We start from the raw sequence: 72089 nt of genomic DNA on the forward strand, positions 1-72089 counted from the left end.
GTGGCACCTGACTGACGCTTGCCGCTGAAGTGCCACTGAGGTGCCAGTGCCACAAGGAGGATCTCGCTGTCTCTCCAAAATCAATTCAGCTAAAACACACATTCCGCCACACACTGAGGAGCACGGGCCATTCAAATATTATTCATATCAGAGGGAACAATATTACCCATATCATAAAAACTACACGATAGACAAATTAACAGAGTAGTAACGCTATCACTCTCTCCAACACCTTAGTTGTTGTTATTGACGGATTTATTCGTCTGTCAACACCGAGAGGGGAAATGAGTCCACTTGAAAACACATGAATATTATGAAAGTAGATCACTTAAAAACTTAAGCTTAATTTTAACAGTTTAACTTTAACACTTTGCGCGGAGTTTATAGACCGTGGGCGCTTTGCGCGTCTTCTTGTTGCTGTGCACCGGCTAAATGTGTCCCCAGCGGAACATAGGACGTAACAATAGTTCCTATCACATATAAAACCAAAGGAAAATCCATATTCATAAAAACAAGTTGTACAAATGATAATATATAAACAAGCATATTAAATAATGATATAAATAATATTTATGGATATTAAAGCTACTGCAGTTCACCTACCAAAGCTGCTGTACACTATTTAAAGACAAAGTCCATTCTGCTTTCTTTGTTAATAAAGAGTTTAATGACACGGTTGTTCAGTACATCCGTGCGTTTTAGTTCCAGTAAGAAGTCCTTTTCGATTCATGGACACCAGTGATGACAGTCGAGCCTCCCCAGTTGTATTTCATGAATGTTTTTATGCATTTGAGGGCTGAAAATGTCCACTCCACAGAGGCAGTAGATACTGGGATTGTCACCGCCCAACATGTCACACTAGCCCACTGACCAATCACGTATGGCTAGGCCAGCTAGAAGGCTCTGGCATTTCAAAGACTACGCCCAAGATGTCAAACTAAAAATCTGATTGGTTGAAGACTATGACAATCAACATTATCGTCCCCATTTACTTAAACTGCAAAGGGATTCACCTGTAAGTCTGAAGGCCTCCAGGCAGATTTTTTTTTTTACTTAGAGACAACATAGAGGTGAATTCTGATTGGATAAGAGCTCTACTTAAAACAAGCTGCGCTGGAAACAGAGCTGCAGGCTGGAAGCAGAGCAACTGAGGAAGACAGTAGCTGTGCTGTGAGAAAATAAGCTAATGGGAAAAATAATTAGAATACATGTAGTGTATTTGTGAAAAATGATTCAATTATAAAATAGCTATAACTTTGTGATTCTGTCTAGGCCAGCAGAGAAGGCTTTGCTGGCCCTGACGGCCCACCACTGCCTTTAAGCATGCACTGGGCTGTAGCTTTTGTAAATATATTCTGCTGTGATTGCAGTCTGCCTTTTAATTCTTGGACAATTTAATGTTTTTCTTGGAGGCTAAATTTAGCTCCGTGTTTTGTTTCAAAATGCTGACGTAAATTGTATTCCTTCATCACCGACACTGCCTCAGCACTGAAGACAGACCGTTTTTTCTCCTTGAAGCACAAACATGTATTCTTTCCCATCTTTCATTACACTCTCTTCTTGGACATTTTGGGATTATTTGTCAATAATTTTCAACTCAATCATTTGTTGAAACCTCTTTACAGGCTGTTGCCTCTCCTGTCCACCTGTTGTGATGTTTTAATGTCGGCAGACAGACAACATACGATCTCATAACTTCGACCATGGGGACATTTTTATTTTCAAGTCTAACTTTTTATGGCGGATTCGCGACGTCAGTGTGAGTTTGACATGTCTGACATGAAGAGATACAGCGCAGCTGTTAGTGTGAAAACCATCCTAAAAAAAGAAGACACAAAGCGTGCTCGACTAGAGACACAATTTGTACAGAAAACGTGTGAATATAAATAAATAAATATATATATATATATTTTAAATATTAGATTGCTGGTCGAATTACTCAACTGTATTATGGTAAAGAATAATGTCAACAATCTTAAAGTTGTCTATCAGACAGAATGGGCGCATTCAAAAGGTGTAACCCTAGCAAACAGTCCAGTGCCTCAACATTACAACTAGCATCTACACTTTACAATTTGAGCACATTTCATTGAATTTGTTAGTGTTGAACACAGAACTTTTACTCATAACTTTGGCATTGGGAAACCTTGAAATGTATTTAATAAAAAAAATATGAATACATGCTCCTTTAGTGGTCTCTTTGTCCCTCACCAACATGTAGAAACAGCAGTTGAAGTACCCTGGTCACCATTGAGAGCACATATACCTGGCAACCCATAGCAGAATAAACACTTTTATATCATTACAATGCATAAAAAAAAAAAAAAAAAAAAAGGACTAAATCTATTTAAATAGGTACCAATTTGTCACTTATTTTACAATGATCGCCACAGAGCAAAGCAAGCCTATGCTAGCTGTCTAAACAAAAAGGTTAATTGTTCCTTCCAACAACCGAATCAAGTAAGCACAAAAGACCGTATCAGAGTTCTGCCATCTCTTTATTCTTTTTAATTATATTTAGAACCTCGCGGCATCATCGACAGCATACAGTTAACAGACAATACAAAAAAAAAAAAAAAAAAAAAAAGCTTAGAAAATACTTACCTAGGCCGTTCCTGGTTTGTGGGATTAAAAAAACAAGATCAATTTGACATCTAAACTGAAATTTAGGCCCTTTCCAATGAATTGAAGCTCCCATGACCAGCTTTGTCCAATAATTTTTTTTTTTTACAAGCATGGTGTGACATCAAACAGGACAACAGCCATTGAACATATTCCTTGACTGACAAAATGAATAAAACCTGGCATTTGGTGAAAGGAAGAACACATTCCTCAAAACTTGCACTTTTACTCATCGTAGTAATTAAACAGTTTAAGACAAACTAAAGAGCAATCTCCGTTGCGATCTAAGTTTTACAATTACATGTTAAAGCTGATGAAACTTAAGAGTCACAATGTCAATGGTGCAACATTGTCCTTTTAAAACACAACACTCTTAATCCATTTATAAATAGATCAACAAGAAATGACAGCTGAGCATTTTCTCCACAAGCTGCAGATAATCCTGTACACACACCGACAGGAGAAAAAAAAATCCACTGATCCAAGTACAGAAGGGTTAGCAGGGCATTCACAATCCTCATGCTCACCAAATATACTGTGTTTTAGGACAAGAGTCTCAGACGAGATGCCTGGAAGTCTCAGGCTGCATCTGGCTCAGGAAATACAGATGTGTGAGGAAGCAATGGGTGTGATGGGGAAAAAAGTGTACATCTGTAGGCTCCTTCACAAATAAGAGTCCCATTTATAGTAGAGGAAAGCAATGGAGACAATCATTGAGGGAGAGGGCTGGAGTGGACACTGACCATTCCAAGCAAGAGTGTCAACAATGGTTTAAGAAAAGAAAGACGGTGGGGACGGCTGGATATGATTGACAAGAATTCAGCATGCTTCCAGTTCAGGCGTTCTCACTGGCCTCTACTGAATGGATGTTGATCAGGGGTTCAGGCTTTTTGCCGTTGCTGTGGTGCTCCCACATCTGCAGATAGAGCCGCTCCAGGTCAATCGTGTACTGCTTGGTGTTGAAAAGAGGGCTGCAGATCCGCTGCTTCCATACACGCGCTCTGACCATCTTCAGGCTAAAAAGGAGACAAAATAATATAGTCAGACTTCAGAGTTTAACAAAAACGTGTTTTCAAAAGAAGTCGATCAAATTCTACTTACTATTCCATGTCAGAGCCCAGCTTGACTGCTATGTCCTCATAATCCTGACGACTCTGCGCTATTAGCTCAGGGCAGCCCAGACAGTTGAGTTGTGAGGCAGCCACACGGGAGGCAAGGGTCTCACCTGAAAAACAGGTGTTACAATTAAAGAGCAGCCTTCACTTGAAATGTGTTCTGCGTACATGGCATCATAGGAAATCCAACATTTATAAAAATGGCTGTATTTTCCGAGTATTGCAGTAATATTGACTAAAACATTTGTATCAAATTAGCAACCAACAGTTGTAAGACTGCCCTCGATACCCTAGCTTCCTAACCTGGCATGGTGACCATGGGTGTTCCAGCCCAGAGAACATCCATGCCTGTGGTGTGACCATTGCACAGAGGAGTGTCTAGACACACATCAGCCAGCTGGCCCCTCCTCACATGCTCCTCCTTGGGGGCCACAGGAGAGAAGATGATGCGAGAGCCAGGCAGACCCATATTCAGAGCGTACTGTTGGATGTTGGGCTCGCCGACGGCCGGGAACCGAAGAAGCCACAGCACACTGTTGGGCACGCGCTTCAGGATCTGCAGGGAGAGGGGAGCTTTAAAAAGCAGAACACAAAAAGGAACACCCAAAGCAGTTAGACCCAAGTCTAAACCAAAGCTTATCCAACTTACATTGGCCCACATCTGAAGAGTAGGGGGGTCAATCTTGTAGAGCTGGTTAAAGTTGCAGTAGACAATGGAGTCCTCTGGGAGACCGTACTGGGAGCGGGTCGTCACAACGATTGTGCGAGGCACCTCCTCCCCAGTGGCAGCTTTGTTGTTGATCTAAAATTGGGGACAAAACAGTATTGCTTAGAGGTGGAGTAATCGTAAAGCTTTCATCCTGAAGGGTTAAAGTGTGACAGATCTCAACTGTTTGAGAGCCTACTGGTGATAATATGGTGTTTGGAAAGCCAAGACCGCATCATTCATTTTTACAGCTAATCCATTGTGCCACCATTTCCCTCACCAACAGCTCTGTGCCTGCACCTTACTTTCATGAAGTCATCATACCTGCAAGGCCAAAGTCTCAGAGACTAAAGGCTCATCTGCTGAAACGACCTGGAAAAGCAGCAGGCTAAATTAAATGGCTGCCCTCGCCTCGTTTCTGCATTGGTGGATGTTTTGTACCCGTGCTATGCCCATCAAAGATTTGGAGTTACATGGAGTGGTGTGTCCGAGTCAAACATACCTGTGTGGTTGCCAGGCCATTGCTGACAGTGAAGCCATTGATGGTGACCTGGATTTGGCCTTGGTTGATCATGTTGATGATTGCTTCAGCCGCTGTGTTCATGGGGATGACGGGCATGGACAGAGCTCCATTTGTGTCCCCAGCAGTTTCCTGGTTGATGTCACACTTCATCTGGTCACAGACAACAGTTTCAATTAAAATTCCAAATCATTCAACAATATGATGGGTTCATAATTATTATTGAATAATAATAATAATAATAATAATAATTATTATTATTTTTCACTTATTGAAAACATTTTCCCCTGGAAAACTTGAACATAACCTAAGGACAAAAGGATGTTTTGTTTTGCTCTAAAATTGTGATTCACGAGTTCCTTAATTTGTCATTAACAAACTTATAACGATTTCTTCAGGACATTTTCTGAACTCACCTTTATCACTTTCACATCTGGCAGACTGTCCAAGTAAGCCTTCAGATCAATACCATTGAGAACAATGCGGTTGTCAAAGATGTGTCCATTAGATTTGAAGTCAATCACAGCCTTTTTCTGTGGGGCCAAAAAAAGAGAAAACAAACGTTTGATTGATTATATTTTAAAGTGTTTCCTATTTTGCTTTTATTTAGTATTCAAACAAGACTCAGCTCACAAACCTTGAGGTGAGGGAACATGTTGGCATGGTCTCCGATGAAGAAAGTATGAGGCATGTAGGCCAGTTTCTCAGAATACTGCTCAGCTACTTCAAAAGGTGACGTTTCCTTGTCAGAGATGATGTAGTCCATGAAGGGAGCCCCACTGGTTCCAGGGTAACCCAGCCACATAGTCTGTTGGGATCAGATTAATAGGACTGTGAAGATGCAGTTATTCATTTGTATAGGTGACGTTTATCCCCCAAGTTACAACTCTGCGTCAATCAGAAATGATATGTATTGATCACCTGAACGGGGGCAGGGCGGAGGGCAAACAGCTCATTTCGGGCTCCCTTGGTGTATCCGTTCATGTTGACCAGAACATGGATTCCATCCTGGTGAATACGATCAGCTGCCTTGCCATTGCAAGGAATCTGCAGGACAGAAGTACCAGTTTCAGTAAAAATGGTTTGTTTTTGACATCGTATTATATTCAAATGACCAGCCAGTTAAAAATGCCCATCCTTAAGGTTAATAGACACACAAGAAGCGTCCCCAGGTCACAACAGTTACCTGTGAGAGGTCTGTGAAATGATGAGCCTCTGCTACCACTTTCACACGGAAGTTGGTGCTGTCATCAGGACTGAGCGCATAGCAGAACACCTTGAGGAGAAAAACAGTATTCACTCGTACGCTCACGTTTACTTACATGCAATTTATCAATTACCAGCAGGTCCATACATTGTAAAACACATACTTAACTCGTCTGGTCAAGTTTGTAATTTCTAAATTTGAAATTACAATAAAGATCTCCTACCTCAAATTTCTCTGGATTGTGCATTCCAGGAATCGACTGCATCAGGTGGGAAGTAGGGTGGTTGCCAAAGTCGGAGCTGACGTAGCCGACACGCAGACGACCACCGCTGGCCTTCAGGTCCTTTGGATGCTCAAAAGCAGGTTTGTGCAGTGCATTGATCTGTGGAATTAGCAATAGTGTAAGAATACAACTACAGCAGGATAGCCAATTCCAGTTTGACCGAGTTACACATACTGTAGCAATGTTGGCCTAATACTGAACCATGAGTAACAACCATCGATTCATTTAAATTCATGTCCAACTTTAAAATCATACCCTTATCCCTGCAAGCAACCCATGCACCACAAACTGTCACCTCTTTTTCTACTAAGCTTAAATACATCCAGTATGGTGCCCATCCCTTACCTTCCCCATATCCCTGCAGACAGCCACTGCCATCACCAGCCACCTTCCATCCCCCCCCAAAAATGAATTAAAGTTTACTTGCTTTGATCAGTGCGTGTACCTTGTCCAGGCAAAGGTTTCCGTGGCGTTCAGCAATGGCCTTGCGGAAGCCGTGGGAGAGTGGATACAGCATGCTGTGGTGTGGGTGCACTGAGGGCAAGCGGTTCTTATCCAGCTGGTCGGCCACGATGCTCACAAGCTTCTTCATCCGCTCATCGTAATCTGTCCAGTCGCACACAATCTGGGAGAGTGACAGAAATAAAGAGTCATTAGAAAATGTGCTTTATTTCAATATAGCAAAAAAAAGAATGGTACTATGGTATGTACTGTAAATTCATTGGCATATATGAACCTGCAGACAATGTGCCAAGTTGCAGTAAGCATCAGGGAAGTCCGGTTTGAGTTTCAAGGCTGTGCGGTAAGATGCAATGGCCTCTGGGATGTTTCCAGAATCCTAATAGTCAAGAGAAACATTAGAATACTAAATGAAAATACATCACACATAAACAGGTGGCGATATATGCATGACTGGGTAATCTGCATGCGACTCCACAAAGCAATCACAACATGTTCTTTGAAGACAGTAATATTGCAATCACCCTTTACCGAGCAACAACTTTATCATCAGTTGCCTCAAACAGAAATTCAAGTAATAGCCTACATACAGTATATAATTTAAACTAATATGAACCTATTAGCCATAACACTGTTATTGACGAATTCCAACTGTTTATAGTTCCATACAAATGGAATTAGAGTGATATTTTATTGCTGTTGGAGCTGCTGGCTAAACCTGGAGAGGTAGAGCTCTATGGTGAACAGACACAATTCTGAACAACAGCAAACAACAGCAAACAACAAGGGAATATTACCAAAGATCAAACCAAGAATCACTCCTACCTTGTGGATAGAGGCCAAATTACTGTGCGCATCAGCAAAGGCGGGGTTGATCTGGATGGCACGGGTGTAGCATTGCAGCGCTCCCTGTACGTCTTGCATTTCCTTCAGTGTATTGCCCATGTTGGAGTAGGCATCAGCAAAAGTAGGACTGATTCTAAAACCAAACAGGAAATCAGGTTTAAAACTTGGAAAGTGTACTTGTTCACCAACTGATGGAATATCTGCGCGATGTGACCTCACACCAATATCATTAGGCGCACTGAAGGTTTTGCTTCAACTATCGTAAAATAATATTACATGAATCCAAACTAAGTCAGCAGGTACCTCAAGCATATATTCACAAACCTGATGGCCTCCTTGTAGTGCATGAGGGCCTCCTGGAGTTTCCCCTGCTGCTGCAGGACACTGGCAAGGTTAGAGTGAGCTGCTGCAAACTCTGGGAACACCTGATGACAAAAAAAAAAAAAAAAAAAAAAGGGTTACCAAGAAGAATAGTACAATAAATGCCATGCTCACTGTCACAGCAAACATGTTCGACCTATTCACAGCAGAAAATATCAGTAAACTCTGAACTCGCCTCCAGTGCTTTCCTGTAGAGCTGAACTGCCTCTTCAATGTTGCCCTGCTCACGCTTGATGTTGGCCAAGTTGTTAAGAGAGTCTGCATGGGTTGGACACAAACGCAAGGCTGTGTTGTAGCACTCTTCTGCTTCAGACACCTGGGAAAGACATAAGCATTATAAAAGTTAAATTCATTAAGTGCTTACTGAATTATAGAGACCTCACAACTATGTGCTGCCTTACATTGCCTTTCTCTTTCAGGGCATTCGCCAAATTGCAATAAGCATCGGGGAAGTGGGGCTGCAATTCAATAGCCCGGCGGTAGGTGTCAATAGCCAAATCAATGAGGCCTTGCTCGTAGTAGACACAGGCCAGGTTTCCATGAACCACCGCATGGTTGGGGCTCAGACTCAGGGCTCTCAGGTATCCAGCCACAGCTCTGGAAACAAAAAGATACTGTAGTTTTCATCTTTTTAAATAACTTCTCACAAGCCATTAATAGTGGAACTGCTACATTTTACACAATTTTATTTCTACTATTTAAGTATATACAAATTCAGTTCTGAAAATAAACCCAATGTACAGCAGTTGGGTTACAGCCATGACTATGATGGTGCAATAAATGTGCCCTGCCTAAACAATGGTATGAGAAAAGAGCTCCAGGATCAACACAGACAAGGAGGTAATGGAATGGACAGAACAAAAGTTCTTGACTCATTTGAAATTCCAAAAGGTGTGGCAGAGTGCTGCTTTCAAAAGACAAAGGATTAGACATGACTGTATGAAGGGAGTATTATACTGTCTACCATGTCATGACTTGAACTCACCTGTCAAAGATGCGGGCTTCTTTCAAGACATTTCCCAAATTGATGTATGCGTCAAGGAAATTTGGGTCCAGGGTCACTGCCTAAAAAGTGAAACCAAACTTAAAAACATGCAACAATAATATAGACCAGACAGTAGCAGGATGCAAAAATCAAGGTTCCCAATCTTCCCTAAAGATAATTTAGGACATTTATAATCGCGCTATATTCTGCACGTGCATCTCTGTGGAAGTCTGATTTTAAAAAGACGTGCATCTGTTACTGGTAAATAGTCTAGTAGAGGATTGGAAAATAAGAGAATGTTCACAAGACTTTCCGGGACATATTACTTTTTCTCTCATTTACCATTTGTTTTCCATGACTGGAAAATTGGTCAACTGTTGTCCAGGGACAACTGGGAACCCTGAGAATGTTACCAAAAATAAAAAAATAAAAAAAAAATTAAAAAAAGAAGTGTGCAACTGACCTTTTCAAAATGGTGTATGGCCAGCCATATCTCTCCTTGAGCATTGAACACACAGCCCAGGTTGCTCCAAGCCACTGCAAAGTTGGGCTGAGTCTCTATGGCTTTCAGGTAGCAAGCCTTCAAAGGGTTTACAATGAAAAACCATAGGAAAGGAGAAGAGGTAGAATGGGAGCGGTATAGTGTGTAGAGGGGAGGATAAGGGATGGTAAAATAAAAAAACAAATAGAAGATTGAGAATAAAAGTAAGAAAAAACAAAAAGGGCAGAGAAAGCAAAATTAGTGACTATTCTCCATCATGGCAAAAAGTGAGTCTACAGCATGGGCTCGCGTGCGCAAAATTCTGCCGCGCTAAGCTGCATTGCTTTTTCCTACGCTGCGCGGATCCAACCAAAACCAACACTTGTGCCCGCATCCTTCAGTTATAACCACATTCTATCAAATGCAGTGGTCCCCACACCAGGTACAGTGTGCTGTCCTTAATCAAATCAACGCTGTTTAGTTAAACCCCCAAAACATATATTAAGATCTAAAGAAATCCCAAATTGAATGTGGGTATGATATCTCACAACCTGGGATGCTGGACAGTTCGTGCCAGTGATGGTCCCTGTAATGCGTGCGCAACAAACGCGAGCGCATGGCGTGTCTATTGCCACCACCACGGCGCCCCATATCATGCCATTTGCGTGACCGTGCTCATGGCAACGGTCATTTATCGCTGCTGCGCTCGCTGGATGGCCAGGTCAGACTGCTGCAGACCAACAACCCCGGGCAGAATGCCTGAAACACCAGACTAGCACACACTCAGCACCCATCACATCTCAGAATTGAAGGGGATTCAGGGGTCAACCAGTGGCTACACCAGGATGTTAACAGGGGGAATTTGGAAATGAACAGCCAATAAACAATAATTTCCTTATTGAATTGGTAAAATGTTTTTACTGTACATCGCAAAATCAGTGTTTTTCCAACAGCCAATTAGGTCTGAGATTAAGGGGCATTTGGGAGCGAGGCTGGTTGAGAGTGGGGAGAGGTCGGCAACCAACAGGCCAAAGGGAGTGAGGGTGTGTGGGTCGCATGCTTGCGCTTTCCGCCTTTTTGGTTTCTTGGAGGATATCGCTGCGCGGCCCCTGCGCTACTGCAGACTCACAGCGCACTATCTGCATCATCAGAACGCTGCAACTCCAAATAAAGAAGGAAAAACAAAACAAAATAGGAAAAATAAACAACACGTAAGAGTTAGAGGGTTCTTACTTGTTTTTCACCATTATTGCTTCCAAATCCTAGTTTCTTTTTACTTAATACAGAATTGGGTTATTAGTGTAGCATATTGTAAGAAATGCTTACTGTAATTCGTTTTGGCTACTTTTTTTTTTTTTTCTTTTGCTCTTCAAAGGAAGCCACAAGACAGAGGAGCATGAAGTGAGGTGGTTTTTCTTTTGTTGTCAGTTACAAACCCGTTACCATATTTTTGGACTTTGTCAGAGTTGTGGCCGCAGCTGGCTGGAAGAAGAGGAGAGGACTGAGGCTGCCCTAGTGTTCCTTTCCGCCAGGCACCTACGCAGGAATAGTGTCACCCACCTGAAACCTTCTAAATAACAATATCAGTTGTGGAAAAACCAAAAGAGACAAAATCAGAAAACAAGGTCGTTAGTAAAAGTCTTCAAACAATACATTCTCTTTAAATATGGAAATAAAACAGGTTCTTCCAAAACACAACAAACATAAAAACAGACTATACTTAAGTTTTCATTCATGCAATGACTGTTTCATTTCAAAGAAAACAAAAAATGCTTTCGGGTAAGTGGGAGGGAAGAAAGGCTTTGATATGTTCAGTTTTATCAGTAAAATATAGGTTGAAGTCAGATTTGCAGCTGTTCATCAATTCAGGTTTCATATGAAACTACAGGAGGGCAGTTACTGGCTTGATCTTGGCCAAATGAACTGATCCCATTTCTTTGGGAATAGTATTACATATTTGAAGGAAAAGGGAAGAAGTATTAATCATTTTCGGTCATTCTTTTTGCATTTTCATGAAATATCTTTAAATCTTTGATTTCGTTATCCTGGCTTGCTTTCTTGAATCCTGGCCAATGGGTGGGGAGAAAAGTCTGTGGTGTAATTATTGGCATCTAGAAGCCTCCAAAGCTCTGAAATAAAGAAGTCATCGCTGTTGCTGCGCGGGCCTGTCTTTCTAACCCAGCATCTGACGCAGGTGGTGGAGTACAGATTGTGAGCTGCCTGCCTGACGACACTTGGAACCATTTTATGGCACTTGAGAATGAGCACTCATTCATAACCCCACTCACTTTAACACTATTCAACAGCAGTGGATATCGGTCAGATAGCCAGCTGTGTACCGTTTCTTTTACCAACAATAGCCAAAAGAACTAATGTGTGCATGAAAAGCGCTGTCGCGGTGTGCTTGAGCACCGACAGGGCAAGGCTGAAGGGTCAGGAAGGCAGCTCTCAGCGCGCAGACTCCATCAATCCTTTGCGAGCGCGCGGGGGGTGGAGCGACAGAGCAGGGGAGCTTGTGACTCCCTGATGCTCCTCCCCACTCCTTTACCCCCCTCTAGCACGAAATAAGATGGCCTGTAACCACTGAGACAACTCCACGTTTGACCCAACCCAGGGAGCCCCTTCATACAGACTGAAGTCTTAAAATGACAAAAGGGAAATGAAACCCACACTGGCAGCAACTGTGCTGACAGCAAACTGAGACCAAAAGCTTGTCACTGGGCACGTGATAAACCATATTGGGAGTGTAGTGGTTAGGTTAGAAACCATCTTACCTTTTGCACTGCAAAGATAAACTAGCTTCTCATCAGTTCATATATTCTTCAAAGACCGAGCCAGCATTTTCCCTCCAAAATCTATATGAAAATGCACGGGCTGAGGTTCAAAATTGACAATATAGATCAAATGTTTTGATTGAAAAACTCCAGCCTTTCTTCCTGAAAGGAGAGGGGCTGACCGTTGGTAACAGGTCGGGGTAAAGCAAAGGCTTAAAGAGGATACAAGACTAAAAGATACAGGTTGGGGACAAATGTGGTAATATACTATATTAAAAAATGTTTAAAAAGTAATCACCAGAAAGTGTGTTGTATGATTATAAAAAAAAAAAAAAAAAAAAAATTTAAAACTGGAAGATTGTTTGCCCCATACAGGTGTCAACTCGTTGTCCAATACCTTCAAAAGAAGGTTAGGGGTGAGAAGCTTACTGCAACTCTGATGAATGAGAAAAAAGCTGCCATGTCCCGTCCCTCACTGGGCCGTAGGGGTTTAAGGGAAAGGACTTGATTTGGCCTAAACATTTTAAAGCAGAGACAGGAACAATATCTATGGCTTTTTTGTGGGGGAGCACTAAAAACAAAAATGTATTTATAAAAATGAAAAAAATAAAACACAAACACATATATACAGAGGGCAATGCGCTGTAACATACCTTGGCCTCTTCCAAACGTCCAAGGGCTTTAAGCAAGTTGCCCAAGTCGCTACGCACACAATAGAGATCCTGGAGGGGGGACAAACATTTTAATTTTACTGCTACAATAAACTGCAGATCAATGTTTTGATTCCAAATATGTTTGCATCATTAGCAAATAGATTGCTGTACATTTAAAGAGTAACTCAACACCCCCTGAAAACCTCATCTTTGCTGTCCTCCAATGGTTGAACTTTTCACTTTCCTGCAGTGAAATACAGGAGTACTCCCGGACTACAGCTGACAGAATTAGCCGTAGCACTCCATTATAATATTTATCTAGATTTCAGAGGTAGTGCATTTATTTTGTGCTGCACTATACAATGACATGGCCTGCGGCTTGTCAACATAAAATGAAATGGTCAATTCGATTTTTTGGGAAGAAAATTAATCATTTAGATTAATAGTCGAATAAATAGATAAGACAATGAGTTGTTAGTGGCAGCTCTTTCTCTGACCTTGTGACATCACTGTTGAGTGTGGTTACAGGTGCAACAGAGCCCATTTCTGACCACACCCAACGACACCTAACAGTGATGGTTGTGGTCAGAGGTGAAGCAGGCTTGAAGCAACCAGAGGGGGCAGATAAACTTTGCTTTTCAGTCGGTGTTAAGTTACTCTCTATGGTTTTTAACAAATGGCACAGCACTTACGGGGTTGTACTGTAAGGCAGAAACATAAGCCTGCACTGCTCCCTCCATGTCTCCTGCGGCCACCAAAGCAGCGGCCAAGTTGATGTAGCCATCAATAAAATCTGGTTTCAGCCTCAGAGCATGGCGGTAATGCTCTATGGCCTCCTGCAGTTGCCCACGCTCCTTGTACACGTTCCCCAGGTTGGAGTAGGCCTCTGCCAACATTGGGTTCTGTTTGATGGCCAAGGTGCTGAAGTGAGCGGACCTGTGGGGCCAGAACGGGTACAGAATGGTCAGAATCCTGAAAAGAGTGGCTGGCGGTGTTTGCTTGACGCCTTGTGTAGAGGCAGCAGGAGGTGGGTAAATAGTCAAACAGCACTTCAAGATGAAGAGCCTTAAAATGCTGAAAACATTGATACATGACATACAATACAACACAACACAGTTCACCAACTTCCATTCTAACAGAAATCCATTATTTGAGTGCACATGATACAAAGTTTAGTACTGCTTGCAGTATACTCCAAATTAAACCATGTTGCATCTATGACGAAGACTATGCATCCCATTTCGCTTTGATGGTCACAGATTGTACATCCTTTCCTAGCCACTGTTGAATATCTTCACAACAAAAGACAACTAACCAAACAGTCATCACTTGGTAAATTATAAAAAGCATATCCAGTAATTATTTCAGATTTGTCTGCACATTTTCTGCCCGATCCCTCTTAGTCCTTTGACAATAATACGACAACACCGTGAATTGAAATTAATTCGGAGTATACTGATGGCATTAGGTATACTGAAGGAATAGAAAAGAGTAAACAAAATGGAATGTTTAAACCTGTAACTCGCAAGACCCGAAACCATGGCACCTGTAAAGCAAGGGTATGGCCACCACCGAAACAGTGTTAGAATCACAGGGGAACTGAGCGAGACCAGATCGAGCAAAAAAAAAAAAAAAAAAAAAAAAAAAAAAAAAGGCTTTCCAGAGGACCGCTCAGTTGCTGTAAGTGACTCCCAAGACCAGCCGTGTGCACTTAAAGTCACATACGACCCATTATTGTCTGCCACTGCCACATGCTCAGTGTGCGTTGAGTGAGCTCCCCACACCTCACCTGTCGAGTCTTCGGCACTGGAAGTGGATGGAGGACAGGAGCAGCAGCACGCCTGTGTTATCAGGCTCCTGTCTCCATAGCTGCATGCAGTGGCGCTCGGCTGCCTCAAAGTCTCCCGACTGATACTCCCGGTGCGCCAGCTCAGCCAACCCTTGGAAGGAAAGCATACGTTTTGTCGGTTCTGGAGCACCAACCAACACATCCCAAGGAGGGGGGGGAAACAACATGTTAGATGTGATGAAGAAATTAAAGCAGACAAATGAAAACAAAATTAAATAAAAAGAGGTGAAGCTAATATTGTCAATGACAAATAATAGCTATCAATTTTAACTCAATTGGGGAAATAAAAATGAGCACTCAGATCACATGTTGCAATCTAGACAAATCTTTTTTACCATTCCAATTTCAATTTTTACACCAAAGTTGCATTACTTGACTGCAGACGACGGTTTGGTTTAAAATGCATCTCCTTTGAAGACAAGAAACGGCATACTCAGACACACTATTTTGTTTGTGATTTATAAATGCTTTAGCGGGATAATGATAGCAAACAAGAACACTCAGCTGAAAGACTAACTAGGGCTGATTAAATAAAAGTTACACTGTGCTATGTACCTGACGGAGTTCCAATATGTTACCCTGATTCACAAAAAAATGTTAATGAGATACTATTTCAAGTAAACCTGAATCCATGCATGAGATGAAAAACAAACAGGGAGGGGGGACGATATACCGGCAGAAATTCAGACGTTCTGGCGACACTTTGGCTTTCACATTTTAAAAAGATAATCCAAAAGCCTGACAGTACAGTCTTTAGTTGCTTTAATACCATACAGTCTTAATATAGGAGATATGTTGGTTGTAAATATTGATTTACTTTTCATTTTGCATGCGTTTAGTGATTTGCCATCTTTCTCTTGTAAACAATGGTATTCATTACTTAACTTGGTGTTATATTTGTCTTTTTCACACACACACACACACACACACACACACACACACACACACACACACACACACTTTTAAAGGCTCCATGTCAAAAGAGATGAAACCGTCAATAGCAGATGAACCTACAGTCACTTGAGGTCAAATTATTCAGGGTGTGGCATAAACAACATGCCACAGATGCATGCATGATGAACACAAGGGTGGAGAAGTTCTAATGTTTTAGGGACATTCCAACTGTTGTGCAGTGGATGCACACATCTGCAAACTGATGCCAGAGCACACCAAGATCCCAGTAGATCAGGTTCCATGACCATTACGTAACAATACTTGCATGCAGGATGGATAGTTTCGATTACATAAAGCACCCTGTCCTAATGCAACATTAACAGTTACGCGAAATGCCGTTCAGGGTTACATTAAGATGTACAATCAGTGATCTCCTTTAGGATTTTTTCTGAAGTGGTTTTAACAGAAAAATAGCCATTAACCATAAGAATCTACGATAAGCAGTGATGTGTACGCGCTCATTTTAACAGCGTGGCACTGCACGGCCCACACTACATTGGTTGTCAAGACGAGTAGCTTTTAATAGTCACCAGAACCAAAGATGGAGACGTTTTCAAAAGAAGAGGACATGTTTCTCTCATTCACTGATCACAAAACACAACGACAACTGTATGCCGTTTGGACTAGCATACATGCTAGCCAGCTAGCTTAGCTTCAATGCAAACTGTTTTAGATAAAAACCACAGACTATAATAATAATAATAATAATAATAATAATAATAATAATAATAATAATGGCAAAACTCTTTATTTTAGCACACTTGCCCGTAATTTAGGTCATCAAGTAGACACTCGTAAACTATTTTAAGATATTCCTTACAACCTGCTACGAATTAGCATTAGTGGCTCGAGACTAAAGCAATAATACGACGGGAGAGGAATAAACTGGGCCTACATTGCCAATATAATCATGTTCCGATATGTGACAAGAAAGATTGCATTTGGTGAAAGCATAACCATTAGTACATTCGCAATATTGATTTGAATACATATGAGCTACTTTGGAGTCGCTGGAAATAGCTAGCGTAACATTTTAACACGAGATAACGTCGTCTTACTTGCCATTTTGCTACCGTTAGCTTAGCTAAATGATTTCAACCAACCTGTGCTGTCAGCCACGTTTCCCACGGAGGTCGCCATCTCCACAGTCTTCGTGTCTCGCACGGTGGTCGTCAATGTGTCTTCTGGTAGATTACCGTTTCAGAGAAAAATTGTGCGACAAGCAGTCGTCTTTGTCGGCTGCGACTAGCAATCACGTTGCCAGGCAAGCTAAGTAACGTTAGCTAACGTTACGTTACCTTTCTATTAGATGTTCCGTACAGCACTTAATGAAGCTCTTGCAAATGTCTATATATAGTTCAGCCGGGTGATAATTAATCATCTAACCTCGCTACAATCCCTAACCTTTTACTGGAGTTACATGTGCTGTTGCTTTATGGTTGAAGGTGATTTCTCCTCACAACAAAGCTGCTATGGAACATAAAATGGCGGAACGGGTGGAACTCGTTTTTGAGAGAAACTAGTTCCGCACATCGTCATTACGAGGAAACATGCATACAATTGTAATAAATGTCGTATTGGCAAAATAATAATTCACAGGATGCGGGCTTGAAGTAGTGTGTGCTAATCGTGTGTTATACGTTTCATGACGGAAATAGAAATAATAGAAAATGATCTTGCGCGGAGGAACACATTGGTGCAGTGAGACAGAGTGCAAGTCACGTCCATATCAGACTGTTCTTGAGAAAGGCATCATCAGTGCTTCCACAAACATCTTGTAGTGTGCTGTTTTTCCAACCATGTATTTCTTTAAGCGGAACAGGACAAATTAATTAATTACAACATAACTTCATAAATGTTGTACAGTAACGTAATTACTATACTAACGTAATATTGTGTTGTGTCGTTTTGTGTAGCACATGTGCCATTTCAATGTCCAGGGGAATACAGTATTTTCAATTCAATTATTTCCAAGATTTAATTATATAAAACAAAGATTTCCTAACACTGCCCATGGCCCAGTTATGCAGAACCCTACTTGAGTGTAACAATTTTTTTTTATCTGTTATTGAAGTTAGTATCAGGGATCTGTAGCTTGACCAAATGTATATATAATATAGGCATTAGGCATACAGTGAAAGTAGGCCTCCTGTATGTGGGCCTACTGATGGTATGCAATATTCAGAATCACCAACAGAGGGCAGCCTCTGTAAACCTATATGAAAGAAAGACTTCTGGAGTCATGCAAAGTGGCTTTGAACATGATTTTACCTTAAATGTAGTTATTTTTGCAGATCCTGCATGGTATTTACTTGTCTGTCGTTAGCAACAGAATACCCTGGGTTGTGATATAATATGGGGTTTGAATTCAGCTATTAAATAGTTGTTGCACATTTCATACCACTGAAAGAGACCCTTCTTCAGTTTGTTAATAAAACATTGTCAATAAAGCATTTTGGCCAGTGTCACAGTTTTATTACAGACCTCAGTCAATATTAATTTGAAACCTAAATTAAAGGCAACACAGGATCTCATCTTATTCTCCCATATGCACAGTATAGTCTCAATTAATGTATAGTCAACACATTAGTTTTAAGGATGTGGCCCCTGAAGTGATAGTCATTAACATGCCATTCTGCCCTGAAGATGTTGAAAAGGGGGCTACTGCTTGCAGTTTTTCCCATAGTCCCTCTATGGGAAAGTAGTTGACATCATTGCCCATGTTGGCTTTGCTCTGTGTGCTCAAAGCATGCCTATGGTGCAGGGTTTGTGTACTCTTCCTCGCGTTCCTCTCCTTTGCTCTCACTCTTCACACTGTTTAGCGGTCACTTGTGCACAGAATGATGTCATGGGCACTGTGTGTCTATGACAATTGCATCTGACATGCTTTATCTTTGTGCAGGCTACAGTCACTAGGAAGGCGGTCAGGGTGAACTCATCTTCCCCTGCCTAAAGGGTCGGTGACAGCTCTCCACAACAGACCCTGCTTTCACACAAGCTATTTTAGGAAGCATGTGAGAGCAAGCGGTTCATTCACTCACAGGTCAATTTAGGCGTTATTAAAATCTCAGCATAGCCTGGAGATATTGAGAGTTTGTTGCACCGTTTAATTGCCAGGCCAGAAAATTCTGCTACCAAATGAGTGGCCGAAATTATTTCAGCCCATTTAGTTTAGGAGAAGATCCAATGCAAGCTGATGACCCACATTGTTTGTGGTGTTTTGGTATGCTTTCCAAAATACTTGAATAGGGTCACTTTGGGATAGAGAGGGAGTTATTTGTTCATTAGTTAGATATTTTTTGCTCCGTTCGGTGACTCATAACAGAAAGCTGTCTTACAGCGCATGAGCTCAGTGAAAACATATTTCACTGTAATGGGGGAATTTTCTCTTGCTGGCACACATCTGGAACAGCCATCGTGGATCTCAGTGTCTCAGTCAGTACCCATTTACGGTTTCAGGCCTATACTGATCAACGAGTCCTCCTGATTTTATGCTGTGTTTTTAGTGTTTTCCAAAGGTACTATAATACAGAGATGATGTTCCAGGCCTATAGGGATGATAAAAACTTATTTATTTAATTCCTGGATATAAATAGTCACAAACCATTACCTAGAAATTCATGATGAAGTTGAATTTCACTTTATGATGCTGACTTGGCAGGACCTAACTGACGATGATAACTGACCCAATTACGCTGACTGCATCTTTCAAGAAAGAGCCTATGTGCTCTTTGAATTCATCAGCTGTCTTCATACAGAATTCAGTGCAAAAAAACAAAACAAAAAATATTAATGGTTGTACTTTCAAGATTGTCAATAAATGGCAAACGAGAAGAAAGTTTAGATTACATCAGTGGCGGAAAAGTAGACAACCATCGTGTCTGCATGAGTGCAAAACTTTATTGCTTTATAGCCTGCAGCAATGCACATATTTGTCACTCTAAGCTCCCCCTCTTTAAGATTTCCTCAGGAGCGTCTTTGCTGTTGTGGTACAGACCAGTATACCTACTTTGACTGTTGACACACAAACACAGTGAGACAAAGTTGAGTCACTTTTAAATGTGTGAAGCTTTAAACATATTGTGATTAAGGGTATTACTGTCCCTATTTTCTGTTCTGAGAATGGAAAACAGGCAAGCAGATATTGCCCTTCTAGCTGCCAGCCAGGTTAATCATCAGGTACTAGCAGTTTGATTCATGCTCCCGGCCTTTATTTAAGACATTTGTCAGGTGCAGACTGATGTTTTATGGCCGCACATTTTGTGGTTGGAAGTTATGTCTGAACAACATAACTATTTAGAAAAATGCACTGCTGTAAAATGTTTCTTTCTGTTTGAAGTTGCATTTTATCTCTCTGAGGTTATTAGTTAAAGTGATTATATGCAGGTGGGAAAATACAGATGGTCTCTATTTTAAGTTAGTTTCACACTAATCTCAGCCAGTGGCATTCATTTGAAGCTATTGAGCGCAGACGGGGGGAAACACATATTAGAGGATCATCATCGTTTGTCATCATTCAAGTCACATAACAAGGTTTAACCCTGTCTGCTCCTGTGTCCGTCAGTGTCAGAGAGCAGGAACGGGACAGGTCAGGGCTGGTGTGTGCAGGGAAGGTGCCAGGGCCTGCCTGGATCCTCCTTAAAATCTCTGCATTCATCACCTGTCGTCCCTCTGACTCCCTGACCCCTCTCATTTCACCCTGCCCGCTCCTCTTCTTATGTGTCCCTCGAGACTGGCAGTGTGTAGGACCTGGTGACACCTCTCATGACAGCAGCTGTCAGTCTCTGCTATCAATTACACCGGCTGACTGACACCCTCTCCAACCCTGATCCTGGCTTTTATTCACCCTCTGGAAGGAAATCTCTACCAGTTACAACAGCAACCACCTCTGGCGTAATCACAGACCCCCATTTCTCTCCAAGACTTCCTCCTACTGCCCCAGGAGAGCAGTGCATTTCAAACATTACTTTTCTTCTAGTAATACTTTAACGAAGTCACTGGATACGCTGACCACTGCAGCGCATTTTAATGGTGAATATGTGACTTCTTCAAGGGTTTAGTCTAAATCTCCCATGTAAAAAGTCTACTCGGATGGAAAACTCCACTGATCCCGGCTTTGCCAGATCTCATTTAGATCCACCTGAGGGGGCATCCAGTGGCGTGCAATCCCAGAGACGGGATGTCTGGGGTGGGGAAGGATTAGAGGAGACTCCCCCTGGCTGCCTGTGTGGATGTGTGTTGTGCAGATGATTGTTTGATATTGTATTCTACCCTGAACCAGCGTGCAGCTTTAGATCAGACAGTTTGAGACTAACAGAATCACTCTCATTTTTAAATCGCTTGTCTTTCATGTCTTTTACTGTTTTACACTCTTTGTATCTTTTTCATCCTGCAGCTATTTTCTTTAGACTTGCTTTAATGTATTTTATGAGTGTGACGTTTTCTTTCACTTGCTTGTTAAAACACTTTGTCTACATAAAAAAACGTATCTCCATGATTTGTCCTCAATTTGTTTTATAGTGTTGTTAACTTGTTCGTTTAGATATTCAGCATTTACTCAATACCCTTTTAGTTTTTTATTGCTGGTTCTAATCCAAAATTAAGTTGACTTTGCACCAACCAGGCGTCTCCACTACACAGCACTGGGAACATGCTCACTGGCCTACTCCTCTGTGACTTCTCTCCTCTTTCCCACTGTAAACATAGCACTTGTTGTGGCCTGTCTCTTTGTTTGTTTAAGATCAAAAGGAGGTGGAAACTTACATGAAAAACACAACTAAGCTGTCAGAGGTTAACCTATAATTATCTACTGTACATGCCCTACAAACACTGTAATCTCAGGTTGATTGCTCTGTGGGCCTCACACACCCATGTTCCACCAACTATACGATGGTCCTCTCTCTTTAGATTGATGGGGCTTGTCGTTCACCTTGCAGTTTCTACCTCTTTCAGTTTCACTCTGCATCATTCAAATGGCTTTCCTCACCAGTGACAGTTACAGCATAATTGACCTGTGGCCAGCCTTGAGCAAATAGGACTCGTGTTGTGCCCCATTCTCACGCAGAAGTCATCCACTTTGTCAAACCTTTTATCCAGAAAAATGGATCATCCATCACTAACCCCACTCCCCTGTTGTAGCCCCTTTCCTCCCACTGGTTGCGTAATCGGCAGTACCTTGTGAGTCAGCCATGGAGGGGGGAACATTTTGTCCAGAAAGAAGGTCACTGCCGGAGAGTAGAAATCAGCCTCTGACCAGGATCAGGGCACAATACACCACTGTTCACCCTAAAACCAAAGGTCTCCGCTTGCCGCCTTTGTATAAGCTGCTAAAGAGGAAGCTCCCATGTTTGAACTGTACTTATTGCACCAGTTCGCTTTATAAGTTGACAGTTCATGCTTCATGACCAACTTACTATGGTCCTTCACTTTGTGTGAGAACTTTTCCCCCTCTGCCTTATTGATGCCGTTCCAAGTTATGTAACTGCACACTATGCCACAATAAAGGATTAGACCAACTTTGAGGAGATAAGCTTCATAAAAATAATAAGCAGTAGCAGCACAGAGCCGGTGTTCTCAACTCTGGGGTGTTTATGTTTGATCTATAATCTCATTCACCATCACCAGTTGCAGAGCCCAGCCATAATTCATAGTTTAGTCTGGATTCTTCTACTCATATGGCTCAGTTTATTTGCCCATCTCCCTCAAGGTGACTCACTATTTCTAGTCATACAATAACTGTACAATTATTTTTTCATGCAATTGTTTGAACAGTGTACCTAAAATCTCAGTCAGTTTTTCCCACCCTGTTCTTTTCCTCTCTATGTATCCTGTTTATATGACACACACAGTTGTAGAAATATTGCGGAAACCGGGACTCATTTCACGATACAATACATACTTGATTTGAGTGTGTGTATGAAGGCAATATTTTGTAAATATTGTCACTCTAATCTAACTTTGTTCAGGGTTTTGTCTTTCCATTTGCCGGTTTGGATCTTAAAGAGATTGCCAGGGTTTTACAGTGTTTTTTTTTTGTTGACAATATGAGCGTGTGTTACTTTATGCACGTGCAAGAGTGTACATGTGCAATCATATCTCGCCAATTTGTATGTTTATTCTGTGTTTCTGTATCTGTGTGTGCACAGCATAGGTCGGAAACGGGTTGGACCACAGTGGTTGTGGAAGGAACAGGGAAAGAGTTGGGAGGAAAAGGCGTAACTGCTGCCTGTCGACCACCAATTTCACTGCCCTTACCACAGGGTACAATAAAACACTCTCCAGACAATTTCACACTCACTCACACACACACACACACACACACACACACACACACACACACACACACACACACACACACACTTATGCACACTCATAAACAGGGAGATCATAATAACAAAGTACAAAGCTGACCATTATTGTATGTGTTCCTCTTATAAAATATCATGTTGCAGCAAAAATGACAAGGATATTTTTGGGCTGATTCCACTGAGTGCTGGCTGTGGTTTTACTGTAGATTTGAATTCTCTGGAAGTTAAGCGGATAATTGGAGTGAAACTACAAATCTTTGTGTGACTGGGCTACTGTTGTTTAAGCACAAGAATACTTTTACTATGATCACCTCAAATTTGTACTGATCACACCCTGTTTTCACCTCAAATTGAGCGGTTAGGTTTGTGCAGAGATTATATCATTATCTATTCTACTAAAAGTCACACACCCTAAATCAAAATGGACATTATGTAACAAACCAAAAGAACATTCACAACAACAAAATAAATACAAAATTGTTGACCATATGATATTTGACTTTTTTGGAAAAAACTATTCTTGTACCAGTCCTTTTGGTTAGAAGAGTATTTTTACACGTAAAGGAAACAGTGTGGGATGACATTCAGACACAGCTGTGGTGGTAAAGCTGCAAGGGTCAAATGCCACCATGAGAGCAGAGGGTAGTGCAATCTACTGTCTAATATTACTGTACGGGCAAGGCTAGTTTTTCTCTTTGCAACGTCCAGTTATTTTCTGGAATGTCACAATATAAGTGAATAATTCCTCTATTTATCTGGAAGCTGTTCAGATTCAGGGGATTACAATCTATCTTCTTCCTGTGTTATCTCTTGCAAAACAATGACAGGAATCGTGTGAGCTTTTGTCCCGCTGAGTGTATGAATGAAAAGTGAAAGAACTAAAACTAGGTCAGGCACTCTTTTGCATTTAAAGATTTATTGTTAAGCAGTATAATTGATGATCTAAACGTCCACCCCATGGTGAATATATAGTGTGACATTCGAAATCTGACGGAAGTGTTGAGAAGTGTGCTTCTATGTAACGTCACAGGTGTTGTAATACAATCTCACCTCCCTTGTAAGCAGCTCTGTACTCTTGAATGATCTTTAACCCTCTCTCCACAGCTCTGGGTGCCTCCCTAGAGACAGGCCCCGGGAGACGGGACCAACCAGGGGGAAACATGGGGGTGAAAGGTCAGGGGTTGCTGATGCAGAAACAAGGGTCAGTCAGGGAGTGTATGGGGTGGTGACCCTTGACATCACAACTGAAAGAGTTGCAGTCTCCAAATCTTGGGCCACCAATCATGTTAAAATGACTCACTATATGTTTGCATTTCTAGTTTATTACATTCTAATATATAGGTAGTTTACAAGCTCTCAATGAACTCAATGAACCTAGTTCATCATATGTGATAATCTGTCCACTGCACCGTAGCAAAAAGGCCATCAAGCTAAAATGTGGCAGAAGTTTAGATTTGTTTTAGCAGATACAGCAAATGTATTATTAATGATGGCTCTATGTGTACACAACATAGGTGAAATTTACCCTGGAACTGACACAACTAAAATGAACATTATTAATGTTATTTATTACACCTGTGCTTTTCATGCTATGAACTGTCAGTCACATTCATAGTCAAAACTAAGGCTGGCCTACGTTCAGCATATAGGCAATTAATCAGATGTCCTACACCCTTGTAATGACAATGTGAGGACAATAAGGTGGAATTGTAATGGTAGCTAATAGTTTGGCTAATGTAGTTGGCTAGCAATGTTAGCATAGCCAGGAAATCTTCACTAGCCTGTGTCTGAGGGATTGTGAATTTACCTATTGGAAACAAAATGTGAGATAAAGGCAGCCGTTCAGAAGCAATTTGTCATGGGCCAGCCCCAACATTGCTGTTGCACCAGCAGGCTGTTGGGTGAGGCTTTGAAGGCCCAGAGGTGGGAGAGTGCTGGAGAGGGGAAGTGCATACAGTATGAAATGGATATTGGCACGGAGCACTGACTCAACTACAAGTGAGCATGTTTGTTCCAGATAAGGGCCATTATTTTTCTGCTGAAAATAAGAGAAAAACACAACCATGTGAAGGATCTGAAGGATGTTGGCTGTTCCAGCAACTCTAGATGAGAACATAATATATCAACAGCAGTGTGGAAAGGACGGATAACAAATGTTGACCCAAATGTTTAGTCCCTTTGAAGTATGGCAATTTTCAGGCCAAAACAAAATGAGAAATACTTAGCTGAAGGACAATGTTTTCTACAGTATGGTTGACTGACTTTCTTTCTAACTAATTCCTACAGCGTGAGACAGGCTCATACGGCATATGGATGTAGAGAATAGAATTTAGGATACAGATTTAAGCAAGCAGAGCAGTTGTCAGGATGATATGGGCGTATGGCCATAACAAAGACTTGCAATCATTGTTTTAATATACTTTACTGTTATCTAATCTAATAATAATAAATAATATAGTATGTTCTATCTGTAATAATTACATTGCTTGCATGTTTGACTATAATCTGGAATTGCTTTAATATGTGTAAAGCAATGTTTTTTTTAATAATTGCCAGCTGTTGTTATGTTTGTGTTATTATTATTGTTAAAAGAAGGGACAAAAAAATGATGTAGTGACATAACCAGTAATTCAGACATCCCGGCGGCTTATATGCATTGGGTGCAGGCCTGTTTTTTTGGCATGGCCTTGGTTTGGAGCAAATCCCCTTTGTGTGGGACACAATGCTGAAACCAACTAGCTCATAATTAACATTGCTTGGCAAAGACCTCCCCAGTGCACCTGGGGATATGGGAGTGGAAGAGGGACAAATGGATGAATGGTTATTAATGCGATTTGCCTGATTGTTGCCACCTCACAATATGTTTGTGGTCTTCTACTTACTGAAGATAAAAAAATATTGGACGGCTTGTCCAGTCGGAAATGGTTATGGCTCGGTTATTTAACCTGTAAGAGCAAGACCATATACCACTGCTCTGCATAGTAGACTTTATCATGGCTGTCAGCTGTAATAAGTACCCTTATAGCTTATCTGCTATTTTTATGGGCGCACTATGTTATTATGCCCGTGGAGCACTGTAGCTGCACAATTTGTGTCCCTCTCCTATTTTTACACCCATATCAAGTACCTGGTGGGAAATAGGCTAAGAATTAACGTTAAGGAGACAACATGTCATTAAAAATCCTCGTATATGCCTCTCCGCTATGCATTTTACTTTGATCAGTAAAAAACAAACATGGCCTAACATACAAGGTCATCTGTGGTCATCGAGTGGGAATAAAAGGATCCATTTCAACATGTTAAACCAGCTTTGGAGTAAAGGCCTCACCAAACAGCACTTCAAAGGAATTTCCATGTCAGTCAGGGTTCAAAGGGCCGCTGAAAGACCCGCTCTGTGCCCAGATTGGTGCCCCTGGACCCTGCAGCTCTGATGTGCCCCATAGTGGCACCCTTCTTTACTTTGATGCCCACATTGTCACCGAGTCCTATGGAAGTAATCAGGCATGCTCAGTTTATGCTTGATCACAGCACCAGCGAAAGCAGGGCATTACGACCGGCGTGTTTCATATGCGACTCCTCTGCGGGTCACTGGAGATGACTGAGATCAGCCTGAGATACACAGAATTCACTGTGGGGTCTCCTGTGCAACAACAACCAAAACAATGATGACGCCAAGGCGAAGCTGAGAGGGATGTCTTACATGGACAGAGCTGCTGTGTGGGTATGTAGTGTGTAGTGACAGCAGTTCTGATAAATTCTGTCAACTGACAAGCAATACTCTGCGTGAAAATACACAAAAACAAGCTTCAGTCAAATGCAGTCAGTATATGAACAAACAACTTTGATTCATGATGAAAACCAAGACAATAAACAAATGAACGAATAGAATATTCTGTTTCTTGGAATTAGACCAGTGGAGGACACAGATTTGAGCCAATGCTTTTTGTTTTTATAGACATTGCCTCCCTCTCTTCTTAACACCCCCCTTCCCTCCTCCTCTTCCTCCTCCTCCACACCTCTTGCTCAGGTCACAGTTGGAAGACCATTGAGAATGCACTGTAGTACATCCCCCAGCATGCCGAATGAAGGGGGCGTTAAACAAGAGCCCTGCCATTACCTTTCACATAAATGTGTGTTTGTGTATTTGAGTGTGTACCAGGGGGTGATTGTTGTGTCTGTTGTGGTTGCATATACTCTGCCAAGCCCTTGGGTCAGTCAAGATGAGTTCTTTCCATGCCCTATTTAGGTTATGGTATAATTAAGTGGTTCCCCTCTGTTGAATTTCATTGGTTGCAATACACAAACGCAGCAGCTCTTTACACTCTCCAGGAACAACAGGCAGGTGTGACCAGTAACAACAGGATGACAGGGTTCAACACCTCTGCTCCCCACTGACTTCCTCTCACACCCCAGATCCACATTCAACCACACCCAGAGCAACAAGCCACACAACTCCCAGTATGTCTGCCAATGTACAGTACATGTGCACAGAAATGTGTGAGTGTATATGCTCTGCGTTTGAGTGGATGTGGGCTTGCACTCTGATTTTAATCCCTGAATACCTTCACTGAGGTAATCCATTTAACTGTAGGAGGGCTCATCTACTCAGACAATTGTAGTTAACCCTAAACAGTTGCTGATAACCCCTGAGCCTAACCTGTGACCTCTGACCTTAACCTCGGGACTCTTCAAACAAGACATTGGCCTCTAGGGATTCAACACACATATCTTTAACGGGTCTCTTTTCTCTCTCTCTGTTTTGCCTTCTCCTTCTTTGGGTCACACTCTCTCTGGTTCTCCAGTCTCCTTCTGGTTTTCGTTTAAGACTGGCCCAAGATAATCCTTTGAGCCTGTTTCCTTTAGAGCCCATCCTGAGTTTTCACAACACAGAGCCAGAGGCTGCTGTGATGTACACGTGAGGAGTAAACAGCATTGCCTAGATCCGTTTATCTAAGCTTCTCTGGGCTGGGCGATACTTCTCCTGAGTACACAGTATTCGTTTTTTTTACAACTGATACCTAAAATCTTGATTCTCTCTTATTTCATATCAGTCATTGATGAAATGGATTTCAATTGTTTGCTTAATTTTTCTCCATTGTTGACATTTACACTAAATAGGTTTGAAACATTTAAAGGATAAGGCTGGTGATAGTTAATATTTAAAAAAAAAGTGAAAATACCAAAACTATGCGTTTGGGCTGCATTATACAAGAAAAGGATTAGTTTGAATGTCGTGTAAAGTGGTGCAAAGATTATCATAGAGGGAGTAGATGTTGTAATCGAGGGAGAGGGAGTAGATGTTATAATCATCTCTATGGGGATCTCCTGGAAGACATTCATATGGTTGCACTCGGTCACTTCACATGGAACATGACAGAAATGGTTGTGTAACAAATGAAAAAATAGAGTTTGGAAACCACGTGCAAATCCAAAATAGAGCTTGACAGAGATGTATGTATTTCCATCACTACATATATCTAGTGGGTCACCAGCTTATTGCTCCAGTAGGAAATGAGAAGAAACTAAATTGTCATGCACAAAATAAATTATAAATTGATAATTTTTGCTATCTTTCTTGCAATATACTCATGAAATACAATATGAAGTGATTGTAATTGCATTCATCATTTCATCAATCCTCGGTTCCTGCAGAACCAGATTATTAGATATTTATGTGGGTTTTTTACCATTGTGACTATTCATGTTTACAATCCATTGCAGTCAGAATTACCTGGGCAAAACAGGGGTGTGATTTGTTCTAAGATTGAGTTGTGTGTGTTTTGGTGTGTTGTGCTTTGGTTGTCAGGGACAGAGAGGCCATTATACTGACACCCTGATTTTGACCTTTGATTTATCATTATCAAGACCTGAGCCGCTGAGATGCCGTACCTTTCCATATATTTGTGGCATAGTAAATTTCCATCTGTATTGTTTATTTCCACCAATCATTCACTACTATTTAGGCTCTGTCTCAGGCTCTTGGTAAGTCCTTCAGAGCCTGTTCATCATGTAAAGTGGTTAATGAAGGCTCAGTGAGAGTGATAGGAGGTAGTAATAATACTAATTGGTGGTGATAGCAGTGGTTCTAAAGTGCTATATCTGTGTGAGTAAACAGAGGCCTGGTTCTTTTCAATGAGCTCTGCCAGAGTGTTCTCTCTTTCTCACAGCACAGCCTAGCAACAGCCCGTCCTTCCATTTTACTGGGTTTTGACCAAATAACTCAGCTGGCCATCGCAACTCTACATTGGTCACTCATCCTTTTGTTCTCTCTCTTTTCTGCCTCTGCCAAACATGCCAGATCTCCATGTGTCGGGGAGAGAGGAAGGAAGGGAGAGAGGGTTTGCACGTGGTTTCCAGAGAGCAGAATGAACCCCATGCTGTCTTCTCATTTATCTGACCCACATTAAGTCATTTCTCCCTCATTCTGCCCCTCTCCATTACTGGCTTTGGTCATTTTAAATAACTGCTGTTGTACCAGACGATGCCTGTTACTATCACGTTTAAGGTGACTGTGGGCCTTTGTGTTGCCTTGCGGATTATGTTTGCAAGTGCCTTAGCCAACTACAGTAGTTTGGTAACAACTTGTCCCATCATAATTTTAGTTATCAAGTGCACTCCTGGTAGACATATGGTGCAAAAATAATCCTTTGACATGTTCAAATCTGATGTTTTTGTGCATATTGAGTGCATATTGGGGCGCCAGCATCGATTTGTTTTCCCCTCCGGTGGGCGTGGTTTTCAGACTATGATGCGTTGCGTTCTGTCTCTATGACGTGTGCCCCAAATGTCCAGTCACTCACACAACTTCTCCAGGCTCCAAAGCTTCCCCCACAACACAAGAAACTGGGCCTTTGGCTCGGGGGTTCTGGGGGCCCAAGGGTGCCTTGTTTTACCAACAGCTCCAGTGCTGCAGCAAAAGGCCGGCTGCATTGTTATGCAACAGTTTAGTGAGGATGAATAGGTTCCAGCACAGACCCAGTGAATGCCAGGGGAAATGATGGGAAGAGAGTAGCAGCCAGGTTAATCCAAGAGGGAGTCCCCTTGGGGCCTGGCTCTCATAATTCCTCTGTTTTCCTTTCAGCCTTAAATGTGTTGGTTGAATGTCCGTCGTAGCCACAGAGAGAGCAGAAAGGAGGAGGTTAGGTTCTGTGGTTGCAGCAGCAAGCTGGTTAATCCTTGCAGCCCCAACACCAACACCAGCCAAAAATCTGGGTGCCCTCAGGCACCAAGCCAACCATCCCACTGTCTCTCTGTGGGTGACATCACTGGTTGGCACAGAGAAGCAGGGGGAGAATAATTAGGTTTAGATGGTTGAAGTAACCATGTGTGTGTGTGTGTGTGTGTGTGTGTGTGTGTGTGTGTGTGTGTGTGTGTGTGTGTGTGTGTATACGTGCATCTTGAGTGTGTGTGGTGATGTAGAAGGGAATTTGCAAGGGTTTACTCGATATGAAGCACGTAGACGTCACAATTGCTACTCAAACAGAACCCAAGGGAAATGAGTATCTGAATGCTCTAATTGGAAGGCTTTCAGCAATACAGTTAAAAGAAATAATGTTCATATTTAATGAGCGAATTCTGAGTTGATGCGACAAAATGCAATAAATTTGGCTCTCTCATATAACAAAATGTTTAGTGTTAAATTTTAGTGTAAAATAAAAAAATTAAAATGCATTAAAGCCAGAGCGGCATGAAATGAAGAATGTGTGGTTTGGATGGTGGGGGAGGAAGAGAAGGAGGCCCTGCTTTAATAACTCACTATAGACTCCATACATGACCACCCCAGCAAAGCCCATCCCTTCACTGCCCTTGGTGCTATATACACAGCCTACTTAAGGAGAAGCCTTTGTTTGTACGATGCGCTTTGTCAACCTCTATTTAGTGGCTTCTTTACAACAGACCTGGCCCTTTGAATATTAACTGTGTGATCACTCTTGCCACACAAGCAGCCGCTCAGGACCCCCTATCAGCGCAGCCCAGCTCCCCTGTACTCTGCTCCAGGGCTTTGTGCCCAACCACAGCTTGGTATACAGACTCTTGTGGTCTCTCATCAGCCAGTTAGGGAGACATTTAGTTTCCATTGCTTCGTTGACATCATTTATAGAGCACGGATCAAATATGAGAGGAGTCTTTTATTTCACAAAAAAGAGACAAAAAGATTCAAGAAAAGGAAGGGAAGAAAAGGGCTGATTTGTCTATGGCGCTGTATGTCACTGTGTCATTGTGAGCCTCTAGTGGAGTGCGACTGTAGTTCTGGCTAGTGTAATGACCGTAGCAGCTGGGGCAGGAAGGCAACGCAGGGTGGGAGAGTCTGGGCTGGTGTTTTTGCAGGCCAATAATCCCCTTTATTGAGTCTCAGGAAATCCTAATTGGAGTCGGAAGTGGCTCTAGTGGCCAGATGTGCAAAGACAAACAGAGTCGACACAACCCCCAACTGACCACAAGCACCTCGGCCTCCCTGCCACCCTGCTGAGTTCAATTTAAACACGGCATGCACATACACACACACACACACACACACACACACACACACACACACACACACACACACACAATATGCAAAGACAACTGACCATAAGCATCTCCACAAGCTTCCCCTCCATCCAACCTGGGGGAATTTAACTTATTAACAACACAGCAGACATAGACACACAAGTGCACATATGCATCCATTGCTAAAAATGTTGTGATAGTAGACAGCTTGGTAAATATATCAAAGCGTCACTTAGGACAAAAACAGAGTGAGGTGCAGTCATACTTCTCTCAATCGATAATAAAGCAGAAGCTCTAGCCCAGGGGTCTTCAATTTTTTTCAGGCCAAGGACCCCCAAACTGATAGAGAGATGGAGCAGGGACCCTCTACTATATATATTGTTTAAAACTGTGTTTTATATTAAACTGGGCCTAGTGCCATGTATAAACATACCTTGTTATTGTGCATTCAATACTAAGCTATTCAAATAATACACAGGTTCATATATTCATATTTTTATTTTAAAGGTACAGTGAGTAGGGTGGCCGTGTCACTGCCATTTAGAAACATACCTTGTTGATAATCATGCATACAAGCTATTCAAATTGACGTTTTTATTTTAAACGAAAATGAGTGATGGCCTATTAGTGCCACTGCCATGCATAAACATACCTGTTATCTTGCATACAATGCTAAACTATTAAAATAATGGACAGATTCATGTAAAAAAAAATAAAAAATTGTCTAATCAACCAAAAATTTTGTAGACCCCCTGCAGTACCTCCATGGACCCCCTAGGGGTCGCGGACCCCCTGTTGAAGACCTCTGCTCCAGCCAATACTTTTACAAAATCACATAGTTGAAATTCAGTGAAAAAATGTAAAGGACACCTTCTCTGACAAAAAGATGAAAAGCTCAACAAGTGAAAGCTTCCACAGATAGCTTTTCATAGCGTGGCTTCCTTTCTCCACAATTTAACTCACAGCCCTTTTAGTGTGTGTCTTTTATTATCATGTATAACATATGTATGTGTGGGAGTGGATATGCTCAAAGCACTCATGTATGGAGCAGCCATGTGTGAGTGCGTATGTGTGTTTGTGTGCCAGAGAATTTGGGAAAAGGAGGGCAAGACGCTGAGAGTGTGTCTGTGTCTCTTGCCGTCTCTCCTTATCAGGCCGGCAGTCTGACCAAAGCCAGAGATCCTTGTCAGGCTGTTCTGGATAACTGCACGTGATCTGAGTGCAGCTGGGAAACCAAGAGAGATCTGAGGAAGCTGGGTTCGATTAGGAATACCTCCCCAGACCTACTGTCCCAGTCTGGGATCAGACCCAGGTGTACGGTATGCATGCGTGTCATTTTCACGTACACATACACATACTTTGTGTTTAATACCCCCGCAGAGCTGCAGTCACACTGACCTATTTACTCCACCATGGAAATGGCCAGGAGACAGACCCAGGGGGCCGACCAGAGTGGCAGAGTAACACTAAGCCCCCCATACAGTTATATCGATAGTTTCACATGGAATAGTTTTACAGCCTCTTTTACACGCTATATAAATGGGACATCTGGGCAAAAAATCTATTGTATTGATTTCTCAACATCCGGATTCATTTTCTGTAGTGTGAAAAGCCAATTGCAGCAGAGGCCACTGCGCAGAACTTGATACGCGTAGCAAAAGTACAGCGTCAAACTAATTTTTGAGTGTTTTTGTCCAAGCTCTGATTATGTGTGTGTAAGTTAGGGGAGGAGGGAGCTAATAGCCTTCACCTTGACATATCCCCTCTTGGACTTCAAAGCGACATTAAGAAGGGCTAACACTTGATGCATGGCTGCAACCACCCCACCAAACTAAGGGCTGAGCTCCTACGGACTTGCTGCTGTTGGGGTCTCATGTGTTATATAAATGTCATGCTTATGAACTACCAATTTCGTACGTTTACGTAAATCCTTGATCAAGAAAAGCTGCTATTTCTTACCAATATATGTCTACGGAGCAGAATTCACTTTGCATGCATGGATTCCCCCTCACACAGGTTCACACACAAATCTTACACATGAGCACCCTCATGCACATTCATTGACTAAAGAATGGGCTGAGTGAAGCGCAGGCAGCTCACTGTTATGCAAAGGGGGGTACCAGCTGGGAGTGGGCCTGTAAACACATCACAGACTGTTTTGTTTCCTTACGATGTAAGTGTCTTAGTGAAACATGTGAGGGTTGCCAAGTTAACTCCTTACCATTCATTAATCAACGTCGTAACGCCAATGTTGCATGAATGCTGGCATAATATGTGGAATCGTGCAGGGTTGTTCGGAGACTTTATGGACTATAAAGCTGCCGCCTCTCACCATTGGCATTTCCTTGTATTCTGAGAAGTGCACTGTACTCCGAGAAGTGAGTGATTGAATAGAAAGTGAAGTTTCCTGAGAGAGGTTTATTCTGGCACGGGTACACTATAACATGCCCTGCTGCACAGGCACAATAATAACCAGATCTTTGGGGTCATAACCCCCTAATTACCGCAGAACCCAGAAGTGATGACGACTGTCTGTCAGCGTGGCCTGTGAAATGTGCTACCTACGCCGGACTCGGTTGCACCAGGTGACATCGGCCAGGAGCGCTCCAGCACCTCGAATGAAAGGTCGGTGTTATGGGTCTACATCCCAGAACCTGGGCCATTTCATCACCTCAGAGGGACTTCTGGTCTTCTTGGCTTTCACCTATGCCCCCGTTCATGGTACAGGGAGGAGCTGCAGACATCATTTCCCATGTCTGATAGCCATCTGCTCCCTCTCTCAGGTTCTCAGTATACTCCTCTTAGCCTGATCAAGGCCTTCTGCACCAATTACAGATCAGAGTCCTGCCCACTATGATGATTAGCCTGAAATAGAGACTTGTCATGTTGTCAGTACAGCTCCTGACAGCAAGCTCTCATGCACAATCTTATCAGGACAATATTGTAAAGGCACTAGATGAGGAATCACTGCCATCAAAACAATTCCTCTAAAAGATTAAAGAAAAACAGGAATTACAATTTTAGGTTTATTGATTGTGTTGAGGGACATAGTATGTTTTAACATTGCAAGCATACCAGACATTCAGTCCCATCACAACATCTTCAAAGTCTAAAAGTGGAGTAAAGGGAGTTAAGAGCGGGTATACTACCACCTGAAAACCACTAAATCCGCCCATGGGAAAACTGGGAGGATACAATGAGGCATATGAGGGAGCGGGTGCGCGCGTCTGCGCGTTCCCGGTGGACTGTGTGGAAGTTTCCCTGCAAGTTGAGAAAGACAAGGGGACTGCAGCGAGTGGAGCGGCACAGGTCACTGAGATAAAGAGGATACAGGAAACAAAAACTGGCATCGAAGCGTAACTGCGTCAAAGTCTTCCATACAATTAAGTGGCGAGCTCTTGTTGGTGTTTGTGGGATTACCTCCATGAAGAGTAACTTTAGCCGTAACGGCAGGTAAGTGAAATAACTTGACTGGGTTATCCTGACATGAGAATTACTTGAACAATGGTATGTCAAACTTTAATTGAGGCATAACTTTTGATGTAAGGTAAACTTAAAAAGTATAGGGATAAATTACCGGGATATGCCAACCGGTGTTGTAAGCTTAAACAAAATGTTATTGTAAAAAGAAAAAAAAGCCGTGAAGATTCTTCAATTAAAGGTTATCACTCTGCAGTTTTTATTTATTGATACGTCATTTTCCCCGCGACTTTTTAAAGTTCCTATGAACTCTTGGGCAACATGATTTATCAATTTTTTTTTTTCCGCTTGTCAAGATACAGATCTCGTGAAAAGATGCGGGGTGACATCACCGGCGGCGGTTTTAGCAGCGCGCTCGTGCGGCGCTCGGCAGAACAGCACGGCAATCACGCGCATCCCTCAAAAGTTTCCCATAAGTTCTGATTCATGTTACGAGCGCGAGACAGGACGAGTTGTGTTTTTGGCCAAACGCTAAGCCATGTCGTGATTAAAGACTTTCCAGACACCTGAAACCTCTGAGTCACACTAATTGCATCACTAATCCTGTTTAAAACTCGCTTGCGCAAGAGTGTGTGCAAACCAGCTTTCAGATATTCACCTCCCATAACGAGGAAAAGTCACGGTTCGGATGTTGCAGACCCTCCATTTCTCATCTTTGTGGTTAACTGATCATCTTACCTTGCCTGTGGTATCAAGGTCCATGTATTTTAATTAGAAGGGAGAAGTGTGTGTGCGCATGCAGTGAGGTGAAGCTGAACAGGATGGGACATGAAGTTCAAACAGCCGACAGAGGGGGGGAGAGCTCAGCTCGTACTTTCCCCAGAACGCCTTGAACTTCATCCGAAGGTTGAACCAGGGGTTACATTTTTAGCTCCAATCACTTGTTGGGCCAGTCAATGCACTGGAGTCATGATAATGAAAGGAGAAGTGAGGCCAGGTGTCAGACGAGCTCAGGTGAGGTCATCAGCCTCAGTTAAAGTGGATGTCTTGCTGTTACATGACTCTGGGATGACACTGATTTCCCGTGTCTCTCTGTGTTCAATACTGCCTGAGATAAGATGCATTGTTGTCCTGTCTTATAGGCTGCCACTATTGATGGACCTTTGAACTCACTGGAAAACCGGAAAAAGACGTCACTGACCGACTGAGCAGCGACAGCTCACCCGCCATCCCCCCTCCCTCTTAAACCCATACAGCCTCTATGCTCATCAACCTGACGGTGGCCATCAAGGAATCTCGTGCCTTTCATGGAACACAGCCTGCCCTCCCCGCCGTTGCCCCTGACACTGTGGGAGTAACAGCCATGGAGTCGCGTCCGCTCCTGGTCGCCCCTCCACCGCCTCCCCAAACACCTCCACCTCCACCACCTCCACCTCCCCCTCCACCCCCTCCGCCGCCACCTCCTGGGTCCTCCTCGCCTTTCAGCCGGGCCGACAGTGCCCGTCGGAGCCGGCTGAGGAAGCTGAACTGGGAGCGCATCCCCAAAGAGAAGGTGGAGGGGAGGAAGAGTGTGTGGAACGGGGCGGCTCCGGGCGAGGACGAGTTCCCCATAGACCTCCATTCTCTGGATGAGCTGTTTGGTCAGAAGGACAGTAAGCCTCGGGACAGAACCAGCACCCTGAGACGCCGGTCTTCTCTGCTGCGCTGCAGATCCCCGCAGGACAGCTCGGAAGAGGTCAGATCATGAGGATGGCAGTGATATTTTTCAGCTATTTATAAAGACAGGGAGATTTCTTGCACTTTTCTTCCTCTTAATTGTGTCCTTTGCCTTTTTTACAGATTTCCCTGTTGGACTCCAAACGCAGTATGAACATTGGAATATTTTTACGCCAGTTTAAGATGTAAGCTTCAGCGCTGTTTTTTTGCTGTTTTGTATCATCGTAAATTGAATATCTTTGGGTTTGGGCCGTTAGTCGGACAAATTAAGACATTTGAAGACGTTGCATCGGCCATTGAGAAACTGTTATGGACATTTTTTTGTCAACTTTTCATTTAAAAGCCCATATATTGGTATTGGTATCGTCATCGGGACTGAAAAGGTCAAATCGGTGCATCCTTCGTCACCGTCAGTCAAAATGAAAGAGGAGGAAACAGAAGTGTGTACAACTGTGCCCTGGGGAACAGTACGTCACTTGAGTTTAATGAGAGTGTGTGGCCATAAATCAAAGATTTTAGTGTGTGTGTCTGTGTGTGTGTGTGTGTGTGTGTGTGTGTGTGTGTGTGTGTGTGTGTGTGTGTGTGTGTGTGTGTGTGTGTGTGCGTGTGTGTGTGTGTGTCAGAAGTGTGAAGTCTCATCAGGAGAGAGGATGTCTGGTGTCGGAGAGGGGACACAAGTATATTGCAGGGGACAGGTGGAGGGGAGGGTGCACGCTGAGCAGCAGGACTGGGGGACTTGTTGGAGGGTGGGGGGGTAAGTAGCCGAGTATAGCCCGAGGAGTCAGAGTTGACACCTGCTGATGCCCTAAAAGAGTGTCTAATGTAAAGGCAACCCTCTACAGAAAGAGGCCCCAGGTGGCTTGTGATATTCACCCATCCCCTAACGCCTGTTTAGCATGCCGGCCTGCCTCGAACAAAGCTTCCCGTCTTGAAAAGAATAGGGCTGTTTTAATAATCGTTAAAGCATACTTACATGTAGTTCAATGTCTGAAAACTGCAGGTTGCAATAATGATACAAAGACATGGAAAAGAAGTGCTGAGTTGCTATATTGTCATGTGTGAATGAAATGTTCACAGAGACTCAATGGAAGAGCGTTTTTTTTTTTTTTTTGCCCAGATTTGTCAAGACTTGTAGGGAAAGCCATTATGTGAAAAGAGCTTCTTGTGCACACAAACATTTGTCTTGTTGAGTGCTTATTTGCCTGCTGTTGTAAACACAGACTACTGCTGAATTGTGGGTGTAGTTCAAACGAAATATGGTTTTGTACTGTAGTAGTCACTTACTAGTTCAGTTTGTAGGCTATTTCCTTACGCATTTTGTTTTCAGCAGAAAACTAGTTGGGACAGATAACAACACACAATAAGAGTGTCAAACCACGCTTTTGAAAGAGAGTTCTTGTAATAATAACTTATCTAGATCTTTCTAGATTGGTAGACCTATCGGGACATCTAGCTAGAAGTGCTGTTGTCAAAATGAGATGAATATGGATGTGAACGTTGAGCTATGAATGAGGAGAGTAAGCCACACACAGTAGCGTAATGGAGTATGAGCATGTGTGATGAGGGGGGAGGGGAGAGGATAATGGAAAACTGCTGGACAGATGTGTCACTCAGAGGAAGTAAGTCAGAGGTCAAACAGTCAGTTATGTTTCTGCTCTTTCACCTTGATATCCCACGGCCTCTTAGATGCTTTCTCTGCATGTCTGCCTTTTATTTGCCCAGTGGATGGATATGCCACTTTGTGTCGCCAGTGTGGCGTCAACCAAGTCTCACTCCCCAACACTGTGACTGATAAGAATGGGATAAGCTTAAACACTGTGTGATCAAGGCAAAAACAAAGAGCCGATACTGCACATAACACAAGTTTTCTTGAGGGGTGTCGGGGCTGAAATCCCCATTGCACGTGAACAATGATGTCATACCAAAAACATGTCTGTTATCATTTTTCCGCAGGCCTGCTAAGGAGATAGTTGAGGATATCAGGCACGGTGCTGGGGACCGTTATGGAGCAGAGAAGCTCTCAGAGCTCTGCAAACTGCTGCCTGACAATGAGGAGGTAAAGTGCCTTTTTGTTTGCATAGAAATACAACAGTGACAACCCCCTTTCCCTTCCCCTCCACTTCTCTTACTCATCATCTGGCTCTGGTTAGATGATCAAAAGTTTGCCATTACACCATGTCGTATGATGTGGCCTGTTTCCGGAGAAGGATCGCGCTGAGCGATATTGGAATTGACTGTTAATGACATGTTTTTTCTTTTCTCTTTTTTACATTTGAAGCTGCTTTTTTTTGTTTTGACTTAGCATCTGTTCTCTCTCAGGAGTCCCGACTGAGGAGGTTCAGTGGGGAGCGGAGTTGGCTTGGAGAGCCTGATCTTTTCCTGCTGCTGTTGGTGGAGGTCCCCAGGTACACCTTCAGTCCCAGATCAGATAAAGTGACCAGAAATAGCCCCCGTACTTTTTTAGCATTAAGTATTAGTTTTATTTATGTGACACTTGTCCTGCTCACATGCTTTACTTTGTGATGACGTGTGCTTGTTTAACTGATGATTGATCGTTTTGTCGCCATCGTCACTCTCCCCTGTCCATCTATCCGTCCGTCCCCCTCTTTCCTCCTCCATTAGTTTTCGGCTTCGTCTGGATGCCATGATCCTGCAACAAGAGTTTGACCCAGCTGTGACCTCTCTGTGTGTGGCAGCCAGATGTCTGAGGGAGGCGGCCAGAGGTAAAGTGAACAGCAGGGAGTTGTGTACACCACCACTATAAATACCTAGGTCCCTCTTAAATGCTCCTATTCAGAATTAGTCTAGAGTGGTAAAGTTTGTCCCCAGAATACAAATGCGATTAGCATTCAGAATAGTTTTAGCCTGATTAAGGAGAAACCTGCGATCAGTTATATATTGTTTGGTCTAAAAGTTTAATTCACCAGTCAGCTTTAGTGTCAGTTCTTCAAAACAAAGTTGCTGACTCATCTTAAGGCCTTGATGCCAGCTGCTTGCACGTTCATCCTCATTATGCCTCAACCTTGAGGCACAATATTGAATCTCTGTCTTCTCTCCAAGAACTGCTGAGCTGTCCTGAATTACACTCCATCCTTCGTTTGGTGCTGAAAGCAGGGAACTACATGAACGCTGTGAGCGCTTCTTTATTATTTTTCTTTTCTTTTCTTAAGCCCAACAAAGCGGAATCAGTCCTTTTTTGTCTGTGTACAATGCAGGTCTGGGTCTGGGTGTGTGTTCAGGAGCGTCACTCTGACTGTGCACCTGGGTTTTGTATCATTGTTTGTTTAAAGTTGTCCCATGTTGTGTGTGTGTGTGTGTGTGTGTGTGTGTGTGTGTGTGTGTGTGTGTTATTCTGACCTTGTATTTGGCCTCTTAGGGTGGATATGCGGGGAATGCTGCTGGTTTCCGAATTTCATCGCTGCTCAAACTGGCTGACACCAAAGCCAACAAGCCGGGGATGAATCTGCTGCATTTTGTTGCAATGGTAAGATCTGAAAAAAAGAACATAATGTAGTCTCCAATCAGAGAGCTAATGGAAAACAATTATTTATGTGCCCACTACACTATTCCTCATGAAGAGGATGTACATTGTGTGTAATGGTATTTGGGAAAAGCTGCACCTTTACAGTAAAAAGGTGTGAATATTGCTGGTTGAAAACATGTGGGGGAATTTCATTTTAGCACCGTTTTTGCAAGACACAATTGTTTTTGAGAACAGCGGCCTGTCAAACCTGCTTCGCCAAGCACATTATTTAGTCAACATTAACAAATGACGTGCTAGTTGTTTTGAAACAATAGCTGGATAATCATTTGTGTTTGTCTTCCCAGGAAGCTGTGAAAAAGGACCAGAGTTTACTGTCATTTCCCAGCCAAATAGGCCATGTTGGCTCCGCCTCCAGGTCAGTCTCTTCCCAAAATTCAGATACTACAGTGACTGTGTCTGAGGGAATATCAAAGCCCTGCTTAATAACATCAGTACAACCCAACAAAACAAACATAACGTAAATCTATTGCATTCTTGTATCGAAACAAGGAGCCCAGCTGTTGGCAATAGCTAGCTGCCTGAGAGAAAACATTGATACTCCAAGCCAATATTTAAACTCTGCAGGAGAGTTGATCTGCAAGGTGCTAAGGAATGACCATCCTTATTTTTATACTTTTTAAAGGAAAGCATTTTCTGCATGCCACTGCAATCTCGTTTTGGGTGAATAGAGTCCATTTTAAAGTACTGAATTCCTGCACACTTTGAATGATTTGTATGTATTTATCAACTGTTTTTGTTGCAGAGCTATTTCTCTACAGTCCTTATTCTAATTGCGTATTATATGTCCTCTCTCTCTCTGCAGGTTGAGTGAGGAGTCTGTGCTGGAGGACTTATCCAAGTTAAAAAGCAGAGTGGTGGCCCTCAAAGCAAACATCCAGACTGAGGCAGAGATTCTGCAGCACACAAAACTTTTCCTGGAGGTATGAAACCTAGTCTGTATATTAAAAACGTCGCCTAATGCCTCGATTCCGAAGATGACTGTGTAAACTGTGTGCAGTTGGCTGAGGAGCGTCTGAAGGAGGCAGAGGATGAGGTGGAGGGCATGAGGATGTCGAGTCAGGCTCTGGTGGAATTCTTCTGTGAAGATGACAGCACCTTCAAACTAGAGGAGGCGTGCAGGGTCTTCCATTCGTTTTGCCTCCGCTTCCAAAGAGCTGTCCAGGTTAGATTAAGAACATATATGTTGATAAAAAGCTGTATATTGCCAAAAATAGTATAGATTTAACTCTGCACTGATTCTTTCCCTTTTCTACAGGAGAATGCGGAGCGGGAGCTGAAGGAGCAGAGACGTCTGGAGCGTCAACGTGAGATGGTGGAAAAGCGTCGCTCCCTGGCTGTTTGCACAGGGCTGGACGTGAGCCTCAGCCTGGCCAGAGAGCCTCAGAGTCAGGAGAACCAAGGAGAGCTGGAGAAGCTGCTGGAGAAGAACTTGAGCTGCACTTGGAATCGACGTAGCCTGAGAAGCTCCGAGTCCCGCAGACACTCCCATCACCTCCACAACGACGCCCATCCCCACAACTCATCCGTGCTCAAGAGCTTTCCCGAGCTGGGCAGCAGCCCCACGTCCACCAGTTATCACTCCAACAGCTCCTCCGACCACGAGACCACCGCTGTGCTCTGTAGCTCCCCAGAGACTGACGGCACATGCTCGCCCATCGACCAAGAACCTGTTCTGGGTCGAGGGAGCAGGTCTCAGCACAGGCGAGCAACGAACAGGAGCATGGATGCAGTTCAGGACTCGCGCATCGCCATGTTTGGTCACTTTCAGCACAGACGTGGCTTCGCAGTCAAGCAACACGGGCCTGAGAGCATTTCTTATGTGCTGCAAGGCCAATCGAAGACAACAGGACTTGAAAAAGAAGATGAGATTCCACATGAGCATGTGGTTTCGACGACCACTGAATCTTGTAAAATCTCTGCTGCTATACCTACCGATAAACCCGGCCTTTGTGTTAAAACCCAGACCCCCGCTCACAGGCAGAGGTTTGGCCTGCCAGATACAGACAAGACTCGGCCAGTTCAGAGTAAATCTAACGGCTCTCAAGTCAATGAGTCTGTACCTCACTCTCTTCATTCAAGTGGAATACTTCCTCACAGTGACACCAGGACTGGGACGTTAGGGTACCAGAGATCTGAGAGTCAACCGCAATCGTGTGTAAATGCTCCAGAGAGGATTCAGTCCCAATCACAGGCGAGAGAGACGCCTACCGTAACAGCAAGTGCTGTGATGCCTTTGCCTGATGTAGGATTAACAAAGCCCACGAACACAGAAGTGGCGTCCACACCTGTGGAGGAAAACTGGATACCCTCCAGTCTACCGGAGTTCAGCCAATCACAGCGAGAGGAGTACTCTGACTTGCCATGTCCTGAGAGGGAGACGGCTAGGCCGTTCTCCCGCGTGGGCGAAACACTGGAGTGCCATACTCTGGTGAAAAGCCTCCGATCCTATGATGCCTTGTCACCCCCAACCTCCCCGCTCCCACGACCCGCACCGAGCCTCTGCTCCAAGTGGAGGAAAGAGAGGGAGGGTGACCTCCGAGCGGGGACAACTCCAGGGTCTCCTACATCAAAGGAGGAGACTCGAACCGTGAAGATCCCCGTGCGTAGTGGAATAGGGGTCAAAAGGGGACTCGTGTCACGTGTAGGACCTTCCAATAGCACAAGCATTCCCAGGGTGCGCTCCAAAACCGAGCCTTCAAATGGAGCCCCCACCCCCGCTAACCCATCCCCTCCCAGCCGGCTGTCTAGTCCTCGCAGCATATCCATGCGCTCGTCGCCTATCACACGGCCTGCAGCGGTTCAGACAGATGTGAAACGCAACAATAGCACACGGGAGAGGACTATAAGTGAGTTACAGACCACAGGGAAGCCCACGGTAACCCGCAGGACCTCAGATAGATCCGTATCGGAGAAGGTGTCAGGCAGCACCCAGCCAGCCTTCGTCAGAGGAACCCCTCTCCGTGTGTCAAAAAGGGTCGCCCCAAACTCGGACACTCAGGCGCCCTACCAGCCTCGAACCGCCCACAGCCCGTCATCTGCCACGGCCAAGACCATACGCACGGCTGTCATTTCTGCTGCCCGAAATAAAACTGCCAAGACAACAAGCACAAGCACCTCTCCTGCTAGCTCGAAAATCCCCACAGTTTCACGGATACCTGGTCTCAAAATGTCACGAGCTTCTGCAGCCTCGCCATTGTGGAAGTGATGGTGAATAAGTGCTTTTAAATGCCTTTTCACACTTTTCATGCTTTCATGGGTTTCAGTCTGATATAAAAAGTGTGGGTATTCATGAAAAGTGTGAGTCATCAGTCAGATTTCTGGTCTTAATTAGATATTGGTTGTCAAAATTCAACTTTTATGAAATTTGTATGTAGTTCTGAGTGCTTATGTTTGTACATTTGTGAGAGGGAGCTGCACTGGGAGCATCGGGGACTATTTATCTCATGTGCTTCACCCAATAGCAGAATAAATCCTACCTCCTTTTTATACCCATTTGTGTCCTTTGCAGGCAATAGGACACCACAAAACCAGCCATCTTACAGTAACTCTTCATATATATATATATATATATATATATATATATCGGTCAGTAAAATGCAACCAACTTACATTACTCTGCCTAGTCCGTGTGCGTTCAAAAAAATGATGTTTGGGAAACTGTTTCAATCTCTTGAAAGTAGTTTTGTCTAAATGTTTTGAATACTGTGACTCCTCCGCTAAGTGATCTTACTGTACAGTCCTAACTGAACTCAACAATCAACTCGGTACAATATTGACCTGTTTATCCTCTTGGTGAGAGGCCTCATTGTTCTGATGCACTTTAAAAAACTGCGAGGAGACGATTACTGTCATTTTTGTCATTTTTATTTTGTATCAAAAGATTCTATAACTTAATTGAATAGCATTGGTTGTTATTCACTGTATTATGTGGATTTATAAAAAAAAAGAGAAGATGAATAAAGATGGTATTCAACGGTACCTGTGTGTGTTTTTTGATATATATTCACATCTATTCTTCAGTCTTTGCATACAGACGAGCGCTTGCTGTGAGAGCTTTCACTTTCAAGCTCTGCTCTGCTCTTGCATCTTGCTGTCCTGTCTTCCTGTCACCCCCGTTTTTCTCTCTCCCTCTCGTCTCTGAACTCCCACTTGCTGCATCTCTTGACACAATCACCCCCAAGTCTGTCAGTGGCTGTTGTCATGGAAATGCTACAGACGTCCCGGGGAATCTCCTGGCAGAATAGTGGGGTGCAAGGGTTGGGGTGGAGGGTGACTGTGGGTGTAGGGTCCCAGTGGGAATTCTCTCTTTATAAGCTGCAGTGACGCCAGAACCTCTTGGGAAAGGCAATAAACCGGTTCCTCTTTGTGTTTTTGAGTGTCCGGTTGTCGGCCAGCGTTGGCCTCTTAACCTGCCGGAGTGTATAGAGGTGACATCATCAACGGGTCTCCAGGGGTGCAGGACAGAGTAGTCTAAAGTGGTCCCTCTTTTAGCTGCCTTCATGTATCCCGCATTGATCTGAAAGCACTGGCTTAGTGAGAATAATGACTTGTCTGAAGGTGAATAAGTAATATATGGGCTTTAAGACCAGTGCTCACCAAAGAGGATGAGGTCCAAGGGACAGGATATGTTTACGGCCTTTGAATGTGGGGTATGTATGCACACACAGAGACACACTGGTATTTTCAAGAGAAGGGGTGAAGTCAGAGCAGAAAGTCTTTCAGCATTCATGCATTTATACGGTGTTAACAGACCGGTACAATTCAGAAGCAGTAAGGTTTTGGGACGTCCTATTCTTTTTTTTTTGTCACTTGTGAGAGAGGTTATACAGTCTATGGTTTTTGCAAGGTGTGATATAGGTATTTAAAGTCCTAATAATTGTGGTCAAAGGGTCACATTCATGGAAAACAAAGTTGTAAATATCAAGCCAAACTATAATTCATAAATCTGGCAGTTATGACCCTGAAGACAGGCAAATATGTGTGTGTGTGTGTGTGTGTGTGTGTGTGTGTGGCTGGGGACAGTCTTGCAAAGTAAGTACATTCTCTACTTAACTACAGTTTTGAGGTATATATAGGCCTACTGTTGTTAAGTTTCTCTATATCCTGCTACTCTTATACCTCAGTATTTATATTCCAAATACAAAATATGTATATAAAATATGAAGCATTGTTACAGCTACTCACCAGTATATAGTCATTAATATGAGCTCCACTTCAATCAGAATTAATATATAGTTACACATTTAATGCATCAGTAAACCTAAATATAACTCTCTGAACGAGGCACAAATATTTTTACAATATTCTCAATACTTCCACCAAGAAGACACTATTTAAGCTACAAGAAATGACAAAACCTTTTCTGTCATCCAGACATTATGTCACCACACTTGCAGTTACTGCCAAATATAAATTATACGAAGTATAACGGTGCTTCTTTGACTTTTTTCGTGCTGGTCCAGGGTTCTGCACAGACAGTTATCAACCCAGGTCACATAGAAGTTAGAAGCTTAACATCGCCATCTAGCGTCCATGGAGCGTCCAACAACGCTCACAAAATAAAACTACAACTACCAGTTTGCATTGTTTCCGTACGGCGATTTTTACGTAATGGACATCTCCCCGGATGCGGCTGTGATTGACTATACCAGGCAAAAAGAGATCGAAAGCCAAGTGGCGGTAAGTCACAAAAATCCTTCAAATGTCTCCGTTACTGCAAGTAACTACTTCTAATATTTATATTGGAACAGAATATATTTTTTAGAGTTACTTGTGGTAGGTTTTCGGGACCAGACCTTTATGAGAAGTGGCTTTCAAATAAACTTTCAACTTGTTTGCTAACTAGCTAGCTTGTTAGCCACTGAAAGCGCTAGTTCCTTAGCTTGATGATAGCCACCGGGGGAACGCCTAGTATCATAAGTGAACCGTGCGAAATAACAAACGCTGGTAAACAAGTGTCTCACTTTTGATTCACTAGTTGTCCTTGATTCAAAGACTATAGTTAACTCTGTACACTTTGTAGATTGTTTATTTGTGGACGGCTGGATTTGTAGCTTACAAATGTAACGTTAATTACGTCGACATGCTAACTTTGGCGCTGCTTAGCTCGTCTGCTAATTAGGTGAAAAGTTGTAATACTATAAAAAAAAACAGCTGTCGTAAAGTTAGTGGCGGCAATTTTAGATTAATAATTATCCCCCTTATCACTGGTGTTGAGTAACTAAGCATCTCGTGCATGAATAATATAATTTACCCAGGTGCCTTCTTGTTGTTGTCAGGTGCTGCAGCCCCAGTGGTCGTAGGCAGGATGCAGACCATAAAGTGTGTGGTGGTGGGTGACGGGGCAGTCGGTAAAACCTGCCTACTCATCTCGTATACCACCAATGCCTTCCCCGAAGAGTACATTCCCACAGTGTTTGACAACTACAGCGCTCAGATGAGCGTGGACGGCCGCACAGTCAGCCTCAATTTGTGGGACACAGCAGGTCAAGAGGAGTATGACCGCCTGCGCACGCTCTCCTATCCTCAGACCAACGTTTTCATCATCTGCTTTTCCATTGGCAGCCCCTCCTCCCATGCCAATGTCAGGCACAAGTGGCACCCCGAGGTGTCTCACCACTGCCCCAACGTGCCCATCCTGCTGGTAGGCACCAAGAGGGACCTGAGGGGCGATGCAGAAACGGTGAAGAAGCTGAAGGAGCAGAGCCTGGCTCCTACCACCCAGCAGCAGGGAAACGCCCTGGCCAAGCAGATCGGGGCTGTCAAATACATGGAGTGTTCTGCTCTGCTGCAGGATGGCGTCAGGGAGGTCTTTGCCGAAGCTGTGAGGGCAGTGTTGTATCCAGTCACGAAAAAGAACCCCAAGAAGTGTGTGCTGTTGTAATAAACGGTTCCCAGATTTGGACTGTGGAGAGGGATGATGGGAGATCCACAGATGCAAAGGCTGAGGAATGAACGTCGTCATCTGGCTGCCTCCATACCACCTCCAGCAGTTGAGACTTTGATTTCAGCTCCTCTGTTACTCCTCTCTTCCTTATTCATCTCCTGGAGGATTTCACTCCGTTGCCATTCACCACCAAAGTGACTATGCCAAAATGGGGGCAATAGACCGGATCTCCTTCTATTTTTCTTACATTTTAACTTTTGATATTTACACTTTTCTCCAATTTTACATCTGTTCTAGATTTATAGCTTATCTGCTTTGCCTTATAAATGCTGATCATGGTTGTCACAAGCCATAACAACATCGGAACCAAGCTACCCTGATTGACTGGAGAGAAGAGATCTGCCTTTTGTTCAGGTGGAGAAATAATGACTACCTCATACTCTCACCTAGGCTGCATCTCACAAGTATCAAGCAACGCCACCATCAAAATGCTTTGACTTGCCTATTTAGATGTAATAAATGGCCAAGTAGAGGGTGACCAAGTTTTAATTTCAAGCAGCTTGAATCCAGACATGATGTGGTGATTCCCAGACAAATGCCAGTACCCCATAACCAATATGCACAGATTAGAGGTTAAACTCTCGAGCTGCAGTTCCCCTTGTGCTCAGTCTGGCATGTTGGAGCTGTCTGGCAGGCTGCCCTTCCAGGCTCTTGCACTGCTCTCTCACTGCCACGCATGGGAAGAGCCAGTAGGCCTTTGAAGATAAGCGGGACCCATTGAAAGCAGCTGGCCGTTTGCCCTCTTCAGTAATAGAGGAGCAGGTGTAATAAGGCCTCTGCCAAATTAACCCACACTGGTACAGGATTCCTTGAGCTGGCATATCAGGAAGTCAGGTTGTAGTACAGCTCTCCTCTGTCTACGTCTTAACTCTTGAGGCTCACACCGAGTGCCATTAAAACATGCCTAAGAACGTCTTTTTGACAGGGTGGGGTCAAAAAGACTATGTTGTCTAATTATGTTGAATTTACTCTGTAAATTACTTTATTTTTTTTCCTCAAATGTTTTTAACCTACGAGTGCGGTTATGGCCAAAGTTGAATATATTTTTTGTAATAGCTTATGTTTATTTGATCAGTAAGATGTTTGTGTGTAATAGATAATACTCCTATTTGATAAACCAGACTCCATAATGCTCCCTTTGTCATTTACATCATTGCCTTTACATTTAAGGTCAACAGACTTTGACCACTGCCTAATTGATTCAGTATAGCATATAACAGCAGAATATGTTCTAACTGGCATGTGCTAGGCTATATAAATCATTTCATCTTGTATTAGCAGGTTATCTACTATATATAAGGAGCCCTTTATTTGGTCAGGTGCCTTATCCAAACCAAAGACCATAGCAGTGCTCTTTTTTTCAACCCCAAAAGTTCTCATAGTGATGAAGGTGCCACGAGACATTCAATTCCAGGTCCAACCATTTCTGGCTTTCATTTCTGTCATATTTTTTCTGAAGCTCTCCGCCCTACTTTCTGCCAGTAAACACACTCTCTCTCACCCTTTTGTAAGACACAGGTGTTAAACTGTGTGCATTTGTGAAACGGAGCACATGAAACGGAGCGCTCGTGGCCCGCAGCTCTTAACAGATTGTGGTTTACATCCCTGCGTTGCAATGGTGCAGTGAAGGCAAGGCCCCAGCACAACTTGCACATACGGTTAGCAAGAGCTGCGTTGGTGGAACGTGTCTTGTCATATCTGAAGATTTTTTTAATACATTTTATAAAATATTTTTTTAGTAATGACTGGTTGCTCATTTGTGCTTTCAGCTGCCAGTAATACCAGCATCCCCCTTTTTTTTTACTAGTTCTATTCATTTACCCACTTGAGCGGCGTGTTTTTATAAGTCAACCTAGATTGTGGACCGTGTAAAGTGGAGCATAACCGAAGCGCAGCACGAGCGGGAGATTCTGTGTAACAACAGTGATGTGATTTGAGATCTGCCAAAGGATGTGTGAAAATTTCCCAGATCGGCGTGTGTGTATGTGTGTGTGTGTGTGTGTGTGTGTGGAGGGTTGAATGTAAGTGCACAATATGTCAAATTGTCAATTGTGAGCTTTTTTTTTTTTTCCCCCATGTCCTGATTTCACTCAGATAATGCTGTTGAAGTGGAACATACACCTGTGGGCTCTCTGTCTGTGTCCTGAAGCTGTATGCTGCCGTGTGCGTGGTACTACGCTTTTACACTGGGAACTTGATTTGTAGAAATCTGTTTGTAATTGTTTTATATATAACAAAAGCATATTTGTATAAATGAACTAACAGTGAGATGATTTTAAATTATGCCAAATAAAATGGTGGTTTAAACCAGACACTGTTCTTTTTACATATGTAATAGTTTTATTTCCTTGCTGTTTTGTGACTTGACAAAAGAGCTCTAGTAATAAGCATAATCAGCACATTACTGCACAGCTGTACGATAACAATGGAAGAATACACTCATGCTGAGAACTGAGTCACACATTTACTCACAGCTACTTGTATTTTCAGCTCAGCAAACCACACTGCGTTCCTCTAGCGTACATATTGTGACCTGATTGTAACTTAGTTCATTTTCTCTCCGTCTGTCTTTTCAATTACCATGCCCCAACACTAGATGGACACAGCTCCTTATTATCCAGAACCAGTGCCATTTTTTCAAAGACAGTTTTTTTCTTTCCCCTTTCTTTTCCATACATTTGGAGTTAATGGTCTATACCCATCCGGTTTTCATGGCCATCATTCAACTTGCGACACCCACAAGTCCAATCAGTCGCAGGAGCTTAAAAACCCAGCGTGCTGCTTACTCTGAAAAATTCCCCTGACCTTTATGGGTGGTGGCTGTGACAAATGACAGATGTGTTGAACTCCACCAAAGGCTCATTACGAAGTCACTGCAGCAACACTTAGAGCCCGTTTATTTTGCGATTTGTCTAAATGTTTTACAACCAAGTCAACGCTGAATGTATATTTGCAGCCCGTAAACATTTTACAGCCGCCTGTGTTGGGGCTTGATATATTGTTTCAGTGAACTCTGCCAAATATCAAATGATAGTAAAAAGGCTTTCAGGAGGCACAACTGAGTAGTATGATAGTTAAATAAGATGAGCGAGGATGAGCCACTGTTGCTGTCTGCAATGTGCTTAACTAAGGCGGATTAGTGAGCCTCGGGCCGGTTGAGGTCATCCATTTTTAAAGGTGTGTTCTGTTGTGTTGTGTTTCCTCCTCTCCTTCTTGTTTGCACTGGTGAAATGAGACCTGAGACTCATTCTTTCTACGTGGATATTTTTAGTGAGCTTGACTTCATTGTTGATAATTTGGCACATGCCTGGATTTTCCAGTTCTTCAAAACTGTTGTCATAGCAACAAGACCATTAGCCCAAACCTTATTCACAGTTAGGTGGATCATGACCAAGACTGTTGAGGGTGAAGCCCAAAACATCAACCTCCTTTCAGACATAAATGACCATTACATCTACATGGTGTAATTATCTTTTTTATTTTTTAGAATACAGACTTAAACTGACCTGTACATGACAAAGTACATAATAATATACATTTAGTTATGATCCTCTGAGCAAAAAGACATTACCCAGCAAACGCACCATTAAAAGACCGATAGAAATGGCATGTAACCATGGCATTATGATGGGACTTTGTCCTATCAATACTAAAATGTAGCACATGTCCATTCACTTGCAGGCTGTATGTTGTGGAACTTCACAATCAATCATTTCATTTTTATATAATAGACTTATCTGGATGGGAATACTCAGGCTGAGGAAAGGTGATCAAATACAGCTACTTGAAGGTTTATTAGCTGAGCTAGGTTTTATTATAAGTAATGCTGCTTTATTGTTATTGAGAGAAGCTCGCCTATCCGGCACAACCATCACTCACGGTCTGACGACGTTGGCTCAAGATAAATAGTTCTATACCGGTAGTGAAAGTATGGAAACATTATGGGGCGCATTGAAATACACAATAATAGCATGAGCACAACAGGGACACACATACAATTAGACTTAAGTCCATGAGTTGTTTTCCCTAGAGCATTCTGGGAGGCCTCTCTACACACACGCCTCATATAAATGCTGATTTAAGTTTCTACTCTTATGTGCTTTTATGTTGTTAAGACCACACTGCTGAAGATAACATCATCCAAGATCTATAGATCAAACCCAGTGTTGTGACAGACGCCACACTGAATGGGCGTTTAGTTTACGGTGTGCTATATACGATGAACGTGGATGTTTTTCATGCCGCATAGTCACACTGCGAACCTTGTGTTTGAAAGAATCAGAAGGTGAGATTCTTTTCCGTGCTCCATCTCCGCCTGGTTGATAGAAATATACAGCGCAGGGTGAGACAACCAGCAGATATGCTTTCTGTGAGTCATCAGCGTGGAGCGAGTGGGAGTGCTGGCCTCCGTCGGGACCTTGATCTCAGCTCTGTCTATCGCTCCTCAATCTCCCTTTATCTCTCCTCCCTCTCACTGTCCATTTGATGATGTTCTGGGTAAAGCCAAAAGGACGGGCAGCTCTCGGCATTATTCAGTCAAGGAACTGTGGAGATTCCTCTTCTTCTCCTTGTCTAAAGACGAAAAAGCAAAAGGCCTTGATCTAGCAGACGGCCCGCAGCAAGACTGGGACTGAGAAAGCTGCAGTTCTGCATTCAAATCAAACTGTTCCAGCAGTGGGAGAGGGAAAATGTGATTGCAAAAAGAACACAGAGGCGGGTAAAGGCCGTAAGCTGTGGTTGCAACAAAATAGGACTCAGCCAAGGAGAAACAGTGTGGTGCTGAGACACTAATGGAAAGACAGCAAATGGGCCTAAAAAATGATTGAGTAGAGAAGACTTTGGTCTTCAAATGTAAATTCCAGGAGAGGGTGTGTGACAGAGGGAAAGATTGGTGGATAAAGAAAGAAGCTGTGGTGATCTGACACTCTTCTACTTCCTGAGGTCCCATGGGCGCAGTGGTTGGTTTAAAGGAATAGTTTGACATTTTGGGAGATTGGCTTGTTCAGTAAGCTAACCCACTGCTGGCTGTGACAGGTTATAGCTTTGCACAAAGACTGGGAACAGCTCTGTCCAAAAGGTAACGGAATCCGCCTACTCCAGCACCTCTGAGGCTGACGAATTAAAACCAATAATTGATTTCCTGGCAACCTCGCTGTGAAGACAAGACTCCAGGAAGTCACTGTGTCCGGGTGAGAAGTAGTACACAACCTCCTTTAAAACTATAATTTGTTGTTTTCACTCCTCAGCTTTTGTATGGATTGAAAACAAATAATATGACGTGTTAATTAATGATCTTTAGAGGTGCTCATTGGTGGATTTTGTTACACAGCCAAGCAAGCTGTTCCCCCTGTTTTCCACCATGCTAAGTGAAGCTAACCAGCCGCTGGCTGTAGCTTCAAATTGAACGCACAGTGTAATCGATCTTATTCCCAGCAAGAGAGTGGATTAGCGTATTTCCTAAAATATCAAAGTAGATCTTTAATTGAGCAGTTTATTTGAATGTTTACTGTAATATTGCCAACAGCTCTGGGGACAGAGTGGAACCAGCTCAAATGAAGACCTGCAGGCGCTGAACTATTATGAGCGAGTAAAGAGAGACGTGAACAGAGAGAAGAAAAAGGACAGACACACAGGTCTACTCGAGAAATAATTATGTTGGTTTGCAGCTCGGCGGTGGTAAACTGGTGTCTGCGAGTTACTGAAGTAACAGCGTTGGGAACAGAAAGTCCTCAAGTGCCCTCTTCACGTTCTTGTTGCTCAAACCCGTTTTCTGAGAAAACAAACGCAGAATGAAAACGGGCCGATTAGATGTCCTGTGTTATGTGGCCATTGTTGATGTGCGAACCCTCTAAATACACAAGAGGCTGTTCACACGCTGTCATTCAGCGATGTCTGTATCGCCACAGCGGGGAGAGGCCAGATGGCACGGGGTGCCTTAGCAAGTCAACTCTGACACTTTTCAGAAGCCACACCACCGCGCGGGTTTGGAGTGATGATGTGAGAAAAGGGAAGAGAAAGAAAAAGGAGAGATCTTTGTGGGACAAACCATGGTTAGATGTAAGTAAAAGCAATCGATGAGCGGAGTATGAGCCTCGCTGTTCTTCATTAATATTGGATGGGACATATGACAGACCACACACAGAGAGCCTTTTGCCCTTCCCAATTACCAGCTGTAACTTTGGTTTTATGCTCTGTCAGAGCTGTCATAACTCTTAAATGACGAGACAGTGTGAAACCAAACACTGTTAAGTCTAAACAAGCCACATTTCCACATTCATCTCCTTCCCTTTCGTCCTCTCTCTCTCCCTCTCTCTCTCTGCTCCCTTTGTTTTGCTTTCTGGTGTGCATCAGTGTCAGCTATCCCCGGGATCTGTCAGCAATGGAGCAGAACCTTTTCACAAACTTGCCAATTCAGGCAGCGAGCAGAAGGTCACTCGGTAATATAGGCCGCCCGGTACCGAACCGACACATAAAAGGTCGCCAACTCTCAATAAATCTGCAAACCCTCAGGCAGATGAGCGTGCGACCTGATGGACGGACGGAGCAGCCAGACACTGTTCCTCTGGAGTCTTGATGCTTCGTTGCTACAACACGTACTTCAGCCATTAAGGGAGAGAGTTGGTGTTTCTGGGACTGTGGCCTCAGTGTGTGCCGAGGCAGAACATCCTGTGCTGCCTTGATTACCGCTCTCCTGCAGTGCTGTGCCTGCTTTGATCCTACCCGTCTCGTCTTTGAGGAGCAGATTTCACCGTTCTGCTCACATGGAAGTAGATTGTGTGGTTTAACCAGGTGGAAAATGCTTTCTAGAGGAGAAGGGAGCTATTTTTCCTTCCTATCCGGGCTTGGAGTTATTCCATGGTCAGAGGCAATCTCTTTTCCGTTGCGTATCTCTGCTCTTTGAAATGCATATTTGCGTCTCTCATTGGCTCAGTTTCATTTGTCAGGGTTTTGTTGTCATCGAGGATGACACTGTCACGGCACTTTCAGGTGCCATAAGCTGTGGAGGAAAGAGTCCTCACAGTCCAAGTGTTAATCCAATTGTCTTTAGTCCCATGTGAGGAAAAGGGGATTGGGTTCTCTGTGTGCATGTGAGTGTGTTTGTGTTCCCTGAAATGTTTATGGATTACTTAGAGGTCAGCCTCTGCAGTTGAGCCTCTTCTGGACAGGACACACGTCTTTGCCTTGGAGGCTGTTGTGCTTAGCTCTCAATACATAAACCTCATCTCCTGCTCTTGGTGCAGTGTGGAAGCTACATTTCAACAAAAAGACCAAATGAAATATGATCTGCTGATTTAAAAAAAGCTGTTTCCCCCGCAAGGCGTAATATCTGATGTTGGTCTCATTGTGTTGAGAAACAGCAGCTAGTGCTTTGACTGTGACTATCATTAGTGGCTGCTTAAGCTGCAATTAGGTAGCCAGTGAGGATGAAATCTGATAAAGGAAAAATACAACTCTCCCCGCCGGGGTAGCAGCTTCTGTTAAAGTAAGCATTGAGACGTTCTTTATTCTCTTCCCTCCTTTATTCTATCTCCTCCTGTCCTCTTTGTTTCTGTCTCCAATGGATCCGCAGAGAAATGTTTGCATTTACATCTGGCTCTGTTCATTGTGTTTGTCTCTTGTCCTGATTTTAACTAGGAAACCCAAAGGATCCAGACATGAATGGATGGATATTTTTATCCTTCTTGGTAGAAGCGGGATTCATATTTTGAAAAGTTTGGGGGATACAAACTATTGTTGGGCTAAAAATGAGTCAGAGTAGAGCTTACAGAAAGATCAGGAATTAACTTTGAAACTCAACTTTTAGGTCAACATGCAGTGCCTCAAGCGCTCAAGAAAAGAATTAATGAAAGTCTTCACTTCCATGATAACTGGGCAAAATCCATCTGCTGATGAAGATGATGTGATATGATGACTATAAACGGAGCTTCAAGGTGATATTGTTTCCCCAACAAAGTAACATAAAGCTGGAGCGCCAAGTCTTGGAGTTAAGACTTGATTTGAGACTTGGTAGTTTCGAGATTTGAATGCTTGAACAATGAAGAATGAATAGGATTTCCACATACTTTGGATATTAAATTATTAAGCGTAATCACTGAAGGAACTTGGTGACAATTATGTAAAAAAGGAAAAGGAAAAGGAATATAATAGCAGCTTTAAAAGGAAAATGTTCATTTGCAGTGGCATTTTAATGATTTTTAACAAATAAAGTTAATTTATTTTCATTCTAAAACACAGGATTGCACAAATGCAAGCTGTAGTACCTTTATGCTGCACGAGAAAAAACAAAACAAAGCAAAACGATTTTTTATGGTGGAATGAGGAGGATGAGTTATGATACTTCTGCTTCTCTTGCCAGACAGCAGCAGGGTGAACAGGCTCCTTTGGGCTCCTGGCCCATGCTCGGTATAGATGGGTACCAATGATGTTCTGGGCCCCTTTAATCAGTCACTGTAGAGCCCTTCTGTCCTGCACCATGCACACACCATGCCAGTTTGTTATGCTTCCAATCAGGATGCTTTATATTGCTCCTCTGTGAAAGTTGATAAGAACTTGGCAGGTGAATTTAGCTTTCTGAAGTTTCCATAAGGAAGAGGCAGACCAGACAAACGTGCAATTTGCTGATAGAGACTTTGACTTGACTTGGACTGGTCGGAAATTACTTTTAAACTGCTTTGTAAAAGGTATAAAGTACAGTATGTGCACCAACAATCACAAAACCACAAACTGGCTGCAGTGATTTGCTCCCATTACTGATGTTGGTCACTGCTCTGTGCAGCTCGGCCACTTTCTACCTCAAGAAACTCAAAAAAATATTTAAGGGCTTTGCCACACAGTGTTAGAATATATGGACTAAATGTTTTGATTGATGCACACAATACAAAAAAAATTGTAAACTTTGTATGTAAATATGGCCTTTGTTGATGTGTTTTGAGAGTGAAATATTCTGCAAATATCCATAACAAAGCATTTCAGTGGTTTCATTACAAAAGTCCTGATGAATACTTTGATAAGATCTGCCTCATATCCTCGGCATATTGGTTTTATCTGTACAAAAAAAGTGAAATATCATGCATAATACCATGTTTTCCGGAAATGTTTTTCGAAGATAATGTACTACGTATTGCACTTGCACACACTTGCACACACACACACGCACACACCAGAAGCTGGAGTCGGAAGAATAACTCAACTTAAATACATGAACGCTTAATTGCTAATGATAAATTGCACATCTGTTGAAACATTGACTCACAATCCGTAAACAGGAAACATCATGGGGCCCAACTTATCCAGCGTCAGAGATGCGCGTTGAGCGCATCTCTGACGCTGGATAAGTTGTGTGTTTTTTCTGTGTTGGTGTTTGCCCGAGAAGCCATGTGTAGACAGTGCATGTTTGAGTGCTCTAATAGATGGTTTGCTTTTATAACATCTGACATACTGAGACTGACAGCTTTTTCTGTGACTATAGAAACGGGAAATTAGCGGGTTCACAGGCTGCGGTAATCTGCAGGCTGACACTTAGACACTCACTTCCTAAAGAGCGTAACGGAGGAGAGGAGAGGAGAGATGGAGAAAAACCTCAAAAATGAGAGATAACGCTTCACATGTTGACATTTCTATGTGCATTTCCCTTTTCCCAGAAACAAGTTTTGAGCTTAACCCACAATGCAACCCTTGCTTCAAATCACAGCTAAATTCCTGATTTAGCTCTTCCTCCTCTCTACTGAAGTCTACCAGAGGTCCGGTTGGCTCGACGAGAGAGATGTCTCCTCCAGATGTGGTATCTGCAGATTAGTAGTGTGCGGTTAGGCTCCCTCGATTGGCTTGGGAAGGAAGCTGTGTGCAGTAATTGAAGCTGGTTCCCCCTGGGGCTCTGCACTAATCGCTAATAAAGTCTACCTCCTCCCCACCACTGCCACCACCACCCGACACAGTGTGTTTGACCCCCGCCTGCCTTCTCAGTTTGTTCCCATAATGAAGGTCAGGATGACTACATACACAGAATCACACACACAGCGTTCACTTAGACAACAAGAGGCCTCACTAAAACAAAAGCAAATACACAGCGCCACAGTACATACTGTGCACTGTATTTACAGTATATAGAATCATCATGCATTAAACATTTGCTCAGACACAGACATGCTGTTTGTGCATGCATCACTGCACACAGATGTGCTTGCACTCATAAGGTCAGCCACACAGTTTCCCCCCAAATCATTTCTTCGACCCCCTCCAGAGTCATTTTTTTTTCTTTCTCCACAGTTTTAATTTCACACCTGAAGAGAGGAGACAACACTGTCTACTTGGCACAAAGCACGTTGGTAAATGAACAAGATTTGTACTGAATAAAACATCTAGTGAGAATCCCTAATGCCCACAGTGCTGAGTTTTAAAAGTAAAAAGAGGATAAAGAAAGGAATCTATTAGGACTCTTTAATAAGTCAGTTTTATACCCTTTAAGACACTGGCACTGTGCCCTCTGCTCCCATGTGTTTAAAATGTATTATCGGTGTGGGTATAAGAGCAGATTTTTTTTTTCATTTTTAAATAATATTTCATAGATATGTTATTGATTTTATTGTATTATCTGGCAGTTTTGTGACAGCAGTGAGATGACAGGAAATGAAGAGAGACAGAGGACGGATATCGTGCCACAAAGGCTAACTTAAAACAGGGCTGTTTCCATGTCATTGTCGGCCTTTAAAACCCCAAGACCACAAGGACACAGTGGTTTTATTGATATTACATATTATTCATAATATATAACATATAATGATAATATAACACTACCAATAACAGCACATTAGAAAGCAAAATACAGCGACAACTCCCCCACCCTAATAGTCACAGTGCATAGCCATGCTGGTGTGATGTTTAGCTGGTATAATGTTTACCTTCAACATATAAGTTATGTGTTAGCGTGCTAACATTTGCCAACTAGTAACACAAAGAGATATTACAGTCTGGACCAGAGCTGTTGACCACAGAGAGACTTGGACTTGAGTCGGACTGGTGTTGTGAAAATGAGGACTTGCAACTCAACTTGGACTTGAGTGCTATATGAGACTTGACCTGTTTGACACTCAGCTGCCTGGAGACTTAACTGGACTTGAGACTTGATGGCAAAACACGGAGGAGACTTGACTTGGTGACCCATGAGTATTGAAAAATATTATAGTGTATAACATAACCAGGATGTGTGCAAAGTCACCATAAACTAATGCATACTTTCAAATACAGGTGCTGGCACCAGAAAAAAATCTAAACTGAATTTTTTATCATAAAAAACAGCAGACAATAACATCCCTAGAACCAAGCTGCTTGCATGGCTAAATAAAAAAAGTCTCCTCTCCCCTAAAAGTCCTGTCCTACATTATGTATCATGTAGTGCCTGGTGCTGGGTTATCCCTGTGAAGAAGCTGTGGCACTTAGAAGCGGGGTTTTCAAGGTGAATAATCTAGTGAAATCGACCACACTTTTCAAAAACAACTTTCCTTCCCATGTAAAATGGTCTGTATTCTCACAGTCTCTTTTCACCAAAGATTAATAACGGACAAGGTATCTTTGGACCTATTGTGTAAAATGCACTTTGAAAAATGAGGAGGAATTCATCATGAAGCCTCTGGTGTGATGAGGGGAGATGTAGTTCACTGGAGGGCAAACCTTGAAGGAGAAGCCAGGATCTTGTTTAATTTTCACCTCATGTATCCCACTGGATTCCCTGGTAACAGAATCTTGAAATTAGTTTGCTCTGCCAGAGTCTTACTCTCTATATGATTGTACACTCGTGGGCTGTGTTAAAGTTCAGATGTAAGTAATTGCTCAGTGTTTTTTTTTTTTTTTTCCATGAGTGTGTTTCAATCAACCTGCAGGGCCCATCGTGTCCTGGTCTCCATCAGACTTCCCGTCACTGACAGAGATGACTGTAATTATATGCTCAGCGTTTCTTCTCTCCAATACCAAAATAGATTTATGATTCACCAGCCCACGCAGTGTCCGCACACACACACACACACACACACACACACACACACACACACACACACACACACACACACACACTTAACAAACAAACATGCACACACCTCCATAGTAATCAACTCTGATGGAACGCAATTAATATCCAATTCCACCAGCCTTTGTTTTCGGCAGTGGATTTAAAAAGAAATGAGGAGCTCCGGGGGGAATTGAATCATGAAAACCAATATTTAGTGTTGTGACATTGTCTGCTTGAGGTCAGGGATAAATGACTAGAGAGCTCAGGTCTAAATTGCCTTTGTGAGTAAAATGAGTGTAAGAAAACTAGCCCAAAATACCCTCGGTGGTTTTTATTAAGATGTGAGAGGTCTTTAGTATGCCGGAGGCCTCAGGTGTTTGGACAAACAGAAGATTCCAATCTTAAGCTTCCCGTCTGGCTTTTGATGACACACCAATGGATAGCCGGCCGACTGATTCCCCCTGCTAGTCTCCAATCAATATCAGAAGCAGCAGGGGAGGGAGAGGTATCTTGGCTTCTCTCCGTTTCCCCTTTAAATCAAACTTACTATGCAGGGAAGGAAGACAACCCCTTCATCCTTTATCTTGCTGGAAAGACAAGACCAAGGAATGCCTCAAAGCAAACTGTGTGCTCTGCACTCTCCTACCTGGCTGCCTCAGCAATAAACTGTGTGTGTTGCCTGTGGTGGAGTTATGGGTGTGACAGTATTTCTGGCCACTTTGGTCAGACGTCTAGATAGACTGTTGTAGTCTTGTCAATGAATCAGGTGGTTTGACAGTGAGTCTCCTCTGACGTCATCTTTCTATAATGAGAGCACAGTCATGCTTCTGGAAGAAAAGGAATAAAAAAATGTGTATAAAATGTGGATTTTTATCTACTCATTCGTGTTTCGGGTAGCATGCTAACATACTAAGCTAAAATGTCAAAAAACAAGCCCCAGAGTAACCAATCTCAATTTACAGCTAAACGCTTTAATATGTTTCTGGAAACTTTTGGCTGAGAAACGTATTTTATGCAGAATTTTGAATCTTATTTGATCACCTTCACGAGCAGTGATTGACAGCAGCGTTAGCAGCTCCTCGGCTCTGATTGGTTGTTATTCTTCAGCCATGGTGGACTCTTGCAAATGCAATTAGAAGCACTAAAAAGTGAGAGTTTGAGCAAATATGAAGAATCATTATTATTATATTATTTTTATATTGTTTTTATTTAAGTTACCAGCTCTATCTTCAAGTACAACCTCACAGAGCCACTGTGATGGCTGGAGACTATTAATCTTGTTCAGATTGATGCAGATATTTTAATGATGCATATTCTAAAGCAAAGAACTATAGGCAGAACAGAAATGTTGCAACACAGACGTTTACTCTTGCAGCTTACAGGCATTACATTTTCAGTGGAATTTCTGGTGTTTCAGTACTCCAAAGGGAAATAGAATTGGAAACGCATAAATAGTTTGTCACAGAAAAAGGCAAAGATACTCTATTCCACCATCCATTTAACAAGACTGACTTAACAAGACTTTGTCTAGCTTTCAGGCCAACGCTTTAGCTCTCCTTCAATATATCTGTCTGCCTTAACACCCTCTTGTTACTTTATAGTCCTCCTCTTTCCTCTCCCTTTTGCCAGAGAGATGGATGGCCACAGATCAGGATGGAGGCGGCAACCTCGGACAGCCTGATGGGGAGCGTGAGTGAGCCATCACTCTTGTAATGAGTTGTTGGGACACAAACTAGGGTGAGTGGGTAGTGGTGAGGGGGAGGAGGGGAGGGAGGGATCAGCCCATCAGAGGTCAGCCTGGAGGTCAGAACAGAGAGGTATGACGAGACGAGGAAGAGCATAAACACTGTGGTATTAGTAGGAGACAGAAATAGCTGCTACAGGGGGGCTTGGTAACAGATCGAGGTCGGATCGTGTGAGTGTGCATCTGTGTGTGTTTAACACAAGGGGGTGGGGGGGGTGGGGGGGGGGGGGGTGGGAGCAGTTAAGGGCGAAAGCGTTTGGTGTTATTGTGTGGATATGTCAAACTCTTCAGGACCTGCTGCGAGGAGAAGGGTAATGAGAACAGTTGTGTAGAGATGTTTGTTTAGGGGGCACCAGGAAGTATCTAATTAATGCCATCTCAGAGGCCCTGGTGAGGTCTGACCTTCTGTTCAAAGCACCAAGCTGCCTCCACCGCCTCACCCTGCCTGGGCCGCCATGAGTGAGGCTTGAATTATTGATAAGACTGAGAGGAGAAGTAGGAAAAACTGGGGGGACAGATCAGGAGTTCTCTATTGCATGTGTGCAAGCAAATGAGCTCACAGGAAGTTTAACAATCTATAAAGGGTTGGTTAGAGGAGACAAACCCCAAGGGCGGGCGTCTCTCGGGCCTAAGGGGAGAGCAGCATCCTAAATAGCATGCATTTTTGAGAGAGGGTTAAAGGTGATGGGAGAGAAGAGGGTGGCGGTGGAGGAGAGCAACAGGAGCATGATGAGTGAGGTCAGAGGATGCATGATGGAAGCAGGAAATAAAAGGAAGACACAAACAGAGAGGAAAAACGAGACAAAGAATGAAAGAGAGATGTAATTTGTCCAATAATGTAGGACTGTGCCTACGTGAAATGCAACAAAGGGAGCATCAGTACGGCTGAGAGTGGAAAGGGGGACGACGGTGGAGGGAGTGCTGTGACTACTAAATCAGGCTGCTGCTTTTCCCAAATGCACTGCTGTTATTTTGTCACAGCTGGAGTTCGCTCACAGGAAACAGATGGAGGTAATAAAGCCCGGAGCTGGGTGGACGCTGCTTTCCCACTGGACTGTCTGTCTGTGAGCAGGCACACTTCATCCCAGCCTTGACACACATAAAGCTGCTGAGGATTGAGTGGGGCCTGAATGGCTGGCGGGCAAGGTGACCATTGGGGCAGGGATTCAATCTGGGGGAAACAAGCCGTGTTTAAAACTTATGATTTGAGAATGATTCACGAATGGACTCCAGAAACAATACAAGGCCTGGGTCTTAAATATCAGCTGTGAAGTCACAGACAACACAGGCTGGAAATGTGGCGCAGAGCTGGTTTTAAGTTACAAACATATTGATAAATCAATACACAGTACATGAAGAATGGTTATAGAAATAATTTGATATTATGGGAAAATACACTTATTGGCTTTCTTGTCGAGGGAAAGATTAAAAGACTATTTGCTTTTTCTTAGTGGAGACTCCTAAGGAAGTTACTTGTCCCAGTCAAGAAACAAACTGGCACATAACCCGTAAGTGTCGTTTTTACATTCAGTCTTTATATTAAAGACTGAAGCACCATTTCACACAAAGCCTCAAGCACCATTTCACACATTAAATTAAAATGGTCTTGAGGAATCAGATGCAACAATAATTTGACAGTATTAAACCAAACTGTCATTGCCTGAGTTACCTTGAAATCCCACAGATTGCATGAAATCTCTCCAGACTACAAACCTGAACACTTTTGCATAAATTTAAAGACTAATTAGCCTTTGGTGATTAGCTTCTGCTTGTGCTTTTATTCCATTCTCCTTTAATCCCAACCCACCCCAACACCTACGCTCTTTCTCAGCTAAGTCATTAACGGCAAACCTCCCGTGGGAACTGAAGCTACCTGCATCGAACAAAAACAAATACTAGCTTGTTTCATGCATCAGTCGCCGGAGCCCCTGAGACTGGCAGAGTATGAAGTCAGGAGACGACTGCTCCCACTAATGTATTTTTAATCACTCGTGTACACTTTTTATTCTCCGATCCAGACAGGAGACAGGTGCAGTGAGTCCTCGTGTCACCTTTCTATTATCTAACATTTTTAAAAAGTATTTCCGGACAGGTTTTAGCCAGGAAATAAGCCACGCTGACTTTTTTTTTTGTGGCTTTTCAGTGGACTGTATAAACATTTTATGCAGAAACTAAAAAGTGGAGGAATACATGTTGCTGCCAAAGTGCTGTTATATGTTTTTCTACAGCCCTAAAAAGACCTGCTCCCTTGGAGTCATCGAGCGTGGCCCAGGAAAGAAAGAGGGATGGACAGTTGTCAGCTGTTCATCCACATGCTCATCTACTGAACAAATAAATATTAACTTGGCTTGAAGGGAGAAACTCTGCCACCTCAGTGAGATCAGGAGCAATCAAATCCCATTAGTATTACACACAACAAATTCCCTGCACACACACCAACATCACAGTGCTGGAGGACGCTGTCTTTCTTTTAATTCAATAAACAGAGCCCTTGTGTTTACATATAGAAGCTTTTACTCTGTCCAAAGCAATTTTTTTCTGTCTCAGGCAACCTCTGGCCTTATTTTGTTTGGCAAGGCAAAGACGATTTCAGTGTGAATTCACATCCCTGAATATGTAAATACACACACGAGGCACCGACATCCTGTTTTCGACACACCGTCTCCCTCCCTGCGGGGCTTACAAGCACTAATGTTAACTTTTTCAAGGTTCACCCTGCAGCTCGTGGGGAAAGAGAGACAGACAGAGACATAGAGGTGCTAGCGTAGCAGAGAAGCACATAAAGGAAATAATGTATGATGAGTGAGATAACAAAGATGTCGGAGCGGGTTTGAGCTTTTACAGAAGCAGCAGCAGCAGCAGCAGCCAGCGAACCAGATGTGACAGTCTGCATTTTGTCTTCCCTGACAGAGCGGGAGTGATGGCTGCTTTGATCCAGCGCAGGATCTGACATATTCTCAGCTCCTATCTGAGCACTCAACACATCCCCACTGGCATGCGAAAGCCTCGAAACATGCTGGTGTTCGTGTGCAAAGACGGAACTGCAGAGTTCTTGAAACAAAGTCCCACAAAGCCACCTGTCATAGGACGGATGTGATGCGATGTGATTACAAATTGTTCCATTAACTCTCATCCTCAGTTTTCTTAGTTTTTCTTTAGTGCAGCGTGTTCACGTCTAACAGTGTTTCGCTAACACCCCACCTGCAGCAAAGTAAATGTTATCATTGTAAAAAATGTGCCTCTCCCAAGCGGAAATCCACAGTTAAACAGCAAAAAGCCTCTGTAAACAGTGGATAGGTGCTTCAGCCTGTGGTTAGATTTAAGAGCTGCTTTCACCTCTTGTTTGTCTCCTGGTTGACAGGAAGTATAAACTCTGTTAGTAAAACAAGAATTAGTCCCCTTTTTACAGCGAGGTCTGCCCATAAAGTGACACACTGACTTCACGACAGACTCTCTGATCCACAAGCTGTGATATGGAGTTAAGAAGGGTTGAACGTGGGCTCTGAGGGACTTACCCTCGGACACTCTGCTGTGTCCCCATATAATAATGTGCATGTCGATGCATATATATTAGCATTCCTGTGAGTGTCTTCTGGTCCGCAGAGTTTCGCTTATGGCAGTCAAGTAGTCCACTTAGTACAGTATTCACGTGGGGTCTTATCGTACATGACAACATTTGAAACAGCTGTTCTGTATTTTGAAACAGTCAATACAATCCTATAAACTGTGAAGCTGTCCGTTTGATTACTTTTTATTTATGTAATAAATATAAAAATTTCATTAAGATGGGAATCTGTATGAGCAATATGGAAAAACATTTTTTGGGGGGGTTATAATATTAATTTGCTTATAGTGATCAATACGACATGGACAGCCGTGATCACTATAAATCAAATAACCCAACAGTATGTGGTGTAGTTGGATTACCAGTTGCAACTAAATCACTGATTTTATGTTACGGCATCAGGTGTACAAAACCAATAATATGATATGAACGTCATAATACACATGCTGTATATTAAGGTTCAAAGTGCATTATTAGCCTTGGGGACAACAGCTGAGAAAACAGATCAGCTCAACATTGATTAAATAGCTGATCTATGTTCTGGTGATTTTCGATCACATCTTCCTCAGCAGATGGCATTTCAATCAGGAGAGACGAGTCAGATGAAGAAAAGGTTAGTTTATTATTAACGGATGGTGTGTGATGATAAATATAAATCCTCCTCTGGAGTCCAGACACTGGTGGTGGTGGCTGATGAGGCTGATAGTATGATGAGTTGATGAAGCTGATGGATCTGCGAAGACTAGGCAGAGATGGGGAGGTGGAGGGGCGCGTAACAGCAGCATGAACACACTGAAGGTAGAGAGACAATCATAGTCAAAAGAGACAGCAGCAAGATGATAGGCTAGCGATGTAATTGTTTCATTGTGCTATTGGATCTAAACAGCTGATATCATGATTGACAGCACCGAGCAATGAAATAATGAGTGAGCATGCATGAGAAGTGAATGGCAGATGTACGAGGAATAAACTACGGGCTTAGGCATGCAAGAGTATAGTTTCCCTGACTGAATTTACACTAGAGCTTCATTTGTGCAGATGTCAACATGAATGAGAAGTCCTCAAAGTGCTTAAACATCTACAATCCATATCAACCGGGCAACATTTTGCTGATAATCTCTACTTATTCTTCAGTAAAATTTGAATGCAGGACATAGTGATTACTCTTACTTAACGAGAATATCTGAAAGCTTGTCTCATCACTGGTACCATCACTTTATACAAAAATCCCAATAGAACTCAAAATGCATGACTCAGGGACAAAGGTAAGTGCAAGAATTGAAAATCCTAGCAGGCAACAAATGTATAAATGGACAGAGGCTAAATCCAAATTAAACAGGCTGGGTCAAGAAACAGGATTAAAAAAAAACAAACCCAGAATGCTGGAAAGCTGTTACACAAGGATCAAAGACAATCTGGCAGAGAATAAAAGACGTGAACCGATATATATGCACTAGGGAGCTAATGAGGGAATGAGAACCAGGTGACTGTGGTAAATCAGGTGAGGTGATTTTATTGGCAGAAGACTGGCTGGAGGGAGTGGCTGGGTCTGAGATGACGGCTGAGTAACAACAAGGATAAACAAATGACAAGACAATAAATCACGCCCAAATCACGACAGGTACCTATTTAGTCATTAAATTAATCCCTGATTTGATGTTGCTGCACCATTAATCAGATTATTCAGATTTTAAAACTTTTTTTCTTCCAGGAACTGAAGTTACATTCTGCTCATGGAGATACACTTAATCATAACGACTCCATTTTCAATTTAACGGCAGCCGAGAGTCTTGTTTTATGTCCAAAACAGAAGAGTTAAAGCTGTTTTGACACTAAAAGTCCCTTGTTTATAACATATCATCTCTTCTATTAATTTCCCTGCATACATGTGATACTGTGAGACCGTGATACTGAGACATCCAACCTGTGGGCATCTTAAGTGCCTCTTATCAGCAGCATCTGCCTCATAAAGAAACAAATTGGGCTGCTGATGCACGCACAGCTGATCCCTCGCCCTTGGGGCTTGAACTAAAGAAGATGTTGCAATCGTGAGCCACGGATTTAGTCTGGGTAGTGTTTATCCGCCAATCTGTTTGGATTACCGAATAGCACAGAGGATATTGTTCAGATTCGGTTCCCTGTTGGGTATAACAGCTCAGAATAAGATGCATCTGTCTGCATGCTCAGCCCATGTCAGCACACAGAGGAGGACAGGAATCCAGATGTAGCCTAATCCAGCCATACAGGAAGCAGCAAGGAGCGAGTTTCATCATGGAGTCACTGCTGTCTGAGGGCATGCAAGTTATCATATAGGAAAAAAATATGTGTAAGAAGGGGCACGGGGTGAGATTTGCACCATTTTCTTAATATAAATTAAAAATGAATATTTACCAATCTCTGCGATGTAGTGGTAAAGGAGAGATGCACTTCTTATAGTTTAACTAATGTGGTGTGAAAAAGTGGGACAAGAATAATAGACATATTATATGAAAAATAATAATGTAATATTTATTCTTAGGTGAATATACTCATAGGATAAATGCATGTGTATAATAATAACCCATTGTTACTGCTTAAAATATAAATACATAGTATATATTGTAGTAATTAGTGTCGGTTGTATAGACTCAGCGTCACACATAATGACTGCGTTTTTCACAGATTACATTTCTGTTGCAAACAAGGTTGTAACGGCCATAATCATGTTTTTTTTCCAGCTATAAAAATATCAAACATGTTTCATATAATCACATAATACAAGTCTGAGGCTCATTGGCAAGGAAATCTAATCCCATACACAGTCTGCAGAGCAGTGCAGACTCTTCACTGATCTGAAACACAGTCAGTGCCATATAATGTCAAAGCTTTATAATATTTTTCAATTTTTTATTTTTTTTTCCATCACTGGTTCATGAATAACCCAGATAATGTTGTGACACCAGAAGAGGAAGTGTCTCGTTCCCACCCTTCCATCCTGTTCCCAAAGCAAACGGCACTGCTCTCTGCACCCCTCTCTTATTTTCCCCACGTATATCCAGCCTGTCAGACGTGGAAGCACACAGATCTTTTCCTGTTTGGACTTTTTCTGTCTCTGCTCTTTCCTGTTGAGCACTGCTCAACGGCTGTGTGTTTGTCTAAAATGTCTCAATGTGAGATGTTACATTTGCAGGAGTTGGCAAGTGTTGCCTGGAGACAGAAACAGGTGGGAATTGCCATTGATTTTTTTCCATGAGCTGGCGCACGTGCATAAAAGATTAAGGGAGAGAGCGATTCGGCAGAATGGCCAGATGTGTTCATTGCAGCTCATTGGAGCGGAAGCTCTTGTCCTGGAGTTCATGGGTTTCTCTGAGGCTGCTAACCTCCAACCCCATCCAACCAGCCAGAGGCCACCCTCTTTAATTGTCTCCACCTCATGAAGACGTGTGTTGCTGTTTGAATTTTCAACCAATTTTGTCCTGCAGTGGCCAAACGTAGTCACTAATAAAATCATGGTGTTCTCAAATTGTTTCCTCATCTTTTCCCTTTTATGATTATAGTGGGATTTAGATTACGTTTGTTTGCAAGATACTGGCTATAAGGTGCTAAAATATGTTAGCTAACACTCTCTATGATTGTACATTTTATTGTTGGAAATTTGGAAAGCCGCTTCACTGTGATGCTTTACTACTGTTGTCAGTTTGTGTTTGTGGGTCTGTGGGTCTGTGGATTTGCTGCTGTGAGATAGAAAACTTGTGAATGTCTCCACTTAAGATGCTTATGTGTTAATTCCTGGCTGTAATAGTCTTTGTGAAACACCTCCTTTTAAAAGACTATCTCTCAGTGAACTCTCCACCAGGATACAGAGAGCTAGTTAGCGGCTAACATAGTAACAACAGCAATGTGACAGTGTGTGTCTGTGTGTGTACAGTATAGATTCAGCATTGCTGGCAGTGCAGTGCGGTGATGAATCACTGCAATTTGCTCAGCCTGCAGAGGAGGCGATACCACAGACTATTAAAGACAGCAGCCCTGCATTGATTACCATAGCAGGTAATTGCTTGGCGAAGATAAAAATCAGTGCTAATCCGAGGATGTTGTCAGGTTTCGAAACAAGAACAACTTTTGATCTTCCCAGTTGGTACGTAAAAGCATGGCCACGCCAAAACAGATAAGCTGAAGTGGACCAAATCAATTCCTGCAGTGGGTTAATTGCTTTTCTGTGCATGTCTAGCACATTTTAAGAGTGAGTGGGGATTGTCTTTATATTGATTCACTGCACAGGGAAGATTTTAATTTCCCTAAACATCTCTGGCAGTGCCAACAGGCTGAGGTTAGAAAATCCAATTATCTGGGCTCGCCCCAAAAACTCAACTGAAACCACAGGAGAACCATGATATTGAAATGACTGACATGATTCAATGGGCCTTTTGAAATTTTGAATGACTCCAGATAAGGATCAACAGATCAAGGTTGCCTTCACTGAGATAATGAACGGGTTCAGGAAGGCTTGTGTCCTCTGTAGTCGACCTTGTCCTCTGAAAAATGTGGCGTGAAAAGCCTGAAACACGCTGTGACTCACTGCACAGGCGCTGAGCAGAGACGTGTTGCAGCAGCATTGCATGTACAGAACCAGAATGTAATTTTAAGCATTTTTTTTAGCTATGCTGACACTGGAAGGACAAAATTAAAAACAATTAATAATGCAAGCATGATAAAATCGCTCTGTTTCTAAGTGTAGAGTTGTTGGACTCTATTTTCCTACAATACAATGAAAAACAGACACTGTAGAAAGAGAAATTAAATATGACAGGGCTCAGGCAACAGCTCAATATCTTGCTTCTGGTGCATCTGCATAATAAATACTGACTGTGCAAGTATTTTTCCTACTCAGCAACAAATGAATCAAGTCTTTTAAAAAACATCTATTCTTGGAAAAGTTTTAAATTTGAAATTATAATGTTCCAGCATCGCAGTTTGACTGATGTCTATTGGGGCATAACTGTCAACAGTAGTATACATTTTATATTATAGCATGTAACTGGGACAAAGGACTGAAGTAAGTAAAGTAAGGAGATATTATATAAAAAATAATAAAATTCTCTTCAATATTTTGCTCTTTACCTTTTTGTTTCATGCTGGTTCCATCAGCCATGCTGAATTGACTGTGTGAAACAGCTTACAGCAGACATGACTTGCCATCATGGCCATATTAGGGAGCTCCATTGTCCCTGTGATGACCTAAAAAAAAAAAATGAATAACCAAAAAAAACAAATGGCACAAATGAACCTGGAGTTTCTGGGTCTGAGTCTGAAGAGATGCATAAAACGCTTGAAATCCAGTTTTTGTACAACAACAACCAGGTAGTTTGCTAGTCTGACCATTATGCGGTGTGAGCCCTCAAATGTGGATTTTTCTTCTGCTCATCATCTCGAGTAAACTCAGGATTTGTGTGTTACAGTTTGATTGAATGTGGGCAGCTGAAAAGCGAAATCTCAAATGCATTCCTATTTAGAGGTTTACAACAATACAAAAGCTCTAAATGCAGTCCTGAGAATATGTGGGGGGTAACAGGCATAAATTAGCATTTTGCTCTTTCAGCTCTCCATTAATCCATTAATTCTTCCTTCCATTAATTGGTTGCATTCGGCAATAGTGTTTCAGTTCGACGGACTGATTAAATCTCAATAACTCCATCGTGTTCTGTTAGTGGTGTTTTTTAATTGAATTCTGTCCGTACATTGTAATAGCCGTGGCTGCAGGGGAGAGCACTCTCTCTGCTCACCTTGATGTGTTGGAGACAGAGACACACAGCCACAGGCCATAATAGAGACTTCAGAAAACTCTGAGAGAAGAATACAGCAGTGTGATGATCACTTCAAAGCCATCGGAGAGCCTATACATAATGGATGACACAAGAGCAGTCCGCTCTGAAGTGAATTGTTCTTCCCTCCCAATTAATTTAGAGGTAATTATTCCTTAGGCACCTTAATAAGATGAGAGGCCCCCTTAGAGAGGTGGCTGCTACTGCTTTATTTAGAAGAGACATTCACAAGCAAAACTGGGATCCTATGCCAGTCACTGTGTTGCTCTGCAACACTGTCAATCTTACTTTTTTTGCCAACACTGTTACCATGCACATAAATGTTAGGCACTCTCGAAAGAAAAAACAAAATTACTAACGTGGTGTTTCCTCAAGCTCCATAAACATTGGATTCTACATTTTCCCACACTGCAAACGCCCATGCTTGGTGAATGAACGAATGTCTTGGGCCCCATGTTCTTATCACAGGCTTTCTGTATTAAGCTTAATCCGAGATAACCCTGGTGACACCACTATGACATCAACAGTTGTCTGTTTACAGCCTTGTCCTGAGGAGAACTGCAGTGTGGTGATAATTCCCATTGTTTGGTACGGCAGGACTCAACTCGCCTCGCTTGGAGACATTATTTTTTTGTTTTCCATTGGCTAAAGTTGTGGTTAGCACCTGGTACCACCTCGGTCAGGTTCCAAAGCGAGCTGAGACGATACTCGAGTGTGGAGTTAACACACTGCAGAACCAAATTGGTCAGAGAGACTCGTCACAAATAATTGTCACTTGTGCGACACGGGACAAACGGGACATTTTTAAACAGCCAAGATTTCAACAGCGACCGCAATTTTTTGGACAAAGCACAGACGTCCCTCTGTTTGATTGCCGATTAAAAAGATCCAGAGAGAGAACAAACTGTGCTTGTGTGTTTGTGTCGTGTTAAAGATGTTTGACGTGGCGTTGCTTTGACCATCTGCTAAGAACCACACCAATTTGGTGGACTATTTGCAGTGGAAAATTAAATCGAGAAAAGTACTTGGTACCAAAAGCCAGTCGAGCCAGGCCATGCAGTGGAAATTTGGCTTTCACAAAAGAAATAATTTGATCCTTTGTTGGTATGAATATATTAATCATAGCCCCTTTAACATTTCAACAAAGCACTAAGTAAAGTCTATTTTGTGAGCTGTGGTTTTACCAGGACAAGTTTTGAGGGGTGAACTTGTGGTGTGGTGTAGTGTGTGACAGGCAGTTTGCCAGAGAGGGAGCACCATCCCTAATGCATGAGGCCCGTTTGCATGCAAAGAGGAAGGAAGCCAATGATGTTTCTGCTTTATTCAGGAACAGCGGGGGGACTTGAGCAGGCTCTGTTGTTGCTGCAGCGTGTTTGTTTGTTTGTTGCTCAGGAGTATGTGGAGTCTCAAGAGAGACTCGCAGACAAGACACACACACACACACACACACACACCGTATACGTAAGGACTGATGATGATGTACAGCCTCGGTGTGTTGAGGAGCCTCCTCAGCAGTACACAATGCCAGGAGAGTGCAGTGACTCAGGCTGACGCAGCGGGAGTGTAGGGCCAAGGAAACTTCTATCTACTCCCAGTGCACCACAACTCCTCCTCAGCCAGAAAACAGTGCCGCTTTGCAGCTTTTGGAGCCCAGTATTCAAAGCCTCCCTGGCCTCATTGTTAATGGTAATGTTGTTTAATGTTGTCTGTCTGCTGCCTG

The 72089-nt window shown here is 42.8% G+C and overlaps 3 protein-coding genes across 7 annotated transcripts; 2 read left to right on the forward strand and 1 right to left on the reverse strand.

Annotated features, from left to right (window-relative positions):
- Window positions 1-2479: 2479 nt before the first annotated feature.
- LOC137875363 (UDP-N-acetylglucosamine--peptide N-acetylglucosaminyltransferase 110 kDa subunit) lies at window positions 2480-17315 on the reverse strand. Of its 5 annotated transcripts, none has more exons than XM_068714542.1 (22): window positions 16939-17315; window positions 14822-14972; window positions 13725-13968; window positions 13033-13101; window positions 9588-9704; window positions 9125-9204; window positions 8541-8736; window positions 8315-8455; window positions 8083-8183; window positions 7738-7891; window positions 7190-7291; window positions 6899-7078; window positions 6394-6552; window positions 6150-6239; window positions 5885-6010; window positions 5601-5771; window positions 5380-5496; window positions 4946-5116; window positions 4387-4539; window positions 4041-4293; window positions 3724-3847; window positions 2480-3638 (listed from the first exon to the last, which is right to left on the reverse strand). In XM_068714542.1, the coding sequence occupies exons 1-22, from the start codon at window positions 16973-16975 to the stop codon at window positions 3458-3460; spliced, it is 3117 nt and encodes a 1038-aa protein (XP_068570643.1). In that variant the 5' UTR covers window positions 16976-17315; the 3' UTR covers window positions 2480-3457. The 5 variants fall into 5 exon arrangements, with proteins under 5 accessions (XP_068570643.1, XP_068570642.1, XP_068570641.1 ...); XM_068714541.1 differs by having other exon boundaries at window positions 6881-7078; XM_068714540.1 differs by having other exon boundaries at window positions 14822-15002.
- Window positions 17316-34894: 17579 nt separating this feature from the next.
- fhdc2 (FH2 domain containing 2) lies at window positions 34895-44290 on the forward strand. The gene is made up of 12 exons (XM_068714544.1): window positions 34895-35085; window positions 36195-36787; window positions 36892-36953; window positions 38722-38824; window positions 39088-39173; window positions 39391-39491; window positions 39829-39899; window positions 40145-40252; window positions 40597-40667; window positions 41115-41232; window positions 41310-41474; window positions 41568-44290. The coding sequence occupies exons 2-12, from the start codon at window positions 36314-36316 to the stop codon at window positions 43515-43517; spliced, it is 3309 nt and encodes a 1102-aa protein (XP_068570645.1). The 5' UTR covers window positions 34895-35085; window positions 36195-36313; the 3' UTR covers window positions 43518-44290.
- A 1633-nt stretch (window positions 44291-45923) lies between these two features.
- Window positions 45924-49570, forward strand: rhogd (ras homolog gene family, member Gd). The gene is made up of 2 exons (XM_068714546.1): window positions 45924-45991; window positions 46591-49570. Exon 2 carries the CDS (start codon window positions 46620-46622, stop codon window positions 47193-47195), a length of 576 nt encoding a protein of 191 aa, XP_068570647.1. The 5' UTR covers window positions 45924-45991; window positions 46591-46619; the 3' UTR covers window positions 47196-49570.
- The last annotated feature ends 22519 nt before the right edge of the window (window positions 49571-72089 follow it).

Source organism: Cebidichthys violaceus, unplaced genomic scaffold, assembly GCF_023349555.1.
Source record: "Cebidichthys violaceus isolate CVI_PGR_0920_01 unplaced genomic scaffold, fCebVio1.0.p SCAF_2, whole genome shotgun sequence".
Classification (NCBI taxonomy): domain Eukaryota; kingdom Metazoa; phylum Chordata; class Actinopteri; order Perciformes; family Stichaeidae; genus Cebidichthys; species Cebidichthys violaceus.

Bases quoted from the DNA above. Each gene is read 5' to 3' on its own strand.
- LOC137875363 (XM_068714539.1), bottom strand. From the start codon at position 16,975: ATGGCGACCTCCGTGGGAAACGTGGCTGACAGCACAG. The intron at 6,011-6,149 runs GTAACTGTTGTG...TCTGTCCTGCAG, and splicing joins ATTTCACAGACCTCTCACAG to ATTCCTTGCAATGGCAAGGC. The intron at 5,772-5,884 runs GTGATCAATACA...TGATCCCAACAG, and splicing joins TCCGCCCTGCCCCCGTTCAG to ACTATGTGGCTGGGTTACCC.
- fhdc2 (XM_068714544.1), top strand. From the start codon at position 36,314: ATGCTCATCAACCTGACGGTGGCCATCAAGGAATCTCGTGCCTTTCAT. The intron at 39,174-39,390 runs GTACACCTTCAG...CTCCTCCATTAG, and splicing joins CTGTTGGTGGAGGTCCCCAG to TTTTCGGCTTCGTCTGGATG. The intron at 39,492-39,828 runs GTAAAGTGAACA...CTTCTCTCCAAG, and splicing joins TCTGAGGGAGGCGGCCAGAG to AACTGCTGAGCTGTCCTGAA.
- rhogd (XM_068714546.1), top strand. From the start codon at position 46,620: ATGCAGACCATAAAGTGTGTGGTGGTGGGTGACGGGGCAGTCGGTAAA.